We start from the raw sequence: 71,191 nt of genomic DNA, 5'->3' as shown, positions 1-71,191 counted from the left end.
CACACACACACACACACACACACACACACACACACACACACACACACACACACACACACACACACACACGGAGAGAAGTAGCGCCGGTTACAATGTTCTTCCGCGAGACACATGTAGTTCTGTTTATTAACTGCTAGAGCGTGAAACAAAAACAGCAGCGCGACAAATAAAATGCGTACCTGTTTAGTGTGTACACACGTGTGTCTCTGTTGGTAAAGTTTATCGTTAATTTGATACTCATTTTAACAATCGGGATGACGTCACATGACGTCACGTGCGTCTTTTCTGGTCAGTCGTCATGGAAACATAAAGCCCTGGCGTTTGGACCAGAGTGAAAATAAACGACAGATCACTGTATATCACCAGTATGTGTGACACTCACTCACTTTGCTGTATTTATTCATTCCTCACACACAGAGGATTTAACCTGAACCAGGCTTACTGTAACTCCTGAACTCCTAGCATCTCTCTCTCTCTCTCTCTCTCTCTCTCTCTCTCTCTCTCTCTCTCTCTCTCTCTCTCTCTCTCTCTCTCTCTCTCTCTCTGTGTGTGTGTGTGTGTGTGTGTGTGTGTGCGTGTGTGTGCGTGTGGCCTGCCAGTGAGCAATGGACATACAACAGTTCTTTAAAAGAAAAAAGACAGAATCAGGTGACAGACTAGGGACAGTCCATAATGATCTTGTGAAAGGAATTTGTCATTTAATAAAAAGTAAAAATCCCAATAATAATAATAATAATAATAATAATAATAATAATAATAACAATAATAATAACAATAATAATAATCATCATCATAATCATCATCAATAATAATAATAATAATAATAATAATAATAATACATTTAAAATGACAGGCCTTGGTGTGCCCTTTGATCATATACTTAGCTTTAGCAACCCTGAAAAGGAGCTCAGCACCTGTTGTGTAGATGACAATATGAAGCAGAGTTATCCATCTGGCCATGAAGAGTGAAAAGAAGTGGGGACCAGAACAAAAAGTAGCGTGATAACACTCATAAATGACAATGTTTATAGTCTCTCAAGTTTACAACAACGTTAATGCAATATGGAAACCAATGGATTTACATTGGAATGGGCATAATGCCAGGTCAATGCACATCCCTCAGTAAATAGTAACCATCGGGGATCAAGTATTGCTCTCATGCATCCTATAAAACAGTGATACAGTATGGCAAGCATTTTAGCTTTTATACATTCACATGATATGGATTTTTGATAAAGAATTCAGTTTTCAAATACTTAAAATGTAAATATTAAGAGTGTGATTTCTAGTAGTAACCATATTTTTGATATCAGGAATTACATTTTACACTAGTAAAAACATAATTGCTGATATATGCTATTACATATTCACTAGTTGAATATTGCAAGAGCTAAGTCATATTATAAATAGTATTTTATATTTGAAAATGGATAAAAGAGGAATCTGAGGGAGGCAGTTTAAGTGAGGCCTAATGCAACTTATAAAAATAAATAATAGTAGTTATCTATAACTTACAGGTGCTATGCTGAAATTTGTTAGTAGAGGAGATGCTGTCAAGTGTGAATGTGTGGCAAATGGTTTACATGGCTCACGGGTCAGGTAGGAGGGCATCTTAGCAGAATTTTGCTTAGGGCCTCAGGGAGGTCAGGATCGGCTCTGGTCTTCTGTACAAGGTCAGTTATTCATTTAGATAAAAACTTCAAAAATGTTACATGTTTGGGAATCTAAAAAAAAATTTTAAAAAATTGGATGCATGGAAATTTGAAGAAGATTTGGGGGGGGGGGGTGCTTGTGTTGCAAATAAATAAATAAACAATCAATATATATAATTTTGGTTACTGTCCTTCTTTTCCTTGCACTTTTTATCATAGATGTGGCTGGTATATATATATATATATATATATATATATATATATATATATATATATATATATAAATAAAAATATATATATACATATATATGGACGTTTGGTCTATTTTTAATGAAAGCATGGAAAAATATACAGAAAATATAGAAATGTTTAAAATAATGTACAGTACTAGGGAATTTTTATTAGATTTTCACTAAAAATGCATGTATTGTTTTAGAGAATTGTTTTTTATTTTCCTAAAGATGTGAAAGTGTATGAAAATTTCATGGGATGTCCAGCATGTACTGTAAAACTTTAAAACTGATTAATATTAATGTTTTAATAATAACACAATAAGTAAATATATAAAAAAAAGGCAGATCTCGTCTGATCTCGGAAGCTCAGCAGAGTCGGCATTCATTTTACTGTTTGAATTCTGTAACAACAATATCTTAATATTCATACCCTGTAGATAATGTTTTGATAGATCTAAACAGTTTAAATTCACTGTCCATGTGACCTGTTTAAACTCTCTACAACCTCCTGCCCCTTTCCACCACCCACATCTATTAATAAATGCTCCTGTATAATTGTTCAAACTGACTTCAGCAAGTGAAGTTCTCTAGGTAGACAACATACATCTGTAACCAAGCCCTTTATCACCAGATCTGACTAATCACTAGTCTAAGTAGGATTTAGTGTAAATCCAGTAGTCAGGGTTGTGAAAAGTGACTTGAATATTAGATTTTGGAAATAAACTAAATTGTCATTATCTAAGCTCATCAACTCCTTTCAGGATTTTAGTATGGAATATAAACTGACAGCTATGGTCGCTAGCAGGTTAGCTAACATTATGCTAACGATTACAACAAAACATGTTCATTTGTTATGTTATCAAAATGTTACAATTTGCCTTAAAAAACAATAAATTGTTTCATTTAAAAAGGCTTTAAAAGTTGGATATACAATTGTGATCTTCTTACCAATACTCATGTTTATATCTGTAATGAAGAGGCAGAATCCGATGGAGGAGAAAACATTTACCGAGATCTTTATAGAAAAACTCAAACAGAAAATAAATCATGAGAGTCAGAGACAAAACCGGAAACAGACAATAATCCAAATAAACAGAGTCAAACCGAGGGGTGAACAAATCTGAAATCACTAAACACAGAAGCAAAAACCGGGAAAACAGAACACTGTATTAAACACGAGTAGAACAAACAACAGCTCAGTACAGCAGTAAAATACTAGACAATATATAATACTTCACGACGTAAATTAGCGTTAGAGGGATTTAAATGTCCACAAGCACCAGAAATGACACTGACACGAAAGTGTTAGTGCTCTGGCTCCCTCTGGTGGTGAGGAAGTGTAAGTGAAACAGTTACATAATAATAATAATAATAATAATAATTATTATTATTATTATTATTATTTATTTATATTTAAGTTAACCCAAAAGCAGATGTTCTTACAAATTAAAAAATGTTTAACGATGAATATGAGAAGTTTACGACTTTAGCTTTTATTTACTAATATTTATATGTAGATTTGTTTCTATGGTAAATAACATAGATCATGGTGCATTTTGTATCACACCACACAATTTTTAGATGAGAAAAATATAAAAAATGTTGAAATGTAATGTGACGTGTTTCTTATTACCCAGGTGTGTCCTGTTAGATTGATCATTTAAATAATAAATAGTTCTGAACATCTACACTTTTAGTCTCCAGTTTTACTTGTGAAGACTGAATGTGTTGTTAGAAAGGAAAAACCAGCATGAAGATCAGAGAGCTGTTTATGGGAGAAAAGCCTCTGTACTGTAGCAACACTGATCATGGAGTGTAAAATCTCTTACATTTACCACTGTATAATCATTCCCAATGTGACATTTGGTTTGAAGCTCTAGTGCAGAGACATTATTGATGATAACTAACCGGAAGTAAATATTAAACTAACTACTTTTATTTTTACTTTTCTTTTTTAAATTTTCTTATGTAATGAGAAGTTTCGGGTGCCTGTGTTCAAGAGAGAGAGAGAGAGAGAGAGAGAGAGAGAGAGAGAGAGAGAGAGAGAGAGAGAGAGAGAGAGAGAGCACAAAGTAAAATTACACAAGACATCTGTATGATTGATGGCTGTTATTTATTGGATCAGTGCAGCTTTACCTTCACTGTTCAGCTTCATGATCGGATTGAATTCAGCTTCACTTGTAGAAACGAAAGATTCTAGATGTGAGTAAAGCGTGTGGAAATAATGAATGATTCTGAATGATTTGTTACACCGTGTATGTGGAAAAGTGATGATTATAAAACTCTTTGTCTATCAGAGGAGAATGTTGTTTTGCTGGACAAAGAAGGCTGAGAGATTTATAATCATAGAGTTAAAAAAGAATTTAAAAACATACAGTTACATACATATGAAACGTTTCACTGACCAATCAGGTAGCACTTACATTATGAATATTAATGAAGCTTTCTCTGCTGTCCATCCTTTTAGAAATTTGCCTATTAGTGCTGATAAAGAGATTTTAACCTGGGATTTTTATTTCTAAATAAAATATGGATCTGTTTGTGTTTGTGTTTGAGGAAGTTTTAAAGAGAAACAGAGTTTTGTTTATTTTTATCTACACAGACATCAGCAGCTAAACTTTATACAATTTTGATCAAATTAAATTCTGCAGTAAAACTCAGAGTAAACTGTAAATGATCTTTATTTATATGTGATTTATAATGACAAAGTTCCACAATCATAATGTCACACAATCATAACAAACAGACTGTAGGATTACAATTAAAACCAGGTATTAAAATAATATCTACAGCATTTTAAATGGATTTGTATTTCTAAAATCTAACCAAAAAAGTAAACAAATTCTTTTTACTCTTAACATCTGATGATCAAATTTGTGAGGGTTAAATGTATTCAGTTTTAAATACAGGAGAGATGATCAGTGGTGCTGCATTTTTACCTCCTTCATTTAAACCAGGACCAAAGTATGGATAGAGTTCCTCAGTGAAAGTCTGACCAGTGAAAGAGTAGACATGAGATCTGGACTTCACATCATAAAAGGAGATCAGACCCTCCTCATAATCCACAAACACCCCCACAACCTCCACCTTCTCTCTCAGTGTGAGGGGGACAGAGTGATCTTCACAAGCCTTATACTCATTCTCATTCCTCAGGGTCACCGCCCAGAATCCATTCTGAGGAGTCAGTGTAATCTCCCCCTTCCTGTTAATGTTCTCTCTCATGACTCCTAATGTCCAGCCAGTTTTCCCTCTGACCTGCACCTCATAATAAAATCTCCCTGAGGAGAAACTGTGCTTTCCCAGAACACTGATACCTGGATAAAACCTCTGTGGTGTATCAGGGAGATTCTGTCGTTTGTCTCCATGTGTCACTTGTTTTCCATCAGCAGACAGGATGAGATCAGGATTTGCTGTATCAGAATCCAGGGTCACATCCACTGAGAGAAACACAGTGTGTGATGAGTAAACATGTAAAATATATTACATCATCCAGTGGTTCAGAATCATTATCGATTTATAAAAGATTGTAGAAGATTTTTTAAAAGCTCTCTTTAAAAATAAAATTAACATCATTTTATCTAACATTCAATCTACTGATTCTGTCTATCCATTCATGTCTAATCTGTCTGTTGTCCACAAGCATTTATGATTGTTTCATTAAAAATATTACACAGAGCATAAGTCCAAATGAAGGCAGTCTGTAACTGATTAAAACATATAAACATCATTTATTTATTTATTTGGTGTTAGCTCTTTGGGGCAGTGGTAGTTAAAGTGGTTAAGTCTCTGTGTTGATGAACAGAGGATTGGGGTTAAAGCTGCCCCTGCTGGACCCCTGTTCTCACACATAAACACAACATATATTCTCTCTCTCCCACATGCACGTGCGCACACACACACACACACACTCTCTCTTTCTCTCTCTGTCTTTCTCTCTCTCTCTATGTCTCTACATCTCTCTCTATGTCTCTACATCTCTCTCTCTCTCTCTTTCTGTCATTAGTGAGAACATATGGAGATTTTCCTGATTCTGATGATAAATATCAAAGTAGTAATATTTTCTTTTTGCATCTTTATGTACCACCGGGACTCTACTTCAATTAGTAGAAAGAGAAACACTTCAAGTCACTCAAGGTACAAAGATTTATTTAGAAAAAGGGCATCAAAGGATATACACAAAACACAGACATAAAATAATTTATGTAAATAACTCAAAAATTGGTCCCAGCTCTCCAAGATGTTAACAGCCAACTCACAGTAACTATATTAGCTAGTTTCCTAGCATGTGGAGGCCCTTAAAGCACAAGGCGGCATTTCCCTGATAATTCACACTGAAAAGCAAAAAAAACCCCACAAATTTAAATAAAACTAACAAATCAAAACCTTCACCCATAACCACCTCAAGAAAAACATAGCAAACATAGACCCCACACAAGAAAAGGCCCACACACATGCAGAAAGCAAGCACTAATAAATCAAGCTGGCGACATAAGGCTGGGAAGGTGTTAAAAAAAAACAGGAAAAAGAACTACAAAAAAAAACAAAAACCCCAGCCAACCGGACTCGTACACAAACAATCTACACAATACATGTGCTGCCACCATGCAGCACACACCTCTGAGACCGGCCAGCTAGGGAACCAAACAAAACAATACAGGAGAAACAGCAACTGACTTAAATCTTCTTTGGCAGATAGCAGATATAACCATCAGTCAATGTTTGAGTATTTATTCAAATCAGCAGCTGTCAACATGCAGTCAGCATTACTTAAACCATCTGCATCTCATCTCATCTCATTTGGGGCAAATTCAGACACAGCCAAACAAAGCCACATTAAATCCCATGTGCTTTTTAAAACAAGGCCCAAACTTCGAAGCCTCTTCCCAGTGCCTGCTTAAAAAGTCTTTGGAATAATTGGCCTGCCACTCCCCCCCTACTGGTAGGCACTTGCCTGGTTACATTTACTTTAATGATATATTTGTGGTTGTGATTTTTATCACTCAGGAAAGACAGAAAGTCACAGACTATGAGAGAAACACATTTAATAAGGAAAGATCTTGATACAGATGGACAAAATAGTTCAGTAATTGTCTCTATACAGTAAACTGTGACTGTAGTTTAGGTCTGAAAAACACAGGCCTGAATTTCTACACGTTTTCTTTAACTGGTACAAAAATATTTTATCAAAGACACTTGTTTAGGGTGTCAATTAGTGTTAGTGTAAAAATATATTTTGTAGAATACATTCATCACTTTTATGTTCAAGTTTATTATACACACACACACACACACACACACACACACACACACACACACACACAACACATTCCCAAACACTCTCTCTCTCTCTCTGTGTGTGTGTGTGTGTGTGTGTGTGTGTGTGTGTGTGTGTGTGTGTGTGTGTGTGTGTGTGTGTGTGCTAAATGAAGCTCTCCCAGTTAGTGATAGTCACTTAGTGTTAGTGTAAAAAATATATATTTGTAGAATACATTCATGACTTCAAGTTTATGTGTAAATGACAGAAACACTGCATTGTGTAAAAACTTTTTTCTAACTGCATGACTTTAAAACTCACCTTTTGGACAGCATGAAGATTACATTTACCACTGATAGTCAAAGAAATCCATCTTTTATCATGTAGTTAAAAAGGTATAAAGTTAATCTCTGTACAAACATACATCTGTTCCTGCATTATTTTATTAGAGAAAGGTAAGAAGATGATCAGTGTTTCTAAAGTAGTAAAGGGTTTAAGGGCTTTAGTGCATGGCAGTAATAAGGAGCTATAGTGAGGAGGATAATGAGACACTTTAATACTCCTTTTATCTGGAGACATCTACAGATGATGATAAGTCTGATGATGCAGTGGTGTGATGCTGATATGTACATTTTAATATGAGAGGAAATCAGAAAGCTCACTGTACCTGCATACTGCTGAATCTTCATCAGTTCTGTGGAAACTAATTACAACAAAACATCACGTCATTAGATTTCAGATCAGTTATTGGTATTTATACCTATACCTAAACATATACCTAAAACATCTACTTTAGTCTATTATTAGACTTTTTTTTTTCAAATCTAAAGTACAAAATAATTTCTCACCTGTTTCCTTTAACTTGTCATTGAGTGATTTAGTGAGTTTCTCGTTCAGAGTGTGCTTAAGCCGAGACAGAGCTGTCCTCACAGTGTCCCCACTCACATCAGTGTTAATGCTGATCTCAGTCCAGTTCTTGGTGTGTGGAGGGCTGCACATGGAGGAGTAAATCTACAGTAGAGCAGGAGAGAGGAGAAATCCCTCAGCATGGTGAGTGTTGTTCTGTGATGTTCTGCATTGTCAGTGAGCAGAGAGAGGAACACTGACCTGTAGGATGTGGAGATGCTCCTCAGTGTGTGAGAGCTGCTCCAGCTCAGAGTCTCTCCTCTTTAGCACACTGATTTCCTGCTCCAGCTCTTTAATGAGTCCTTCAGCCTGCCTCTCTGCTGCTTTCTGCTTCTCCTCCATCATCTCCAGCAGCTCAGCCTGACTTCTCTCAATGGAGCAAATCAGAGCAGTGAAGACTTTAAAAATGTCTGCTTTCTCTTTCTCTGTGCTTCTCTAAAGGAGGAACACATTTTTACATAGAACACTGATAGTGAACTTTGTTCATACAGATGTGGTTATACAAATTTGTTCTACAACTAAGAATAAAACTACTGAATGTATCAGATATTAACTCGTGTCATGTTTGTACACACTTTGCTTTGCTCTACTGAGTGTTTGATCTCTCTTATCTTCTTCAGTCGGTCCTGAATCATCTGCTGCACATCTGTCTGTGTTTCCACCAGCTGAGTCTGAGGACAGAGAAGATGGCTAATAATTTTGTAAAAAAATAATTTGGCTAAATTTAAATCACAATCTTTCTATCTGATCTCCTACTGGAAGTTAATCAGCATTTCTCTCCTTCCTCTCTCTGCTCTCCTCCTCTATAGGAACAGTGTTGTGATGCCTGTGATCTGTCTCAATACAGAACTGACACACACAGGTCTGATCATCTCTACAGAACAGCTCCAGAGCTCTCTCGTGTTTCTGGCATATGTTGGCCACCAGGTTCTCCACAGGGTTTATTAGTTTGTGTTTCTTAAGTTTTGGAACATGATAATGTGGCTCTAAATGAATTTTACAGAAACTCAGTCCACAATCCAGACAGGATTTTAGGGCCTTCAGCTTCTCTCCACTGCAGGCATCACAAGGAACCTCAGGTTTGTCAGAACCACTTTTCTTCTTGAAGTAATCTGCAATCTCTCTCAGTGTTGTATTAATCTTCAGTTCAGGTCTCTTGGTGAATTTCTTGTTACATAATGGACAATGACAGTGTTTATTCTTGTCCCAGCACTGTGTAAGGCAGCTCTTACAGAGGTTGTGTCCACATGGAGTGGTGACTGGATCAGTGAGCACATCCACACAGATCGGACACAGCAGCAGATCTTTAGACAGGAGACTGCTGGAGTCATGAGACACTAGAAAAGAAAATGTTACACATAGTTGATAAATGGTGTAAATAGATCACACTGCATCTGTTGTTTAGGTGGTAGTTGTGTGTGGGTGGTTGGGTGGGTGCTGGTGTGGTTGTGTGAGAGAGTGAGCTGTTTTTAGGAGGCGCTTTAAAACTCTCCCAGAAGTTTGTATTTACTGTTTAGTGATTGTACTTTGATTGAGCTTTTGTTATTCTTTCTGTTGTTGGAATTGACATCTCTGTAACAGGAAGTTTTTCTTTTGGTTGTAAGTTAATATTCTTTACACTTTTTCATTCTTTATTTGTTGAGTTCTATTGTTAATTTGGAAAGGGGTTAGTGGGGAAGGGGTGCCATTTCTTTTGGATCTTGTTTTCTCCTGTTTACGTTAGTAATGGAGTTAGTGTATTGTGTATTGTGTTGTAATCTTTGTTTTTTATTTTCTTTTGTAGCTTATTTAGTTTCTCCCTAAATGAGTTAGATGGGTTCTGCTTATTGTTTTGTCCTGATCCCCTCTTGGAGTCTTCAAACCCTCCTGCACTTCATGTTTGGGAATAAATGAGCTTTGTTTTGACTTGGTTGTATAGTCACATTCTTTTTTGTGACAGGATTGCGGTTGAGTTGTTGATCCTCACAGTCGACACACACCACACTTTTATTCTGTTCCTCATCCCTCCATCCCCAGACTCCTTTTGTTCCCTGGGAACGTAACGAAGTGTCACTGCCGAGCTCCAACAATGACACATTTTTACTCAACAAAGTGACACATTTTTCAGCCTGTAGTTTCATGTTAATGTTCATTTACAGATTCCTAGATTATTAATAATCTTTTATAAGTCTTAGACTTTTTGTGTATATAAAATGTTGTGTTCTACATTGTTTGGTGTTACATTTTGAAGTTATTTAGTGTTGCAAGGTTTTGTTAAATGAAGTTTGTAATAATCATTACACAATACACAAACATCTTAGAAAGACATTTATTTACACTGATCCTGTAACTATGGAGGATTTATATTACTTTATTAGTTATAAATTCAATATATAATTCAACAATTAAATATGTAATGAAATAAATTAAGACCTCATTAGAATTATATTATTTATTATTTTATGTATTTCTTTAGTTTGTATTTATTTGCATAGATATATAAAAGTGTTTTGTTTGCTATTTTATTATGTGGATATTAATTTATTTCACTGACACTGAAAGGCAGAAAAACGAATCAGAATCAGGTTTATTGGCCAAAAGGGTGTTGACACACAGAGGGAACTTGGTTCCAGCTGTTTGTGACTCTCAAAAGTACAAACATAACATTATACTACACAAGACAGGACAATACAGACTGTATAGGAAAATGCAGACAATGTGATACAATATAGACAGAATGAGTATTAAATATAATACAGAATATATGACTGGTCAGTTATGTACAGTGTGAGAAGTGCATGGTAGTGCTAATAACAATATTGTGTAATATTTTGCTTTTGTGCAATAAGCAGCAGCAGTAGTGTGTGTAACACACACAGATAATGTGATGACTGACAGTTCTGATAATGCAGATACTTGTAGATATGAAGCGGGGAATATAATTATGGTGAGTTGTTAATCAGGGTGATTGATTCAAATTTAAATGATTAAAAAAACAAGCATCATGAAAAACTCCCTGAAAACTGTCTCTATGTAACTGAGCTAAATGTCTGTAGAAACTAAACAGAAAATATACAGTTAATAACAAATACATAGAAACTGTTAAAGAAAGATGTAAAATAGTTACCAAATAATATATTTAGCAAAATCTGTGACTGATTATTGTTGTGTAAGTTTTAGAGAAAATAAAAATAGCACACTGTTCAGAACGAGCAAGAGTAAAAAGGTTCCCAATGTATTTGCACTGCTGCACAGCAGGACCCAGAGCTCCTCGTGTATCAGGAGAGACGAAGGGCCTAGAACATTTATTACACTGAGTTACATAGGAATGATTTATAGGCAGAAAACAGAAGAAAGGAAAACATCACCAATCATTGGCTAGATGCACAACGCTCGATCATCTACTGATCAGGATCTTACCAAATTGTTTATGAGCCTGAGTCTCACCATCACGTCTCCAGCTCCTTCTGACCCTCTAATATTGTACACAAATTCTCTCTGGTAATAACAGTTTATAGTCACAAATAACTCCTAGTCACGTGCACAGAAGGTCAGACAGCTTTCATAGTAAAATATCACATCACAATAATGTGTTATATGTAATATTCATCTTGAATATTGATAATGATTATTACAAACTTCATTTAACAAAACCTTGCAACACTAAATAACTTCAAAATGTATAACGTAACACCCAAACAATGTAGAACAGAACATTTTATATACACAAAAAGTCTAAGACTTATAAAAAATTATTAATAATCTAGGAATCTGTAAATGAACATTAACATGAAACTACAGGCTGAAAATGTGTCACTTTGTTGAGTAAAAATGTGTTATTGTTGGAGCTCGGCAGTGACACTTCGTTACGTTCCCAAGGAACAAAAGGAGTCTGGGGATGGAGGGATGAGGAACAGAATAAAAGTGTGGTGTGTGTCGACTGTGAGGATCAACAACTCAACCGCAATCCTGTCACAAAAAAGATTGTGACTATACAACCAAGTCAAAACAAAGCTCATTTATTCCCAAACATGAAGTGCAGGAGGGTTTGAAGACTCCAAGAGGGGGATCAGGACAAAACAATAAGCAGAACCCATCTAACTCATTTAGGGAGAAACTAAATAAGCTACAAAAGAAAATAAAAAACAAAGATTACAACACAATACACAATACACTAACTCCATTACTAACGTACACAGGAGAAAACAAGATCCAAAAGAAATGGCACCCCTTCCCCACTAATACCTTTCCAAATTAACAATAGAACTCAACAAATAAAGAATGAAAAAGTGTAAAGAATATTAACTTACAACCAAAAGAAAAACTTCCTGTTACAGAGATGTCAATTCCAACAACAGAAAGAATAACAAAAGCTCAATCAAAGTACAATCACCAAACAATAAATACAAACTTCTGGGAGAGATTTAAAGCGCCTCCCAAAAACAGCTCACTCTCTCACACAACCACACCAGCACCCACCCAACCACCCACACACAACTACCACTTAAACAAAAGATGCAGTGTGATCTATTTACACCATTTATCAACTATGTGTAACATTTTCTTTTCTAGTTTCTCATGACACCAGCAGTCTCCTGTCTAAAGATCTGCTGCTGTGTCCGATCTGTGTGGATGTGCTCACTGATCCAGTCACCACTCCATGTGTACACAACTTCTGTAAGAGCTGCCTTACACAGTGCTGGGACAAGAATAAACACTGTCATTGTCCATTATGTAACAAGAAATTCACCAAGAGACCTGAACTGAAGATTAATACAACACTGAGAGAGATTGCAGATTACTTCAAGAAGAAAAGTGGTTCTGACAAACCTGAGGTTCCTTGTGATGCCTGCAGTGGAGAGAAGCTGAAGGCCTTAAAATCCTGTCTGGATTGTGGACTGAGTTTCTGTAAAATTCATTTAGAGCCACATTATCATGTTCCAAAACTTAAGAAACACAAACTAATAAACCCTGTGGAGAACCTGGTGGCCAACATATGCCAGAAACACGAGAGAGTCCAGGACCGACTGAAGCAGATAAGAGAGATCAAACACTCAGTCGAGCAAAGCAACGTGTGTACAAACATGACACGAGTTAATATCTGATACATTCAGTAGTTTTATTCTTAGTTGTAGAACAAATTTGTAGAACAACATCTGCATGAACAAAGTTCACTATCAGTGTTCTATGTAAAAATGTGTTCCTCCTTTAGAGAAGCACAGAGAAAGAGAAAGCAGACATTTTTAAAATCTTCACTGCTCTGATTCGTTCCATTGAGAGAAGTCAGGCTGAGCTGCCAGAGATGATGGAGGAGAAGCAGAAAGCAGCAGAGAGGCAGGCTGAAGGACTCATTAAAGAGCTGGAGAAGGAAATCAGTGTGCTAAAGAGGAGAGACTCTGAGCTGGAGCAGCTCTCACACACTGAGGAGCATCTCCATGTCCTACAGGTCAGTGTTCCTCTCTCTGCTCACTGACAATGCAGAACATCACAGAACAACACTCACCATGCTGAGGGATTTCTCCTCTCTCCTGCTCTACTGTAGATTTACTCCTCCATGTGCAGCCCTCCACACACCAAGAACTGGACTGAGATCAGCATTAACACTGATGTGAGTGGGGACACTGTGAGGACAGCTCTGTCTCAGCTTCCGCAGACTCTGAATGAGAAACTCACCAAATCACTCAATGACAAGTTAAAGGAAACAGGTGAGAAATTATTTTGTACTTTAGATTTGATAAAAAAAGTCTAATAATAGACTAAAGTAGATGTTTTAGGTATATGTTTAGGTATAGGTATAAATACCAATAACTGATCTGAAATCTAATGACGTGGTGTTTTGTTGTAATTAGTTTCCACAGAACTGAAGAGGATTCAGCAGTATGCAGGTACAGTGAGCTTTCTGATTTCCTCTCATATTAAAATGTACATATTAGCATCACACCACTGCATCATCAGACTTATTTTCATCTGTAGATCTCTCCAGATACAAGGAGTATTAAAGTGTCTCATTATCCTCCTCACTATAGCTCCTTATTACTGCCATGCACTAAAACTACTTTAGAAACACTGATCATCTTCTTACCTTTCTCTAATAAAATAATGCAGGAACAGATGTATGTTTGTACAGAGATTAACTTTATACCTTTTTAACTGCATGATAAAAGATGGGTTTCTTTGACTATCAGTGGTAAATGTAATCTTTATGCTGTCCTAAAGATGAGTTTTAAAGTCATGCAGTTAGAAAAAAGTTCTTACACTTTACACAATGCAGTGTTTCTGTCATTTATACATAAACTTGAAGGCATGAATGTATTCTACAAATATATATTTTAGATATTTACACTAACACAAAGTGACTATAACTAACTGGGAGAGCTTCATTTAACACACACACACAGAGAGAGAGAGAGAGAGAGAGAGAGTGAGTGTTTGGGAATGTGTTAAAATCACAAACACATGAGTGATAAAAATCACAAACACAAATATATCATTAAAGTAAAGATGCAAAAAGAAAATATTACTACTTTGATATTTATCATCAGAATCAGGATAATCTCCATATGTTCTCACTAATGACAGACAGAGAGAGAGAGAGAGAGAGAGAGAGAGAGAGAAAATATATTTCATGAGGCATCTATGATACGCATCTAAGTTGGTTGGTAAAGGAAACGGTTACTTGCATTGGCTTACTGCACAAGAGTCCGGATGCAACAGAGAAATATCTGAAAAGTCAGTTAGGGTGGGGTCAGATGTTCTTCCAAGTTCTCCTGAAGATCAGAATAGTTGTTGTTCTTGGAAGTGAAGCTTGCTGGAACTTCTTTGAAGGAAGATGGAGTCGTCTCCAAGCTGTTCCGAAAGTCTGCCCACGGATTGGTGGTGTTTGTGACAATTTAAAGGTCGCGAACTCCACCCATCTTTGGGGAAATGGCCAATGCTATGGCCTTAGATTTTGGAGGGAAAAACTCCCTTTGTTTCAGGTGTCTGTGGGAGTGGTTTAGCTATCAAACTTTTAGATGACTTTAAAGTTTTATCCAAGGTGTATTAAGACGGTATGGCACCTTTCGTGCTCAAATAAAATACACCAGTGTTTGAAAAATGAGTAACCAATAATTTTGTGCAGTTCTAAGAAATAAGGAAATGGAATATGAAATACTGAATAAAAAAGCACAAAAAGATTTAGAAAACAATATATATGTTCAGAAGTCAGAGTACAGTTATGACAATGTTCTGGTGCATATCGTATCAGAGGTTTGGCCTCATCAGGACTGAGCTCATGGGATAGTTTTAAACATTACATCTAAAGAACAATGACGGTACTTAAACAGTGTCTGCAGTTCATCAAAAAAAAATGCATTAAAGATTTCCAGTGGTTCCTAAAAAAAAAGGTTTTATGTTTAAACATGAAATGGTTTCATAGTTCATTGCAGTTAATCCACGATATAGACAATGTGTTTAACATGTTGGCACGAAATATTAGAGTATTCGAGTTCTTCCGGAAAAAAAACATGTTCTGGAAAGTCCAAACAGACAGTAACAGAAGCTTAGGATTAAACTTCAAGAATTATGATGGAAAGTAACATGTTCTGGAAGCCATTAAGCCGATTCCCATAATGGTCCATCAGCTTTTTGTCATTTATTTTGGTCATGTCTTTTCCAACATGGTCAGTAATATAGTATTTCCTTACAGTCAGTAAGAAACTTTTTTATATAACTAAAAATGAAAGAAAGACTTTTAATCTTGGAAACTAGCATCTTTTAAACATCTTTCCCAGCAAAAGTGCTGTAGGATTGTATTTATCTGTGTTTGAGCGTCATCTGGTGGACGGCTGCCATCTTTGTTTTTAAGCTCGTGCCACCTTCTTCAACGTCAAAAAGTAGCGCCGACGACCAACTCACGACCCAAACGGAACTAGTTATAGTGTTCTGTCGCTACTCGATCTGTACCATAGATATCTATACACTAGATGTCGCCTTGGGGTCCTAAAAATGCGTCAAAACCGCCGCCGCTCCTTTACCTCAAATGCATGGACGATGCCGGACTTCTGTGCTGCGTTTGGTTATTCAAACGAAAGAAATCTAAAAACCAGACAGAAGGGATTACATTACACAAGTCAGAATGTGTTTTATGATATTGAATGTTAGGAAATTATATTTCGTCTTCCGTTGGTTTGTTTTAGTCCTTGGTTAATGACCACAGCTAATCCATGTTAGTTACCCATTAGTTTTTGACAGTTAGGGAAACAGACAATGTTTGTAGATTCTGAAGCTCTTAATAAGGACATTAAAAACTGACCCATGCTTTTTTGCTTAAAGGTGAAAAGACCCAACTTTATATATGTTCTGTAAGATTCCCTTATCTGTCAAACATATTTTATTAGATTGTCCTGGACTTAACACAAGCAGAACTTTTATCAAGTTATTCACTTAAGGACAGATTTAATGACATTATGCCTGAAGATTTTTTTTATCGTATGTTAATTAAAATAAAAAATTGTATAATATGACTTGCTGTTTATATTTGTTTTGTTTTGATTGCATTTATATGATATTTGTGTTTTTGTAATTTAATTCAATTGCCATGAAAATAGCTTTTGATTGCTGACATGGTATTAAATAGAATAATCAGAACCTGAATCTGTAGATTCCCAAGTGATAAACAGAGATGTCAGTCATGGACAAGTTGCAGGGAAACTAAACACTTTTTTTTAATGGTTAACTCAGCCGACCTGGAAGGATGTCAGCAGTTAGCTTGGCAGTGTAACACACAAGTTCAGCCTCAAAGTCAAACAGAAAAAAAAGTGTTTTTTTTTTTGTTTGTTTGTTTATGTGACTTTATTACATACTTATTTAATGTGGCAAAAGTATTGCGGGAAAGGAATAAATAAAAGATTCAACAGTCTTTGGCACCTCAACTATCTAACTTTCACATTATGTTTCTCTCAAATTTGTGATTTGCTTCCACCTGCAAATTGCTTTGTGTATCATATTTAAGAAACCAATACAATTTAAATATTTAAATGAACATGTATAGTCACACCATTATAGCAGTGTAGCATGCAGTAAGCTATAAGGTAAGTAGTGATTGTTCATATGAAGTTTACTCAAGTGGAAGAATGTAACCAATAAACTTACACCTACTAGCACTATGCATTATATTGTGAAAAAGTAGATTATCTTAATATCAAAACATTAAATTTTCTCTGTACTTAATGATAAATACATGTCTGACCTTTGGAATGAACCAAAAAAAACCTAGAAATCGTATTCATGACGATTTATGGTGATTTTATTTCTTTGCCTACATTGACGCTAATGCATTAAGAGGAGGGGGTCCCCCGTACCAAGATGGTGGCTCAGTTGACGCATTCGTTCCAATGTACTGCCCTATACAAGGCGACATCTAGTGTATAGATATCTATGGATCTGTACCAGCAACACAATCGGTTCCACGCATGTGCGAAATGACGTCACTTCCTGTCATCGCCGACGGCAGTTTCGGATATTAACACTATGCCTACCGTTGTCATAGCACTTTATTTGTAATTCTTATTATTTGCAACTCTTGTTTGTCTGCCTTTCAACAATTAATAATATTGCTCGTTTCTATAAGTGTTTCTGTATTTGTTTACATTTCAGTGGGAATTAGACACGGTGTGAAATCAGTAGACGGTATGTCCGGGCGCGCGAGAGGACAATCACGTGGCAGAGAGACTGGGGCCCGAGGCGCGGTAAGGATGCACCATTTATACTGTTTTAAACTAATATTGATTGTTCTGTTTCTGGGTGTGCATCAGGAAAAGTGCTTTAGACAAACACAAGCTTTTAAATTAAAATAATTTTATTTTATTTATCTATTTTTTTGTTATTCATAAACATTGTGCTTGTGTTAAAATAAGTGATTTATTTTTTTTACCCTCACAACCTCAACAAAACAGTTTTTAGAACATTGTATGTATTATAAAAGGTGTAAATTAATATTAGAGGTGTTATTGGTTGAAATACATGATATGGTCGTATAGAAAAATCACGGTGTAGATCGACCACCTTAAAAATGCACAAGTGATCAGGAGAAGACTTTTCGTGTGTTATTGTGTATGATAAAAGATGGCTGGAGCGACAAGTCGTAAAAAAGCGCATGATGATTACACTGATTGCTCTGATATAACCATTACTGAGGATAGTGTGGATTAAGGGTAAGTGCGTAGTTGCTGTATATAGAAGGGGAGGGGGATTTTTCAGCATGAATTTGTATCCAAAGCTTCTAACACACCATGTTTATGCACAGCAACCACCTCTGCCTCAGAAGGAAGCTCAAGCCGTGTGGCCACCACCGCCTGAGAGAGAGCTCCAAGGGAGGGGAAGACAGAAATCTGCCCCCGTGGCGGCGGCAGAAGGTAATTTTTAACTATCAAAGTATCCTGAAGTTTAGCTGATCTGAGACAATTTTTCCTGTCAGGTTAATTAATTGTAATAAACATATTAATATGTGCTTATTAAGTACTAATAAATAGCCAATATTCTATAAATATTCATGCTAATAAGCAACTAGTTAAATGACCCTAAAATAAAGTGTTACTGTGCATGTTATGCATTAAACGTGGTTAAACACACCAACATATTCTTACAGGAGAAAAGCCGTATCACTGCTCGGTGTGTGGGAAGAGTTTTACGCAGCAGAGTAGTCTCCAAGCACACCAGCGCATTCATACAGGAGTGAGGCCATATCACTGCTCGGAGTGTGGGAAGAGTTTTATTACGCAAAGTAAACTCCAAACACACCAGCGCATTCATACAGGAGTGAGACCGTATCACTGCTCGGAGTGTGGGAAGAGTTTTACGCAGCAGAGTACTTTTCAAGCACACCAGCGCATTCATACAGGAGTGAGACCATATCACTGCTCAGAGTGTGGGAAGAGTTTTACGCAGCAGAGTAATCTCCAAACACACCAGCGCATTCACACAGGAGTGAGGCCATATCACTGCTCGGAGTGTGGGAAGAGTTTTATTACACAAAGTAATCTCCGAGTCCACCAGCGCATTCATACAGGGGTGAGACCGTATCACTGCTCGGAGTGTGGGAAGAGTTTTATTACACAACATGATCTCCAAACACACCAGCGCATTCATACAGGAGTGAGACCGTATCACTGCTCGGAGTGCGGGAAGAGTTTTACGCAGCAGAGTAGTCTCCAAGCACACGAGCGCATTCATTCAGGAGTGAGACCGTATTACTGCTCAGAGTGTGGGAAGAGTTTTATTACACAAAGTAAACTCCAAATACACCAGCGCATTCATACAGGAGTGAGACCATGTTACTGCTCAGAGTGTGGGAAGAGTTTTATTAAACAAAGTGATCTCCAAACACACCAGCGCATTCATACTGGAGTGAGACCATATCACTGCTCGGAGTGTGGGAAGAGTTTTACGGAGCAGAGTAGTCTCCAAAGACACCAGCGCATTCATACAGGAGTGAGACCGTATTACTGCTCGGAGTGTGGGACGTGTTTTACGCAGCAGAGTAGTCTCCAAAGACACCAGCGCATTCATACAGCACATACAAAAGATTGACCTTTTCCTGTCTTTGGAATGTTTTATTTATAAATACAATATTTAAAAGAAAAAAAGGTGTTGCTAATAAATGTATTACCATCTTTTCATAAATCCTGTAATATTTTAAGCTCATTTTGGGGTCATTTGGTCAGAGATTCTACACAGACATTATCATTGGTCATTATCGCCTGTAGTTTTTTGTCCTACCCGTTTTCATAAATTCCCAAATTCTGTGCAATGTATTGGATGCTAAATGTAGTGTACCGTCGTCGGGATATAAGATAGTTTTAAACAATCCGAACGAAGGAAGGCGGGACGTGTCTGAATACGGGTAGGAAAACAAACATAAGAGTAACCGCGAGCACAAACACAGCAATGCCAACCTAGCCTTCTAAGTTGATGCAGCTCTTCACGTCCGCGCTTTTTTGTTGTTTTTCTCGGCAATATGGGGGTTCCAAAATTTTACAGATGGATATCCGAGCGATATCCGTGTTTGAGCGAAGTTGTGAAGGAGCACCAGGTTTGTGTTCATAAATGATGCTAGTTAACTTTAGCACTAGCATCCGGCTAACACTTTACCTCAGTCAGGGCTGTGTATGTTTACAGGTGTATTTACACACGGTTGGTGATTAATTTTAGCTAAAGAAGGCAGAAAGGACAATAAATTCACCGTGGAAACATTCTGAAGTTTTAATTTCCAGCGCTTTAATTACTCAGTTAGTGAAGAGTAAGTAATTGTGGAACAATCCCAACTCGATGTGTGTTACAGCTGTAGGTCACTACATAGAGCGCGAGGGGAGGGAACTTTGTGCTAACCCCAGTGCTCATGACAGGACATAAGGGTCATGTAGTCTGTAGCTGTGACAACTTACATGTGGGTTTATCTCTATAGCCACACAAATATAAACAATGTTTAATATATCTATAAATATATTGTTTAATACTAAATCTATTTAGTATTATTCTTATTGTAGAATTATATTGACGTCATTATAGAAAGTTTTATTTGTAAAACTGAGGTGATTCAAATGGACTTTTTAGATGAGAGAAAATAAATGTATAATCGTTTATAATGAACTTTGAGTATTTGTATACTTATATATCTATTTCTTTGATATATGTAGGTGTTTTTATATTAAAATGTTTTTTATTATAAAGTACAGCATGTGTATAGAAAGTACAGCAACAACGATCAAATGTGTACATTGTCAGTTATACACGAGAGGAATAAAAGACAAAATCCAGATCCAAGTTAATGTCATCATTTCATAGGTAACACTGACTATAGGTTTTTACACTCAAAACTCTTTCAAGATGATTTTGGAACCTTTTCCAGCCCGATGAGCAAAAACAACTCTTTTTCTGAAGGCCTCAGAAATCTCCCTATATACTGTATATATGCGCCACTTTGAGCTTCCGTAGCGGGAACTCTGAAATGCCGATCACTTATAAAAGTCATAGCACACCTCACCTCAATGAGCCGGTCGATTCGACACCTCATTCATGGGTCTAGGACAAAAGCTGTGGGACAAGTTATGGCACAATAACAAGAATGTTGCTTTTCAAGCACCATTAATAATGTGGTGTAGAACAGAATGACGGATTGATGCTGTAATTCTACGGCGTGTTTCAGATCGGTTCTTCTGTCACAAGGATCTTAGCCAATAAGTGTGTAGGAGGAGCAGGAGGAAGAGGGATAATGACCAATAACACACATGTGATTTGTGCATAATTATAATGTCAGCTTATAGATAGATCAGCCGCTAGCTGGGTATTACTCATTCTCTTACAGTTCACCATGACAGATAAAGTCATTTCGATGACAGTTCGGAGAATCACGCAGCGAGATCAGGCTAGAGGAAGGGATATCACCCGACCAAACTGGGTGGCAGCTTCCACCTGTCCGCAACTGCAGGGAGACTATAAGGAAAGCACTGGAGGAGTTACTATCCGATGCGTGAAGCAGGCGGTGGAAGCGGCACAGCCAGCAGAGGCGACTCAATAATAATAATAATAATAATAATAATAATAATAATAATAATAATAATAATAATAATAATAATAATAAATTTATATTTAAGTTAACCAAAAAGTAGATGATGTTCTTATGAATAAAAAAAGTTTAACGATGAATATGAGAAGTTTACGACTTTAGTTTTTATTTACTAATATTTATATGTAGATTTGGTTCTATGGTAAATAACATAGATCATGCTGCATTTTGTATCACACCACACAATTTTTAGATGAGAAAAATATAAAAAATATTGAAATGTAATGACATGTGTGACAGGTGTGTCCTGTTAGATTGATCATTTAAATAATAAATAGTTCTGAACCTCTAGACTTGGTTTTAGTTTCCAGTTTTACTTGTGAAGACTGAATGTGTTGTTAAAAAGGAAAAACCAGCATGAAGATCAGAGAGCTGTCTATGGGAGAAAAGCCTCTGTACTGTAGCAACACTGTTATCATGGAGTATAAAATCGCTTACATTTACCACTGTATAATCATTCCCAATGTGACATTTGATTTGAAGCTCTAGTGCAGAGACATTATTGGTGATAACTAACCGGAAGTAAACATTACACTAACTACTTTTTTTTTACTTTTATTTTTTAAATTTTCTTATGTAATGAGAAGTTTCAAGTGCCTGTGTTCAAGAGAGAGAGAGAAAGAGAGCACAAAGTAAAATTACACAAGACATCTGTATGATTGATGGCTGTTATTTATTGGATCAGTGCAGCTTTACCTTCACTGTTCAGCTTCATGATCTCATTGAATTCACTTGTAGAAATGAAAGATTCTAGATGTTAGTAAAATATTGTGTGGAAATAATGAGTGATTCTGAATGATTTGTTACACCAGGAGCAGTGGGCAGCCATTTATCCTGCGGTGCCAGGGGAGCAGTTGGGGGGGGGGGGGGTTCGGTGCCTTGCTCAAGGGCACCTCAGTCGTGGCCGGCCCGAGACTCAAACCCACAACCTTAGGGTTAGGAGTCAAACTCTCTAACCATTAGGCCACGACTTCCCCGTGTGTGAGCGTTTTATAACACATTTTAAATCATTTCTGTCCAGTTAGGTGAAATCTATGAAGTACTTTATACCGTGTAAGTTGTAAGTTGGAATGTTTTGTCATGAAGTAGATATTTTTGCAGATTTGCGTCCAGAAAGCGGCATTGGGAGCAATGGATAAGTCTGATTCCCATTTAGCATTGGGTCGGCTTAATGTTGTCTGATTTGGATATTATTCTATATATTTTGGAGAGTAATTTTTTTGGGGAGGTTATATTAATTAGTTCTGAGATTGGAGGTAAAAGGTCTAGATTGTCTGAGTGTCGATTTTTGATTGAATAGATGATTTGATTTGTAAATATTCCAAAAAACAATTACTCCCAATGTCGTATTTCTGGACCAAGTGGGAAAATGTTGTTATTAAGGAGGATGTGTTGAAGTTGTGTGATGCCCTTATCTACCCATGTGCGTAAGTTGAGTGGCTTCTTATTAACTATAAAATCTGGGTTATTCCAGATCGGGGTGTATTTAGATGGTGCAAGAGGGGTGTTTGTGATTTGATGACATTTCCCCCAGGCTGTCAGAGCTGTGGCTATTGTTGGTGATTTTTTGATTGTCTGACTATAGAAAGGTAATTCTGAAATGTTAATCTCTTTACAAATTGAATGTTCAACATCTAGCCATGGGTTAGGATGAATCCATTTGTATATGTTTTGGAGCTGATTGGTCAAAAAGTAGTGGTAGAAATGTGGTGCTTCCAGTCCTCCTTGTGTTTTTGGTTTCTGTAGTTTAGTCAATTTAATTCTTGTTATCTTATTTTTCCAGTAGAATTTAGTGAGGATTGAATCTAGTGATTTAAACCAGGTGAAGGTGGGTAGTGCTGGAGTCATTGTAAATATATAGTTTAATTTACGGACTATAGTCATTTTAATTACTGATATTCTGCCCATAATGGATAGTAGTAAATTCATCCAGCGATGAAGGTCATCATTTATTGTTTTAAGTAATGGAGTAAAGTCCAAACAGCTCTGACAGCCTGGGGTGGGGTGGGGGGGGATTAATGCCTAAGTATGTGATATAGTTAGTGCACAAAGGAATGAGCCAATGACTGATGATGATTTGCTTTTACATATCTTCTTTACTTGAGTTCTGTCTATAAAATCTTGATGTAATCGATGATGATGGCCCTTCATCTCCCATGCTATATGCAGAGTGTTGGGTCCTGCGTCTGAACACAATAAATTGTGAAACCTTTTTTACACATGCCCGTGTCTACCAGTGTGATACTTTATACTTTAATTCTCTCAAACCTCAGAACTTCCACGACCAGCTACAAACTTCACACACAGTACAGCAATTTACAGCCACTATGGATCACTGGTGTGGAAAATTAACTCTTGTGTTGAAGTGTAGAAGATAAAAGTGTGACTGTAAGATCTGAAGGGGAGGGGGGGCACGGTGGCTTAGTGGGTAGCACGTTCGCCTCACACCTCCAGGGTCGGGGTTCGATTCCTGCCTCCGCCTTGTGTGTGCGCAGAGTTTGCATGTTCTCCCCATGCCTCGGGGGTTTCCTCCGGGTGCTCCGGATTCCTCCCCCGGTCCAAAGACATGCATGGTAGGTTGATTGGCATCCCTGGAAAATTTTCCCGATTGTGTGAGTGAATGAGAGTGTGTGTGTGTGCCCTGCGATGGGTTGGCACTCCGTCCAGGGTGTATCCTCCCTCGATGCCCAATGATGCCTGAGATAGGCACAGGCTCCCCGTGACCCGAGGTAGTTCGGATAAGCGGTAGAAAATGAGTGAGTGAGAGTGAGTGAGTGTAAGATCAGATTAATGCAGAATTGATTAAATAATGCCTGTATGTGGCAGGTAAAGAGTCCTAAATGCAGGTAGAGGATTATTATCATAATTTGCCTTGTGTTCTCCTGTATTTCATCATGTCTCCTCTCCTTGGTGTTTGGTCATTTTTCTCGGTAACATGGCAATTTACAGCAAAATCCTTGCTTTCTGCTCAATATTTTGCACATTTCCAATTTCAGTAAATATATAAATGTGTATATACATTTATGGCTGCCGTTTTAAATTATCATTCATTATCATAAATTTCCCTTAGTTCACATGTACATCAGATGCTTAGATGTTAAATATATTTAATTTTCTTTATTTTAAATTTACTGGTTTAGATACAGTAAATGGATTTATTTAGATACAGAGGTGCATTTAAAGAACTTATACAGGTTGTTAACATCACATATTCCAACAAAATACACTTCCATGTGAAGTCCCATTTGGGATTCCTTTATCCAAAATCTACCTCTTTCTATATTCACCCATTTTTCTAAGCACATTTAGAGAACACACCACTACTTTTGTAAAGATGCTGGATCATTTTCATGAAGGATAATGATGGCAGAATGAAGGAGGCACCAGAGGAAGTTTTGGAAGCACTTACGTTATCACTGTATTTGCAGTTGAATCTATTTGCCAGAAGATGGCGCTAAGTTACACGATGTTATAAAAGTTGGGTTGTACAGTGTACAGTCTGCCACACACCATGAAAGCGTTCGGCACTTTGTTCTTCTGGATGTTGGTCTCCCAGCTTCTGATCACTCTCATGTTTTCAGGATCCAGCTGTGAGATAATGATGAGCCTCCACGAGCCTTTTCTGTGCTGTAAATGGCCCACAGTCCCTTGTCACCCACAGCCAGGTTGATGTCGGTGTAGCCACCCCAGGAATAAGGATACTGGACATGAAATCCTGGGTGTGGCAGCTCTCTCCTGGCCACGATGTTCTCAGCAGCAACGTCATAACGCAGCAACGTGGGGCTCTGTCTGCGTCGGTAGTAAAGCAATCCGTGGTACACGGTGGCCCCGGTGCTCCCCATCGACTCTGGTAAAAGCAGGACCTTGGTGGGGTAGTCACGGGCAAGCTGCTCCAGGTTTTCATAGGCGTACAGTTCTCGTACTTCACTGCTCACAGTGTCGATGCACCACACCGTGTCTGGCCCATACGGAGCTCCTGGAGACTCTGGGTCCTGGAACCACATTCCGTATTTTCCTGTGGTGCTGTTGGCCTTCTGATGGGTTTCAGGCTCACCGACAGAAACAAGTTCCCTACAGGCTTTTATACATAGAATAAACAAAACAGATTATTATCATAAAAATCAAGTTGTTTGTAGGCACATTTCAAATTTCATGTCAATTCATGTCAAATTTAATTGTTTTTTTTTAATGGCTGGTTGCTAATTTATAGATTTAAAGCCATGTTTATATTTAACAATCTTCAAAAATGAAGCTGTCAGACCTGCATTGTCCTGAAAGTTCTCCTGGACTTTGGGAGGAACTGGAACTTCAGACATGGTGATTAAAGCAGATCTGATATATGACAGAAAATAAATATCAAACATATTTAATTGCAAATTTTTTTACTCCTTACAATTTCACTTAGATTTTAAAGACATGTTTATGGAAGGGGTCTCCAGTGTCAGTGCTTTGGAATGGTCATAGTGAAGTGTTTAAACTTGAGGGCAAATGACACAAAAAGGAGACATTTAGTGTATTATTTTTTGTTTTGTGTGTGTGTGTGTGTGTGTGTGTGTGTGTGTGTGTGTGTGTGTGTGTGTGTGTGTGTGTGTCCCTTAGTTCACATGTACATCAGATGCTTAAATGTTTTTCAAATGAAAATGTTTTATTTATTTCTAAATCTATATATTTGTCTTTATTTATTTATTAATATTTCTAATGCATATATTTAATGTTCTTTAATTTACGACCCCATTTCCCTTGGTATCTTTTTAATTTGAATCACTTTGTGCTGCTAAAACCCTATTTTGAATGACTTTGTTTTGCTGAAACATTAGTGTAGCCCAGCTGGGGTATTCCTATATTAAGTATCATTTCTTTTATTTTCATGTAATGGGGCATTTATGATTGTTTGTGGTTCATATAATATCATAACTGTGTCTGAGTATTGTGATAAAATAATTGTGCACGTCCCCTTTAAGAGTTTGTTAGTAATACACTGTCTAAAAACGTGGCTTTGCCCAGCAGGTTAGTTCATTTCTTTCTGATTGGCCCTTGTCCTTCTTATTCCCGCCTCTGCAGGTATACTGAGAATTATGATTGGATGAAGGGGTGGAGTTTAGAACTGCAGATCGGTGTGAGAGGTTTGTTGTTTGTCTCCTGCGAGTTTTAAGGCTAATATATAGAGTAAATAACCACTGACAAAGTGTGTTAAAGCATCTGTATTTGTCTGACCGAGTGTTATTACTACTTTTATTTGTGTATATAATGTGTACAAGAGTAAAGTTTACTACTTGTTTCTTCTGAGTCTGCTGCACAGACAGCCAAAGCTACGCTAATTCTTGTGACTATCTAACTGCTTTCCTACACTTTAGTTTAGTTAACGATGTGACTGGGAGGAATTCATGGACCAGTTGGGACTTACCTCGGATGTGCTTTGGAGTATCGTTGCTATGGCGATAAAGGATCGGTTCGGTAGAGGAGGTACAGAAAGATCTACAGGTTCAGAGGAGGGAATTTGGTGTTCCAGCCGCCTGGGAAGCCGTTCAGGTGATTTGTTTATTTTATTTCAGCTCGTATGGGTGCAAAGATATCTACACTGTGTGAAAACTACATATCCCATGAACATATGCTTTGTGGACGGGCTACTTTTAGCATGTGGCTAATGTTCGGTAAGCAGCCATAGATATCTACACTGTGTGAAAACTACATATCCCATAGGGCTGTGTATTGGCAAGAATCTGGCGATACGATACGTATCACGATATGGGGTTGCGATACGATATGTTGTGATACATTGCGATATTGTAAGCAAGGCGATATATTGGGATATTTCTTATTTTAATTATAGGATAAAGTTTTAGGGAAGCTGTCAAGAACACCACCATATGCAAACCTTAGCAAAAAAAAAACTTATTAAAGTGAAGTGAAGTGACATATGGCTAAGTACGGTGACCCATACTCAGAACCCACAACCTTCGGGTTACGAGTCAGACTCTCTAACCACTAGGCCACGAACACAGTGGGAACTGCATTTGCATTAATTAGCCCCTGTAACATTCAATATGATTGAACCACTTTATGTGCAGTATGAATAAGGGGGGAAAAATAAAGTGCTTGCAGGATTTCTTAAATGTATTAAATGTGTTAAATTAAATGTATTAAATGTTAGCTGTTATAAACAGACCATATATATTTTTAGACCCTGCCTTTAAAGCTTCACAGTTTCAGTTTACAATTGTAGCATGCAGCGTCCTAACATGTTGATCTGAACAAAAGAATTATATCTGCTAAATATCAATGAAAAAATAAAGTGCTTGCAGGATTCCTAAAGAAAACAAAACAAATATGAACAATAAAATATTTACAGATAGTGAACATTCTCAGAACCTTTAAACTTGGATTTTACAGGTTTCTTTGATTTGTATTTATATTTGTCTTTTTATTTAATGTCAAGGTTTTTCTGAAGAAAGATAAGCTGGTCAATATGCTCAGATGTCAGGGCACTTCTATGCGCATCTTCATATATATAGCGAACTATTTTACCGTTAACATTAGTAGCGCGCCTTTATGCTAATACTTTGTAACGAGTGGAGTGGTGCTACCCCTTTAAGAGCAATGTGCCGTTGCTTTATTACTGTTATACTAGTTGGATGTGCGCATGCGCAAAACTGTGCGCGCTTCAGTTATAACACCGGAGGTATTACGGAGGTTTTCCCTGTGTATGGAGGAATAAACCGTTGTGAGTGAAACGTTTGTGAGTTCTCTGTCCTTATTTTCGTGGGCCTAACCTTGAGGAGCTATCTTAAATCTCCATTAACTACTTCCTGTCACTGTTTAAGTTCAGAGATAAGAAGACTGCGACCTAGCGGTTGGGATATAAACGGAACAAAATGAAACTGCCATGAATCTGTATAATTTTTTTACTTTTTTAATAAATATCAATATCTTGTTTTTGAGAATCGATACAATATCGCCAAACAAAATATCGCGATACTCACGTGTATCGATATTTTCTTACACCCCTAATATCCCATGAACATATGCTTTGTAGACTGTTAGCATGTGGCTAATGTTCAGTAAGCAGCCATAGATATCTACACCTAGATACGGATTTTATTCACATATTCGATTCTTCTAGTAACTAATATAACAATTGCAGTATCCGACATTTGAAATGTCTGTTTTATACATTAGTAACTTGTATTATCGCTGATTGTAGTTCGTCACTGCGTGAACACTAAATATCCCATGAACACTTGCGCTCAATACGTGCTAATGTTAGTATGTGGCTAGATGTCGCCTTGGCTACGGCAGTTCATTGGACCGAATGCGTCAATAGAGCCGCCATCTTGGAACGGGGACCCCTCCTCTTTAATGTATCAGCGTCAATGTAGGCAAAGGGAAATAAAATCACCATAAATCGTCATGAATGTCATTTTCTAGTTTTTTTGGTTCAACAGTCAGACATGTATTTATCATTAAGTCCAGAGAAAATGTAAGGTTTTGGTATGAAGATAATCTACTTTTTCACAATATAATGCTGACGTCTCTGTTTATCACTTGGGAATCTACAAAGATTCAGATTATTTTATTTAATACCATGTCAGCAATCAAAGCTATTTTCATGGTAAAAAATTCTATTACAAAAACAAAAAATATCTTATAAATACAATAAAAACAAAACCAATTTAAACAGTCATATTATACGATTTTTTATTTTAATTAACATACGATATAAAAAATCAAAACCCTTTTCAGACATAATGTCATTAAATCTGTCCTTTAGTGAAGTAACATGATAAAAGAGCATTGTAGAGGTTCTAGCCCTTTTTTAGGGTGGCTCCAGCCCCCTGTGTGTGATCTCAGCCACCCTAAAACTATAAGTATAATTTTTACTTTCAAAAATAAACATTACGTTAAAATGCAGGACGTGTCGTCGATGGGAAAGAAAATGATATATCAGTTTGATCCATGAGCGAATCTTTTACGTACGTGCGTTCAAAAGTGCGTCATCAGCTGTCTGCTTTATCTGACCTGAGAAGCACAGAGTCAGTCAGAGCTGGAGGCGTTTATCTATAACGTTAATCGGCGGAAAGCCACAAAGACGGTTATAGAAGGTGTTTTATAAATGTGATATGTTACAAATTGTTTACTAGGTTGTGTTTTGTGTCAATACTAAATAAAACTAACATTTATTGATTTGGTCTTTGTGAATATTAGTTTATTAATGACTGCATTCATTGGACACACTGTTTGTAGAGAATGCACACACACATGAACTGATCTGATTCAAGACTGGCATCATTACATCATGCATAAAATTTTGGTGTATTTTAAACTTTTGTCATTTTAAACAATAGCATAACTTTTGGCTTACTATGTAGTCATATAATATATAATATAAAGCTCTTCTTGTTTTAAATTGTCACTGAGGGCTAAAGATGAAACCCTAGAAGCGCCCCTGCTATCTATGGATAATTCTCCACTCTTTTCTTTCAGCTGACCAGAGTCCGCTCTTCCAGAACCAGAACCCATGCAGGTGGATCCTACTGGTGTCTCACTGTCAGAGCGCCATGGAAGACTTACTCTAGGATCGTGTCTATACTGTGGAGCATCGGGGCATACCATCATCTCATGCCCCATTCGCCCACCACCACCACACCTGGTGAGTGTTATTCAGCCTGATCCATCTTTTTACTCACCATTGTAAAGTCAATGTCTGATATGTGTTCCCCATCACTGTGTTTCAGTCTCAGCCCTCCTCCATTCAGGATTAACTAATTAAACCACATAAGTCCGTCCCACACCACTGTATTATTAGATAAAGTGCTGTGATCTTATATGATAAAACATTTAATAAGGTGTTAATACGATCAGTTCTGCTTATAAAACATTTCTCATTAATTAAATGAAAAATAGTACCTTTTATTTTTTATGTTTACAATGTTAACAAACTTATTGATGCTGTACCTGTTCCATCCTCCACATTTTGCTCACCTAGTTTGTCTGGCACATCCTTCTCTACCTTTTCACACAAATGGACACTGAGCTGCTCACTAGGGAGGAATCACATATGAAAGTTACCACTTACTTACTTGTTCCCCTCCCTACAAGCTTGTTTAAATCCTGTTTGTATTCATTGTGCCCTGCTGTTCTCAGTATTGTAAATGATTCCCTGCATACTGGTGTTGTGCCAGCAGCATTGACTGGTGACTGGTTTTGTCTGTACGGGTGTTCCTCAGGGTTCCATCTTAGGCCCCTTACTTTTTAGCATGTACATATTTCCACTTGGATTGCTTTTAAGATCACTTGGGCTTAATTAGCACTTTAATGCAGACGACACTCAGATTTATATTCACTTTAAGCCTAATCAAAATTTGGACCTTTCTTTTTTAACACTATATTGCTGAGATAAAAACGTGGGGGTCTCAAAATTGTTTATGCCTCAATGCTGATAAGACAGAGCTTGTCTTGCTTATTGGTCGCCCCTCACCAGCTTCACAAAGCTGGTTCACTGTTTCTAAACATAGATGGCTCTGTTCTGGAAGTACAAACCAAATGAAAAAATCTAAGAGTAATCTTTGATTCAAGTTTGTCTTTTGACCCTCACGTTCGGCAAATTGTAAAGAACTCATTTTTTCATCTCAGAAGTATTGCTAGACTTCACCCTATGTTATCTCGCTCAGTGACTGAAATGCTTATTAAGACTTTTGTGTTCTCCCGCTGTGACTAAATCCACACATAATAAACTGCAATGTGTGCAAAATTCAGCTGCTAGGATCCTGACTGGGGTCAGGCAAAATGAGCACATTACACCAATTCTCAAGTCCTTGCTGATAAAAAATAAAACTAATAGAAAATATATAAATTACATAGAAATTTCTATACTTCTGCACAAATAAAGACGGACTTACTTGATCTGGCTGTTGCGCTCCCTGAGTCGCCGCTGCCGGCTGTGACGCATCCACAGCCTGCTTCACCGCATCGGGAAGTAACTCATCTCACTGCAGTTGCTGACGGGTGGAAACGGCTGCCCAGTTTGGTCGGTTGACACCCTTCCTCCACTCTTGTCCTGCACCACCTTTGGCTGAACGAAAATTATTGTGTGATCGGATGCCATGGTGAATTGTGAGAGAATGTCTAACACCCACCTAGCGGCTGCTCTATCTATAAGCTGACATCATAATTATGCACAAATCAGGTGTGTGTTATTGGTCATTATCCCTCTTCCTCCTGCTCCTCCTACACACTTATTGGCTAAGATCCTTGTGACAGAAGAACCTGACAATGTTGTGCACTGACCAGGGCGATGATCACCACCCTCAACACCATGTGGATGGTGACGCAGACCAAGAAGGCCCTGTTGATAATTGTAGTCCTCCTTTGGCTTCTTGGTGTTTTCCACACTAATAGGGGATAAGAAATAAGAAAGTTCCTTCTGAAAACATTAACATATCTGGAAAGCTTGTAGGTTTCTCTATATACACCTTTCTGGCTGAAAAATCAATAATGCTGCAATACTCACAGATGTAGCCAAGGAAAAACAGCAAGAGGACCTCCAGAATAACTGCCACAACAGCCAGGCCAATGATTGCCACGCTGTCGCCACACTTTACCTCCCTCGCTATGTGGCCGATGTTATCACCCAACATTGTGAGGCCCAACAACACTTGTGCCAGAGAGGATGTGGCCTCAATTGTGTTCATGTCCATCAGCTGTGAGAGAGAAACACCACATGACCACATTAGCATGACCTACATTTTAGACCATAGGTCACTGACAGACAGACCGCGGTCCGGGTCCGGACCCAGAAATTTCTATACTTCTGCACAAATAAAGACGCACTTCGCGGTTCAGGTGGTTGTTGGAACTTAGAGCCGCCTCCAAGTTGACACATCGCAGGGTGATCTTTACACTTAGACTTTTTGGTTACTAAAAACTGTTTTAGTTAGACTTAACTGATAACTCTATAATTACTACAAAAATCACTGAGAAAACTCCTCAGACCTGGATGAGAATGAGCAAACTTCTTCATTGTGGTCAACAATCTTCTAAGAGAAATTGCCAAGTTGAAAGTAACAAATGAAAACCCCAAAAAGAGCATGTCATGCAAAAATCAATCAAAAACAAAAACTCTCGCTACATTCTTGCAAAAATAAAAACCCACACCTTCACACACACACACCACTCACGCACACACACCACACACACACACACACCACACGCACACACACATGCGGCTGCCTCCTTCATCTGGCCAGAAGAATTTGACACACACATACCCACACACGGACAAGCGCACACACACACACGCGCGCGCACACACACCCACGCACATACACACCTTCACCCGCAAGCCCCAGATATCTTCTCAATATATAGCCTAGCCTCTTCTTTGGTTCCCAGTATTTCCCATGGTGCCATATCACCTTATTTACCAGAATCACCTCCTATGTTTTCTAAATACACTGACCTTATTTCCCCTTATTTCCCATCACCTTTCACCCATATGCCCATTTATGGATTTTCCTCCCCTTATTTTTCATGACCTCAGACTAAACACCTGGGCCTTCTTCAGTCTGCACAACAAGTTATGAGCTAAGGTCTGGGCACCACATGCCCATTTATGGATTTTCCTCCCCTTAGTTCTCAGGGCCTAGGTCTGTGAACCAATGTCTTTTTCATTCTACATAACAAGTTATAGCTATGAGCTAAGGTCTGAGAACCATGGTCTTCTTCATTCTACATAACAATTTATGAGCTAAGGTCTGGGAACCAAGGTCTTTTCCATTTTACATAACAAGTTTGTATTTGTTATTACAAATGTGCTCAGACTGACTAGGCCTGACATCCCCGAATCTGGTTACTTTTACTAAGTTTATGATTACAATAAACATCTTTGGCCTACAACATCACCTACATATGTCTTATGACACCAATTGTAATATTTTGCAAGGCCTAATACTTTTCTTTGGTTATAGTATTGTAAGGAATAATACTTTAATTATTTCTACTAAGATTTTTTACAACATTATCCCCCCCTGTGAGACTGTAAAGTCTCACCAAACTTATGTTGCAGTATTCTGGACTACCTTGTCATTTCCACTATATACCCATATATCTATCTAATCACGACGACCTCTACCCCAACTTACAACAACTTACATTATTCCCCCACAACGAAAACAAAAAACCCATAATACATAAAACATAAACACAGTAACATAAAACAGAATATTACTCCTCCTCAACGAAAACAAAACCCATAATACATAAAACATAACAAACATAATAACCTACAACTCAACATTACTCCCCCACAATGAAAACAAAAGACTCACAACACATAAAACCTAACAACCACAATAACGTGAAACAAAACATTACTCCACTCCAATGATAACAAAAACTCATAACACATAAAACCTACCAAACACAATAACATAAAACAAATTACAAAAACAAATGACACTACTCCACTACAATGACCACAATTCACACGTGCTCTTTCTCAGAAGGTGAGCCAGGAGTGAGCCAGGGCATATATAGCGCGACAGTGAAAAATTTTTCTTTTTGTCACCAGGGTCACCGAAACACACAGCATAAACATATGACAAAATAAACAAAGAACAATTTCATGGCATGAGAGAACTAACTGTCCCTACGACCACCACCAGTAATGATTGTGATGCATGGTTTGAATCCACTGTGGCAAGGGGGCCCAAATGTCTTTGTGGCGATAAGCATGGAAAGCTCCAGTTATGGGAACAACCGCATCCGAATCACCCCCTGTCCATGAGTCCATGAAAGTGGGTGGCCCTTGCATATCCTGTAGACCTTGTCGCACATCTTTGGTGTCCAGTTGGATGCACGTGTAGCAGTAACCAGGAGTGTCGTTGAGGCGACAAGCGACACCTCGTGGGCTCGCTAACCGATCACAGGGGTCGCTGGAATTGTCTCTGGTCACTCCGCGGGTTCGACATAGCCTCCAACAAATCTTCACATACAACACAGAAACAGGCAATAGACCAGTAGACACAAATACCAACACACTACGTAAGCATATCTACAGAAAAATTTTAAAAGGTCCTACTCTCCTTGGTTCTCTCCAATGTTTTCTCTTGAATGTTCTGATGTACACGTAGTCTCCTACTTCTACCTGGTTATGTGGCTCTCCTACTGTAGAAACACCTGTGGATATAAGAGTCTTTGGACATGGGATAAACGTGTTACATAACTTGACATTTCGCCTTCCACTTGTTCCAGCGACGGGCCCTTATAGGGTCCTCGTGTAAATGCTACAGGCATCGGCCTGCCTGTCACCATTTCATGAGGTGTCAAGTGCCTTGTACGGTTTGTCTGCGAACGCATTCTCATCAGAGCCAATGGCAAAGCCTGTAGCCAATTCAGGCTTGTGCTAGCGCATATTTTTGCAATTTTCTCTTTCAACACGCCATGAGCTCTTTCTACTCTTCCTTGTGAGCTTGGGTGATAGACACATCCCATCTTATGTTTGATGCACAATGCTTGTGCAAGGGATTCAATTACCTTATTTACAAACTGAGGTCCATTATCTGAACTCAACTGATCTGGGATTCCAAACCTCAGGATTACTTCTCTACACAAGAATTTTGCCACTGTCTTAGCATCATTCTTGGCACAGGCCACTGCTTCAACCCATCTATTGAACATGTCAATCACTACCAAAACGTATCACTTTCCTTCTGCTTTTTCTGGACCTGCATCTGGCTCTTTTCCCTGCACGAGTGCCATTATGCGTCCATCCCCTACTGCTGCCTTTTTAGCTGCTTCATCAGCTGCAGTGTTTCCTTTTGTTATTGTTGTTCCATCTGTTTTGTGAGCTCTGCACTTCATGATAGGTAATTTTTTAGGCATCTGTACCGCTGCCAACAGTTCCGACATGGCTGGTCCATGGGTGATATGTAGAACCATTAGCCCTCTGGAAACCTTGCTGTGCCCAGATTGGTCCAAAAACGTGACATACCCCATACACATACGCTGAATCAGTGTATATTGTACACGTTCTCCCTGCTCCTAACTTACAAGCTGCTGTCAATGCTTTTATCTCTGCCAATTGAGCTGAGCATGGCTGTGGGACAGTCACCTCGCTAATTGTTCAATATACATTCTCCATGAGGTCGTATTCTATTACTGCATAACCCGCTTTATTTCCCTCATTGGTCTGATAACACGATCCATCCACGAAGAAAATTTGTTGTGCCCCTGGGAGAGGTTGGGACTCTAAATCTGGTCGTGCTTTCAGAAACTTTCCAGATTCCTCTGTACAATTGTGTGGAGTCCCTTCACTCGGCAGCACCATTTTTTCGGCTGGGTTTACTGTGTTGCATCTTTTGATTGTCAATTCTGGTGCTGACAGTATCACATCATACCCTGTGCGCCTTGCATTGGTTATTACGAACGCTTGACTTGTCAATAATGCATGCAGTGCATGATGTATACAGGGTCACGGGGTGACCCATTGTGATGGTGGAAGCCTTTTGATATGCAAATGCTGCTGCTGATAGAGCACGATAACATGGTAGTATGCTCTTCTCAACGTTATCTAATGCTGTGCTGAAGTAAGCAATAGGTTGTTTTCCTACCCCTTGCTGTTGCTGCATTAGTACTGCCGATACAAAACCCTGTCTTTCTGACACGTATAGGTGAAATGGTTTGCTGTAATCTGGACTAGCCAGCGCTGGGGCTGAGGCTAGTGTGCACTTCAACATCTCGAAGGCTGCTGATGCTTCTGGTGTCCATGTTAGCTGTGTATTGGGTTTAGCCTGATCTGCAGCTTTTATCATGTCTCTAAGTGGTTGTACTTTTAAGGCAAAATCGCATATCCATGGTCTGCTAAACCCTGCCATGCCCAGGAATGACATCTGGCACACGGATTGAGGTCGTGGTGCATCACGTATAGCTTGTACATGAGCCGGTAATATTTTTCGTGTTGTTCCTTCTAGAACTCGTCCTAAATATTCCACCTTTCTCTGGCAGAATTGTAGCTTCTCTTTACTAACCTTGTGCCCATTGTTTGCTAGGGCTTTCAGTACTGTTATTGAATCCTTTACGCATTGCTCTTTGGATTGGCTACAAATCAGTAAGTCAGCCTCTCCATTTGTAAATTCACCAGATCTCTGGTCAGTACTTGGTTGAATATCGATGGGTTTTCACGATTTTTACAATATCCTTGTTGCTCTTAATATGTGAATGCAAACAAGTGCTGAGAGTCCGGGTGTACTGGCACACTAAAAAATGCTTAACACAGATCAATTACTGTATACCATTTTGTTCCCGTGGAATATTTGATAACAAAGTTTGTGGATCTGGGACCACTGGGGTCACAGCCACCACTATTTGATTGACTGGTCTTAAATCATGTACCAATCTCCATTTATCTGAATTTGGCTTTCTGATCGGAAAAATCGGAGTGTTGCACTGACTTTTTGTGGGGATTAAAACTCCTGCTTCCACTAGCCTTTTAATATCCCTTCCTCTGCTTGTTTAGACAATGGATACTGTCTCTGATAAGGTAATGGTGCATTGGGCCTAATCGGTATTTTTGCTAATGCTGCTGACTCAACTAGTCCTCTTCTTGGACCTCTTCTTTTCTCGATATACATGCTTTCATTAGGGAACATCATTAGAAGACATGGGATTAGTTTCCACTGCTATGCTGATAATACACAGTTAGATATCTCATCAAAACCAGATGAAATAGCCAAAGTGTCCAAATTAACTCAATGCCTTAGAGAGATAAAAGACTGGATGAGTTGTAATTTTCTGTTGTTAAACTCTGATAAGACAGAAATACTACTTATAGGTCCAAAAACCAGTACACAGAAACTTTCACAATTTAACTTTCACTTAGAGGGATGTACTGTTACTAGTAGCTCGACAGTGAAAGACCTGGGTGTTATACGAGACAGTAACATGTCTTTTGAATATCATATCGCCCATACTACAAAAACAGCCTTCTTCCACCTTAGAAATATTGCCAAGCTGAGAAACATCCTGTCTGTATCTGATGCTGAGAAGCTAGTTCATGCATTCATGACCTCTAGACTGGACTATAGTAATGCATTACTAGGTGGTTGTCTTGCATCTTTAATAAATAGGCTACAGTTAGTTCAAAATGCAGCTGCCAGAGTTCTCACTAGGACAAGAAAGTATGACCATATAACCCCAATTTTATCATCTCTACACTGGCTACCTGTTAAGTTTAGAATTGATTACAAACTGCTGCTATTTACGTACAAGGCTCTTAATGGTTTAGCTCCCATGTAGCTAACTAGTCTTCTAACACGTTACAATCCTTCACTCTCTCTGAGATCACAAAACTCAGGACTTCTGGTAGTTCCCAGAATATCTAAGTCTACTAAAGGTGGTAGAGCATTTTCTTATTTAGCTCCCAAACTTTGGAATAGTCATCCTGATAGTGTTCGGGGCTCAGACACACTTTCCCAGTTTAAATGTAGATTAAAAACTCACCTCTTTAGTCAGGAGTACACACACACATAATACATCCCATAAAATTATGCACCAATACTTTTTCACCATTTTTATGAACAGCAAATATGTTAATCCCTCTACACTGCTTTTCTCTCTCTACCCATCCCGACATGCGATGAAGATTTTGGACCTCCACTGAGATGAGGCTGACTCTATGTGAATCCTGAGACATCTACAGATTTACCAGCTCCAGTTGGACTCTATGATCTTTACACCAGTTCAACATTTGTTTGACTGTATATTTGTAATCTCACCCCCAGTGCCACCCATATGAGGATGGGTTCCCCTTTGAGTCTGGTTCCTCTCAAGGTTTCTTCCTTACCAATTTAAAGGAGTTTTTCCTTGCCACTGCTGCCTGAGTCACCTCAGACTTGCTCATTGGGGATAAATACATACATACATACATACACACTGTGAACTATATATATCTTTTTTTTTTTTTTGCTATATTAATTCTTTGTATTTCTCCTTATGTTTAACCTCTGTTCTATGTTTATGTTCTCTAAAGCTGCTTTGAGACAAACCTATTGTAAAAAGCGCTATACAAATAAACTTGAATTGAAATTGAATTGAATTGAACTAGTCCTACATCTGTTGCATGTTTAGTCCACAGTTACTCTGGGACTTGACTTAGTGCTTCATCTACTTATTTCTCTGTTGACTCTTCCTTATCTGCTACCTGTGGCATCTGTACCTCTACTTCTACTCTTACTAGAATTTATGTTTGTTTGCTGACTTACTAACATGGTTGTGTATGATTAAATGATAACATGATTGTCCCCTAATCTATCCTTAAAATATCTCTTGACATATGTACTCTATGGTCTTTAGTCATTTTCCACTTCACTACCCTTTCTGCCTCTTTCATCATAGGCCCTAAATCGTTGGATTCAAAACCTTGCCCGATCATCAGAGAGATGTGGGAGACTGCATCTCCAACTTGATACCATTCTTGAATCTGCTCAGGGAGTACAGCATATGTACTGTAGCTACTCCTTGCTGGCCAATTATCATACTGTCCATGTTGATATCATATTGTTTTCCATGATCCTCTAGCTTCACAACAATCCGGATGTAAGTTAATCATGGAATTCCATTCCCAGTATTCTTGCCATATTTTTGATGTATCTTTGTCTTTGATTTCCATCCAATACACTTGATCTAGATCTATTATTTCTTCTTCTTGGCTCACTACTAAGTATTGTTGGGCTAACATCTCCGGGAGTGTTATCCATACTCCTGTTGGTCCACAATGTATTTTAGCTCCTAGTTTTCAGAGCACATCTCTTCCCAGCAGATCGGTTTGAGTGTCTGGGGAATATAGTAAAGGAGCTTGCACTATTATTCCTTCTATAGTGATCCACTGAGGCTCAGTAAATCGTAGAGTCTGAGTTTTTTCTGAGAAGCCCACTGTCTTTATTGATCTACGTGTGAGGGGAAGCTTTGTGATTTCTTTTCCAATGCTTGTAAATGTTGCTCCTGTATCAATCAGGAATGGGGCCTGTACTTCATTCCCAATTCCCACCATAATTGTTGGTTCTTGTGCAGGGTGCAATGAGGTGGTACACTGCACCAGCTCCCCCTCTGGCTTCTCTAGGCCTCTTCACATTCCTCCTCGAGCTGGGCCCAATGGGCTCCCTCCTGGTGGAGTTGGGGCTTGTCCTTGAAATCCTGGGCCCATCCATTGGCCTGCCCAATTTCCAGCTCCTTGTGGTGTTGCTGCGAGCGCATGCTGCATTCCTGACTTCCCTGCTCCTTGTTGAAACATTGGAGCAGGCATCTGTGCAAGCACCTGTTGTCTTCCTTGGCTTCCCATGACCCCTCCTAGTGCTCCATACTGTAAGTAGGGACAGTCTTGTTTCAGGTGACTTGGGTTATTGCACTTCCAGCAACTTCCTCCTTGGCCTCCTGTTTGCACAGTGCAATCTTTGTCATATTCATTTTCCCTGGGAAAAGCATATAAAAAAGACTTACGCTTCATGTAATTCCATTATGAAGTCAGAGTACGAGGCATTTCTCCCGTTCTCATGATCTGGGAATATAGGTGTCTCATGCACAGATTTTCATCTGGCCTTTCATACTTAATCGCTCCTTCATACTTTGCATGAGCAGCTTTTCTGCATGCAGAGCATGTTGTATGATGAGGCTCAGCTTTCCAGTGTCCCACATGATGCATAGGTTTTTCACCTTGTCAGATATTTCTGGAATTAGTCCGTTCATGAAACTGTTTCTCAAGTGTGCCTCGTACGCTGTCACTTCGCTGCCACGCCTCACTCATATCCTACTGGGGGAATGAGGCCGCTGTGCGCATTGTGTACTGTATGTCAGTGAGGCGATGGAGATATTGCGCAACTGTCTCGCTGTCCTCTTGTTCCTCGACCTCAGCCTGGTCCCCAGCCACGCTGTTGAGGAGCATACTGAAGATTCATGGGATAATTTGTTGGATATCCCATTGGATATTGCACCATAGCTGGGGGCAAAGGCTGCTGTTGTGCCATCATCACTTGTGGTACTCCTCCATTTTTTGAGGTGGCACAGCCTGAGCAGCGGTTGGAGCCACCATGACTGCCGCCTGTTTTGAGGCATTCTCTTTATCTTCCTTCTCTTTATCTTCATACTCTTTATCTTGTTTTTTTCTTGCTGGTTCTCCCAGCTGTGCCTTGTGCAATTGCACCACTAAATCTTCTGCAGCCTTCTTTGCCTCCCGTTTCTTTTTTCCTGTGTAGCTCTGTGTGTTGTATTACATTAGCTTCGAACGTGGCCCATAGCATAGTGTTCAGGCCCACTACTGTTTCCAGCTGATCCTGAACTTCCACTGGGAGTGCCCGTTTTAACATGAGTTTGAACAGTGTCATGCTTGCCGGTGTGTCTCATCTCAGGGTGCTCCCATCTCTTCTCTCCAGGAGTCCTGAAGTTTCAGTTTGAATTGAGCAATTCCTTCTTCCTTGTCCAGTTTTATCTTTTCCACCTTTCCTGGGTCAGCTTTAGTTGGGTACATATCCCTTAGCACATTCCATAGGGTATTCCTGTATGGGCCGAAGGCTATTCCGTCTCCCCTTGGATCGTCAGCCATTCTTTCCAACCCAGCATTATTGAGTATTTCCAGCACTTTGGCTTTTCCTACGGTCTGGCATAGGATTGCCTTCAGATCTCCCAGGGCCAAACTTTGTCCGGTCGTTTGTTCCTCGAACTTTGTGATCCATCTCTGTGCTCCTTCCCACACACTTGGCAGTCTTTTTACCAATTCAGTCACATCCATGAATGTCCATGGCACATAATGCATTTGTTTCACTTTAACTATCAGGGGGAGATGTTCTTCTTCTCTTCTTCACTGGGGCTCTCACTTTTGGGGGCCACCTGCTGCGCCTCCTCACCTTTGTCTCCTCCCGTCTGGGATCGGGTCTGCATGTGTCTGTTTCTTTGGATGTCGCCCCATTTTTGTTTATCTGACTTCTTCCGTGCCTTCCTTATTCTTTGGAGGTCTCTGAATTGTTTCTCTGTTCGTTTCTGTTCTTCCTCCAAGTTCTTCCACCTTCATCTCCAGTCGTGATTCCTGGTCTCGTAACTCCTCCATCGTCACATCTGCTTTCTGGCCTCATTCCAGAGCTGGATCGTTGCCTTCAGATCTCCCAGGGCCAAACTTTGTCCGGCCGTTTGTTCCTCGAACTTTGTGATCCATCTCTGTGCTCCTTCCCACACACTTGGCAGTCTTTTTACCAATTCAGTCACATCCATGAATGTCCATGGCACATAATGCATTTGTTTCACTTTAACTATCAGGGGGAGCTGTGTTGCTATCGGTGCTTCTGTCTCCTCCTCTTCTTCACTGGGGCTCTCACTTTTGGGGGCCACCTGCTGCGTCTCCTCACCTTTGTCTCCTCCCGTCTGGGATCGGGTCTGCATGTGTCTGTTTCTTTGGATGTTGCCCCATTTTTGTTTATCTGACTTCTTCCGTGCCTTCCTTATTCTTTGGAGGTCTCTGAATTGTTTCTCCGTTCGTTTCTGTTCTTCCTCCAATTTCTTCCACCTTCATCTCCAGTCGTGATTCCTGGTCTCGTAACTTCTCCATCGTCACATCTGCTTTCTGGCCTCGTTCCAGAGCTTCCTTTATTGCTCTTTCCTGCCCTTCATTCGGCCACACGCCTTCTGTCTCCAGGGGGTCAGCTGCACTTCGCCCTCCAGTCTCACTTTTACTCCTCTCATATTGTGCTGGGGCTCTACATCCACCGGGGCCGCCCTTGAGCTTATTTCGTCATCACTCACTATTTCCATTGGGGTGAGAGATTTTTGGTCACTTAGTCCTTTTATTCTCTCGTCGCGTGTCTCTGTACCTTCCTCCAGCTGTTGACGCCATTGATGCACCTCCCCTGTCTTTTTATTTTCGTTGGGTGATGAATTCCCATCTGCCTTGGTCTGTTGTTTCTTTTCTTGCTCCTCCTGGTCAGCTATGAGGGTCTTTCTTGTCGCACGGTCATTTGGTTTGCTTAGGGACCCCTGTGCTTCGCTGAGGCTCTTATGATGTTCCAACTGCCAGGTTTTTATTGATCCTCTCCTTCCCGGCTGGCAGACATATTCCATTCGCGGGTTCATGTGTTCTCTTGCCCAGGGAGTCGGTGTGCTGTGTCTTCTTGAACCTGGTGGGCATGTGTATTCAGTCAACCACTCCATATTACGTTTCTCTGCTTGCTGCCATGATAAGTGGGAGTCCCCTTTCTCCCATCGGGCATTAGTTTTCTCCACCTCACTGTCCCATTACAGTAGTCGGTGTTCATCATCTTCCAGCGCTTCCTCTCTTACTCCTGTAGCCCCTTCTGGGCTTTCTGGGTATTTTCCTTCTTCTCCTTTGCTGCCGCCTTTTACCAGGGGAGGGCAGTCTTCCTGCTTTCCCTTGGGACGTTCATCATTCTGCTGATGTCTGCCAGACTACTCCTCTGACTTGTCCCCCTGTAATCTCCAGTTCTATTTCTTGTGTTTCACCTCCTTCTCCCAACTGTATTGATGGATCCCGTTGTACTTGGATCTGTAATGTTCGTTATAAGATGGGGGTTGGAGCTGCTCCTCACATTCACCTGAGGGTGGGGCTGTAGTCTTCTCTTTCCCCTGTTCTTTACTCTGTTCTCCCTTTAACCCCGATAACCATGTAAAGCCCACTGTTGCAGAATTACAACACTACCTTGTTTATTTGTCCAGTCACCTGGCCATGAACTCACCCTACCTACAATTTTTTTATTTATTTATTTTTTCCCCATGACTGGCTTTGTCAAGATTCGAATAAAATTCCTCAAATTTTTTCTGTGTTTATTACAATGTCTAGAACACATACATATTTAGTTATTTTGGACAACTAGAGCTTGTTATGTCCATGCTGTAATTCGGGCCAAAGTGGTAGTCAAAATAGTCAAAATCACATCATAAACTGTTAGATGATTCATCGTAATTCATTTCTAAATGTACCATAAATACACAAAAATACATTTTATGTGCTATTTGAAACTCCATCATATAGAGCAGTATCTGAAACTCCCTGTATCTTTGTAGTTTTTTGTTTGTTATTTAACTAAACGATCCTGAGATTCTTTATGAGTGTTGCAGTAGCAGATTTTTGGGGTGATTTATGAGTGTTGCAGTAGCAGATTTTTGGGGTGATGCCTGTTGCATTGTTCAGGGACAGGTGCAAATAAATATGCTGGATAATATGTAGATCTCTCTTTCAGTTAGTCTATTCTTCCAGTTTACTGCAATTGTGGATACACAAACACACTGTGTAGCAAGTGCAATGTTCGCCTGTGCTTTTCAGTAGAAAAGAGCTGTTTCAGGGCCTATCACTGCAACCAATCACAGACCAACCACACCAAAAGTGACAGAAACAAAAGCTCTCCTAAATATTTTCCTTTCAATACCCATATCAATAAATGCCCATTCATACCTCATATGATTATGCACAGTAAGCAGTCAACCCTGCAAATGAATGCCTAATTGCTCTGTATATCTGATCAGACAAAGTGAGTATAAATACAGAAATTCTGCTCCTAGCAGAGCCCAACGTTGCAATATTACAACATTTTCCTAAGAAACTTACTAAAATGTAAAAAATGTGAAAAATTTCTCATGCTTTCTCTTTTTACTTCTCCCCAGCATTTTATTCTTACTTTCAACTTCCAACATTTTAACTCATCAAACGTCCCTCCTTCAGGCCACTGCAACTCTCCTTTTGTCCATTCTTGCCATGTACTTTTTATTCCTTTTTCAGCATTCTTGTGCTTTATTATTATAATTGCAGCTGGAGTAATTAAGTTTTTTTACCTTTCTCCATCATGCACCCTTGTCTCGCCCTTGTGGCACTGTCATGTAGTTCTGAATACTGTGTACTGTTGACTACTTCAGTTGAACGTTTATTCTTTTTCTGGTAAATGTGGTTGTGCAGGATTCCTTCTAGTATGGTTCTCAAGAAAGACAAGGCAGATATTAGGATCAGAGTATAAGTCCAATAAGTACAACTTCAATTAAAATTAAAAGTTAAAATTAATTAAAATCAATCAACTGCACATTCAAATAATTACATACTCAACCAAGTATTGATCCATTCAATTAACTAACTCACTAATAAATCAAATAAAATCAAATAAACTATCAATCAATCAAATAAACTACTCGTTAAATCACTTAGATAAATAATCAAATTGTTAAGTTGTAAAAATTAAATTGTTGTTACATTGTCAAAAAGGAAAATAATAAAAATTAAAAAATAAAAGTAAAAAGAATATAAATAATAATTAATAATTAATAAATAAATAAATTAAACTGTTGTTAACTTGTTGGTAATTGTCTCATCTAACGACTCCTTATAACATCATGTAACTCTACTCGGTTAGATAATGCTCCAAGATTTCAGCTTCCAAAAACTTTGACACTCAGGAAGGAAGAAAAAAAAAACAATCTCATAGGAAAAAACAATCTCTAGTTACAGATACAAGTGTCAGGGTGATTCTAGGCCTTACTGGCACAGAGTTACAGAGGCTAGAATGGAGGGTTTCTTTTACTGAAACAAAAACACTACATTAGGTTTTTATATGTCTTGATTAATACAATTATAAATCATATTGTATTTATGTCTTGTCCTGTTATGAATTAAAACCAGATTTTATGTATCTATGAGTATGCATATGTGTGGACCCCCAGGAAGACTAGCTGATTGCATAGACTTTCAGCTAGTGGGATCCATATAAATAAACAAAAAAATGAAAAAATAAAATAAAATAAAATAAACTACACCTGGTTTAACACTACGGAAAACATAGGGGCTAAAAAAAACTTTCCCCAACAAAAACAATTTTTTATGAAGTCAAAAAGGCCCAAGAATGGATTTTATATGAATGTTTTTTCCCCACTAGGCATTAGTATCTGCTCACAAAAAAGAAAAAACACAGGAAAGCTATTCTATGTGTATGTGTGTGTGTTCTAGGATTGCGCGATACAGCTTGGGAATTAAGTCATAACAGTCATAACTGTTTTCACAGTGCTCTAGCTGGCACAGCTGGTCCCTTGCCAGATGGCCCTTATCGCTAATCGTTGGAATCGTATCCTTATTGGCTAAAGAGATATCAGTTTCTCGCTACTTGCTACTGGCTGGCCCAACTGCCAAACAAACGGCCGGTGTTCAGGATATTGGCTTCTAAGCTGTCTATCTCTGCTCTACGGGCACCTATTGGCTCATGTGAAGGCTGGACTACAAATATAACACTGAATTTGTAGTTCATCAACTGGGAAGTGAGAGCCGGAAAAAAAATGGACGGGAGTGAACTCCGTTTACAGTCTTCGGTCAGAAAAATAACTATTGTAAGGCGAGCACAGCAATTTGGATTAAAAGGCTTAGATACTTCTTGGACCCTTGGGGATTTATGAAAAAATATTGAAAATTATGAAGCGAGGGAAGAATTTACAAGTAAGTAAACAAACTGAATTAGCGCCACCTAATTCAGGTGAATCTTATTTTCACACAGTGTACCACTCTGTGTCTCATACAGTTCTCTGTTATAAATGGATGTTCTGCTTGTGTTACTTAGCCATTATAAATGGATGTTATGTTCTGCTTGTGTTACTTAGCGCTTTTTTTTTCCGTTGCAACTTATTTTATAAGTGCCATACAACACTTCACAATTGCTTGTACTTTATCACACATCAAACTGAATCGTCATTCAGTTTGACAATACACAAATACACATGTGCACATAAACAATTCATATACATTACACACCGTACACGTATCATTTATGTGTATACTCATATGGCGATGTACACTTATTTATGTGTATACTCATCGGATAATGTACAGTTATTAATGTGTACATTACCGTATCCACCTTATTATTGTGTATCGCCGTATACTTATGATGATAACGTGCACGTATATAAACACTTATAAATACCATGCACTTTACCGTACACTCAATACTGAATACTTTACCGTATTCCATGCACTTTACAGTACACCATGCACTTTACTGTACATTATCAACGCGTTTTCTCCACCTGCCAGTACAGTCCCAGCTGTAAGTTATATAGCACTCTCACACCGACGCAGGAATTTTCGAAATTCTAAATTCACTCATGAGATTTTTCTTTCACACACACCCCCCCTCACTCTGTCTCTCTCTCCCTTCAGTAACCCTTCAGAGAGAGTGATCCTGGTCCAGGACGCAGATCACGCTAGCCCCTTTGAAGTCCCATCTGGGGTGCCATTAAATATGTCGGAACTTAGAGCCGCCTCCAAGTTGACACATCGCAGGGTGATCTTTAGACTTAGACTTTTTGGTTACTAAAAACTGTTTTAGTTAGACTTAACTGATAACTCTATAATTACTACAAAAAACACTGAGAAAACTCCTCAGACCTGGATGAGAATGAGCAAACTTCTTTATTGTGGTCAGTCAGTCAACAATTTTCTAAGAGAAATTGCCAAGTTGAAAGTAACAAATGAAAACCCCAAAAAGAGCATGTCATGCAAAAATCAATCAAAAATAAAAACTCTCGCGACGTTCTTGCAAAAATAAAAACCCACACCTTCACTCACACACACCACTCACGCACACACACCGCACACACACACACACACACACACCACACACACACACACACACCACACACACGCGCGGGGCTGCCTCCTTCATCTGGCCAGAAGAATTTGACACACACACACCCACACACGGACACGCGCACACACACACACACGCGCACGCACACGGACCCACACGCACCCACGCGCATACACACCTTCACCCGCAAGCCCCAGATATCTTCTCAATATATACCCTGGCGCTCCTAGCCTCTTCTTTAGTTCCCAGTATTTCTTGGAGTCATGTTTTCTAAATACACTGACCTAATTTCTCCTTATTTCCCATCACCTTTCACCCAAATGCCCATTTATGGATTTTCCTCTCCTTATTTTTCATGACCTCAGACTAAACACCTGCGCCTTCTTCAGTCTGCACAACAAGTTATGAGCTAAGGTCTGGGCACCACATGCCCATTTATGGATTTTCCTCCCCTTAGTTCTCAGGGCCTAGGTCTGTGAAACAATGTCTTTTTCATTCTACATAACAAGTTATAGCTATGAGCTAAGGTCTGAGAACCATGGTCTTCTTCATTCTACATAACAATTTATGAGCTAAGGTCTGGGAACCATGGTCTTTTCCATTTTACATAACAAGTTTGTATTTGTTATTACAAATGTGCTCAGACTGACTAGGCCTGACAGCCCCAAATCTGGTTACTTTTACTAAGTTTATGATTACAATAAACATCTTTGGCCTACAACATCGCCAACATATGTCTTATAACACCAATTGTAATATTTTGCAAGGCCTAATACTTTACTTTGGTTATAGTATTGTAAGGAATAATAATTTAATTATTTCTACTAAGAATTTTTACAACATAGTCTCTCCTGACCCCACTCATTTCGAGCACCTCGGAGGCATTGCACATACTGACGCATCAGTGCAATGGTTGCTTGTGCCCGAAAGTTTCTGTTAAAGCTAAATTTACCACAGAAAGTTATTGTTAAAGCTAAATTTACCACAGAAAGTTACTGTTAAAGCTAAATGAACCACAGACAGTTATTGTAGAAGCTTAAATTACCACATAATGTTACTGTTAAAGCTAAATGTACCACAGAAAGTTATTGTAGAAGCTTAATTTACCACAGAAAGTTATTGTTAAAGCTAAATTTACCACAGAAAGTTACTGTTAAAGCTAAATGAACCACAGACAGTTATTGTAGAAGCTTAAATTACCACAGAATGTTACTGTTAAAGCTAAATTTACCACAGAAAGTTATTGTAAAAGCTAAATTTACCACAAAGTTACTGTTAAAGCTAAATGTACCACAGAAAGTTATTGTAGAAGCTTAATTTACCACAGAAAGTAATTGCTAAAGCTAAATGTACCACAGTTTATTGCTCAAGCTAAATGTACCACGGGCGGTTATTGTTAAAGCTAAATTTACCACAGAAAGTTATTGTAAAAGCTAAATTTACCACAGAAAGTTACTGTTAAAGCTAAATTTACCACAGAAAGTTACTGTTAAAGCTAAATGTACCACAGTTTATTGCTAAAGCTAAATGTACCACGGGCGGTTATTGTTAAAGCTAAATTTACCACAGAAAGTTACTGTTAAAGCTCAATTTACCACAGAAAGTTATTGTAGAAGCTTAATTTACCACAGAAAGTTACTGTTAAAGCTAAATTTAAAAACAGAAAGTTATTGCTAAACGTAAAAAGCTTGTAGGTTTCTATGTATACACCTTTATGGCTGAAAAGGCAATAATGCTGCAATACTCACAGAAAAGGCAAGGAAAAGGAGCAACATGGCCTCCAGAACAATAGCCACTGTTGCCACGTCGATGACTGCGGCGCTTCCGCTGCACTTCGCCTCCTTCGCTATGTGGCTCATGTTATCCCCCAACATTGTGAGGCCCAACAACACTTGTGCCATCGAGGTTGTGACCTCCAGTGTTTTCATGTTCAGCAGCTGTGAGAGAGAAACACCACATGACCTCGTTAGCATGACCTACATTTTAGTGCATCTTCGAGAGAAACTCGAGAGTAAGCTGATAGAAATAAAACTAATAGAAAATATATAAATTACATAGAAATTTCTATACTTCTGCACAAATAAAGACGGACTTACTTGATCTGGCTGTTGCGCTCCCTGAGTCGCCGCTGTCGGCTGTGCCGCTTCCACCGCCTGCTTCAGGAATGGCCGAACGAAAATTTGTGCGTGCATGCCATGCTGAATTGTGAGAGAATGTCTAACACCCACCTAGCGGCTTCTCTATCTATAAGCTGACATCATAATTATGCACAAATCAAATGTGTGTTATTGGTCATTATCCCTCTTCCTCCTGCTCCTCCTACACACTTATTGGCTAAGATCCTTGTGACCAATCCAAAACACACTATAGAATTACAGCCTCAGTCCGTCATTCTGTTCTACGCCACATTATTAATGGTGCTTGCAAAGCAACATTCTTGTTATTGTGCCGTAACTTGTCCCGCAGCTTTTGTCCTAGACCCATGAATGAGGTGTCAAATCGACCGGCTCATTGAGGAGTGCTGTGCTATGACTTTTATAAGTGATCAGAATTTCGGGGTTTTAAATACCTTTAAAAAAAATTCTTAAATACCTCCTTCTGAATGAATAAGCAATGTGGCTCTGTGTTATTGTGTTTTATTACTAGTCTTGTAGAATCAGTGCAAAAATACAAACACACAGTGTAGGTTTACTTCAGACTTCTTGTGTTGCTTAAACAGCTTGAATGTGTACTGAAGTAAAAGGAGGCATGGTGGCTCGGTGGTTAGCACATCAGCCTCACACCTTGGGGGTTTAAGGGTTTCCTCAGGGTTCTCCGGTTTCCTCCTTCAGTCCAAAAACAGGAATTATATGCTGATTGGCATATCTACATTGTCTGTAGTAAAAGTGTGTGCAATACACTGGCATTGTGTCTAGTGTCTACCCTGCCTTGTACCCTGTAATAGACACCAGGTTCCCCATGACCCAGTAGAATAAGAAGCCGAACACACAACAAACCATAAAGTGAACTTGTGTATATTTTAAACAAACAAACACACAACAAACCATCCAACTTGTGTATTTTAAAAAGAAATATATATACACATACAAATAAAATCAGAACAAAACAATTAAAATTACAATAAACAAACATCAAAAAAATTAATTAAAAGGACCATCTAACTTGTGTATATTTTTAAAACAAATATATATACACAAAAAAATTAAATAAAACATAAACATAAAATGAACAATTAAAATAAACAACAAACATTAAAAAAAAAATCCACCCTTGTTCAGCACAGTTGGACATCCACCCTGCTGCACCTGAATAATAATAACAACAAACAGAAGTAAACAATGAACAATTTAACTATTAAAACAAGAGTCTTTGAATCAGCTTCAGACTTTTTAACAGTTATATGTTATAAATGAGTTAATGTCCTTAGCCATGGTTTAAATCAGACTTTATACATACAGATACAAATATGAATATGTGGAGCAGTAAACAGCTACAGATTCAGGTACCAACACAGACATAAATGAAGACATGACGTGTGTTTGTTGATGTGGATCATGGCAAAAACAAGGGAGATTTCTGAGGCCTTCAGAAAAAGAGTTGTTTTTGCTCATCAGGCTGGAAAAGGTTCCAAAATCATCTTGAAAGAGTTTGGAGTGTAAAAATCTATAGTCAGTGTTACCTATGAAATGATGACATTAACTTGGATCTGGATTTTGTCTTTTATTCCTCTCGTGTAGAACTCACAATGTACACATTTGGTCGTTGTTGCTGTACTTTCATTTTAGTTTGTGTGTGTGTGTGTGTGTGTGTGTGTGTGTGTGTGTGTGTGTGTGTGTGTGTGTGTGTGTGTGTGTGTGTGTGGTTTCATTCCCAACCAGCTTGCACTCAAAAAAGTCATTTATTTGTCGTATTTAATTTAAATGATTATATTATTGATAAAAATAATTGTATATCATTATTATAATATAATAATAAGCTAATATAGAGTAAATAACCACTGACAAATTTGTCTGTATTTGTCTGACCGAGTGTTATTACTACTTTTATTTGTGTATATAATGTGTACAAGAGTAAAGTTTACGACTTGTTTCTTCTGAGTCTGCCAGAACTTCCTTCTTCCTTGCTTTGTGTCTTTGTTGTCTTTTATTAGTTTTCTCTTGTTTTGTTGCATTAATGTCACTTTGTCTCTTTATTGTATTGGATGAGATTGTCACATAAGGATAACCAGATGTTGGTGGTATGGCAGTTACTCCACTCTTAACATTTCTATCAACACACCATGAGGGTTAATAATGCACTAAAGTAATGTCAAATAAACTAAAGGAAATGGGGACACTGTTGTATGGAATAAAGAAAGTGAATGTATCCGATTAAACCTGTGAAGAAGAGATCCAGAAGGAAGCTGATACAACAACAGGAGGAACAGACACTGTACCTAGACAGTTGGATAAAGACCCATCATCTTGCTGAAAGAAGTTTATAGAATTGTTATAAGTTTTCTTTTCAATTTTATAGAACGATAAGTTTTCTTTACCTTTTATACGAACTTACATAATCGTTTGTCTGCTCAAGAAATGATGTAATGTTCAGTAGCATGTTTAAATGTCAAGATAGAGAGTAACATTGAAAGCTTGATGTGAAAGTATAAAAAACACACAATCAGCAGCGGCAAAAAACCTGAAGAACTAATTATATTTATATGTATATTTATCTATATACATTATTTTTCACTTATATTTTCATATTTTATATAATTTTTTATACAGTTTATACTTTTTTATTTATTTATCTCCTTTTGGTTTATATTTTTATCCTAAATTGTATTCCTTTTTTATGCTTATAAATGCCATCTGATGAGGATGTGGAAGCAGCTAATGCTGTTTTGAGTCACTCTGCTGATGAACAGACTGTTTGTGAGAAGATGAAAATGAACTTCATGTATCGGCAAGCAATGTTCAACAATGAAGCCAAATGATCAGTTGTTTTCTTGGTCTTCCCACGATTTCTGGACACACCAGGCCTGGTATGACATCTTAATTTACTGCATCACCAAAATATCCAATGTAGCATTAGGTATCACTCATCACTTGTGTGTGTTACATTGCAGATAGAACAAGATTTCAGATTTCTGTTTGGTGAGGCCACGGCCAACAAATTCTTGGAAAAGTGTCCAACCACTTTTAAAGCAAAAGTAATAAAGGAAAGCCATGGACTTGAACCCACCACAGAACTCTTGGATTTGATGCGCAATGCTGTCAGCTGCTGAAGTTGAGAATGGTATGAATGGAACTGTTTAACTTGTTATTGTGGGTTATGTAGGGGTGTCATTTTGTCATTTTGAATGCTATGCTATGGCATAATGTAAACCAGGTTTTTATTTACTTATTTGTAGGCTGGGACAGTGACATGTCTGCCATCTTACTGCTGCTACATCTGCTACATCTGCTACCACCATCTGCACAAGGTAGAAAGAGGACGGGAAAGCTTTAATGGACTTTAATGGTGACCAACGGTTTGACGGTTCAAAGTCTGTCTCAAAGTAGCTTCAAAATCTCTATGATCCCAGCAGAGAAATACGGTTCTTATCTAGTAAAACGATCAGTCGTTTTCAAAATAAAAATACCACAATTGCACGTGTTGTAGAATCTCAAGATGTGCCACGCATTACGTCATAACATCAGAAAGGTCCGATTGTGGTTAAAAAGTAGATTGTTTTTATTTTGAAAACAGCCGATCGTTTCTCTATATAAGACCCTTATTTCTTTGTGGGGATTGTCGAGTCTTTGAAGCTACATTGAGACCAACATTTGACCCTTCATTTGAACCCTCAAAGCTTTGGTCGCCATGGAAGTTTATTATATGGTGAAAAATCCTGGAATGTTTTCCTCAAAAAAAAAGTGAACTAATTAACAGTTGTTTAAAATATATCTTCCATCACCTCAATCTTGTGCACAGTTGGAGGTGATCTGATCTATTGTCAGAAGTTAGTCACAAAAACAATTCTGTTGAATGTGTTTTGTTGTAGGTTGGAACCAGTGTGCAGCAGCATCTAGACAACATTACCCAAAGCAGTCAGCCCTACCTTCTCGCCCAGGGATCCACACAAATCCATTCACTCCTACTTCATTGTGGTTGACAAGGACATGTGTTAAAACAACACAATCAGTGTTAATTAGGGAACAAAAATGCTAACTTCAGTCCGCATTCTTGGCTAACGGAGACAATATTTAGAGGCCGAGTCACAGTTATCTTCACCATACATTGTAAAAAGTTGTTCAGCTGTAATTTCTGATCTAAAGGCAGCAGGTGTTGGTCAAAGTGAACACTGAATTCTGTAGTGATTTCCATGGAAGAGATTGTTCAAGATCTCCATCAGCATGCTAAAGAGACAGTGATACAGTAAAGCATGTATTTAGTTATGAAAGAGAAACGGAAATGTGCAAGAAAGTTGAGGCATGTTTCGAGGGGTTAGAGAATCCTTTCACAATTCTAAATTCGGAATACAAGCGATCAAAATTTATGACTGACAAGTGGGAAATAGTAGAACCAGTTGAATGTGTGATTGGTTCAAGATTTGACACGAGACAAAATAAAAAGACTGGAACATATGATCAGGTAGTAGTTCAATATAAATTCATGTATATTCCAATTTTATGAAAAACTGCAACAGAAATGTTGCACAGCTCAGCTACCAGTGACTCTAGACTGAGAGATATTTGTGATGGATCTTATTTTAAAAGTCACCCCCTGTTCTCAACTGAGAACTGAGAACTGACTTTGAGGTGGCCAACCCTCTGGGTCCTAAGCGAGGGTGGAGTATATTTTACTTTAAGAAACTTCTCTCCAAAATGGAATTCTTTGTTGGCTAACATACACTTGTGTGCCTTATTTCACACTCAAGATGTTAAACGGTATGGTTTTAGTGAAATTTTTGCTCCCATTGTTCGAGATATTAAAGTGTTAGAGAGTGATGTGGGATGTGGTAGCTCAGTGGTTAAGGGGTTGGGCTACTGATCGGAAGGTCATTGGTTCGAACCCCAGGTCCACCAAGCTGCCACTGCTGGGCCCCTTAACCCTCAGTTGCTCAGTTGTAAGTCACTCTGGATAAGGGTGTCTGCTAAATGCCGTAAATGATGGTATTGAGATTCCATTATACAATGTTCATGGTACTGTAGTCCGGGTTACTGGTGATAATTTGGGTTTGCATAGTTTGTTTGGTCTGGTGGAGTCTTTCAGTGCAAGGTACTGTTGCAGGTTCTGTTTAGCAGAAAAGGAGGACTTTCAGACAGAATTCTCTGAAGATTCTTCCAAAGTAGTTTTTGCGCACCAAAGATATACACACTGCTCACTGTCAAGAAATGGCCTGTAATCCATCCCTTCCATATGTTTTTGGTGTGAAAAGGTCAAGCATATTAAATTCATTGGAGTATTTTCACACAACAGAGAACTTCTCTGATGTGTTAGAAGGGGTGGGCCAGTACGAATTGAAGTTATTATTTCTGTATTTGAAGGAAAAACATGTTACATCAGCAGAAATAAATTCAAGAAAAAAAAAGTTTTGATTATGGTTTCATGGAGAGAAACAACAGCCCTGTAGCTGTTAATTTAGGTGAAGGGTCTAATGATCTGGGACTGGATGCAGCGGGGATAGTGGATAAGAAATTGGTGCTTTGGTAAAAGGTTTTTCTGAAGATACAACTTCTTAAACAGTGTGTGGTGATCCACAATTAAATGTTTTAAATATACACATAAACCTTGTGATAACATGGGCGAGAATATAATGTTTATTATTTGAAGTACTAAAAGAAGCAGGCCTCAGTGTTGGTCTGTAGAAGTTACTAATTCTCCAAAGATAAGAGGAACATTCCGAAGTAAGCACCAGGACTGAACTGCATCCAGAAAATTGGGGCTGTCCTTCATAGTTGGTGTAAGACACTGGTGTAGTCCACATGAGACGCAGGTATACGCCGTATACCCACTAGGAAAGGCCAAGGATTTCCGTATACACACTTAAAAAGCGTGAGGATACGTAACAATATCGTTTTGTGACAGAACTTTCATTCATAAATTCACCCCGCACTGTGTTGCGAACACAGACTGTGGTTGCGATTGCGAATCACTAACGTTTTTGGACCATTGGGGCTTGATGACCTGATCTGACGTCACCTACCAAGGAGGAAAATCAGTTGCTTGGCGGTCTTTTTTGGCACAAATTACAAATTAACTAACTAATGTAAAAGAAGATATGAAACGAAAGCAGACCCAAACTACACTCTGTGTTTTCGGAAGCCTGCACCTAAAGCTACAGCAGCTTCGGGTGACATTTCACCCACAGCCCGAGTACAGATGTATTTGAAAAGCTTTGTAAACTACCAGTTCATTCAGTTCAGAATATTCTGCAATGAAAGAGTGTTGGTGATAAAACTGAACAAATGTTTATTGTTCACTCTTAAATGTACATTGAAAATTGACAGCTGATAAAACCTGTGCTCCAGGTCCCATATTCATATAACATTTAAGGCTAAATGTAACTCTTAAAGGTATAAAGTTCACCCAAAAATGAAAATTATGTTATTTCCTCACCCTCAATTTGTTCCAAAACTGTATGAGTTTCTTTCTTCTGTTTAACACAAAAGATGATATTTTGAAAAATGTTGGCAATCAGACAGTTGGCAGCACCCACTGACTTTCATAGTCTATATTTTAACTAATATTTTTTGTTTGTTATTATGGCTATTATGGTTACATTACCTTTGAATGAACAAATAGCTTCAAAATAATTTAAATCTATTTATTTAAATGATTAATTTATATCTATGGATCTGTACCAGCAACACGATAAGTTCCACGCATGTGCGAAATTACGTCGCCGACGGCAGTTTCGGATATTAACGCTATTCTTACCGTTGTCATAGCACTTTATTTGCAAGGCTTATTACTTATTGTCTGCCTTCCAACAATGAATAATATTGCTCGTTTAATGTCTGTTTTGTGTGCAAGTTTGTTTACTCTGACTTGTTTTTATGGTATTGTTGTCCTAAGCAATCACTTAAATAATATATAAAAAATTAAAGGTTAATATGTGACAAAATTAAACTATAGTTTACACGTTACACATAATTGTAACTCACACTCACTCACACTCACGGAACATGGCATTGACCTTTAAGCCTTTTTTTTTTATCAATGCAGTAGGACAAAAAGGTTTCCATGTCCTCTTGACATTGAAAAATAAACATAAAGCCATCCTTTGCCTCAGAGAATTCATCACACGTGACCCTGTTGAGGGCAGTTTTTATTTTATTTTTTATTTTCCGGGAAAGAGGGAAAATGTAAACACACACACATCTGTATTTCCCAAATGATGTGTAACATGTAAACTATAGTTTAATTTTACTACATTTTCTCATACGTATTATTTTGGGTCACATATTAACCTTAAACATTTTATACATTATTTTAGTGATTGCTCAGGACAACAATACCATAAAAACAAGTTAGAGTAAACAAACTTGCACACAAAACAGACATTAAACGAGCAATACAAATAAAGTGCTATGACAACGATAAGGATAGCGTTAATTTCCGAAACTGCGGGTCGGCGATGACAGGAAGTGACGTCATTTCGCACATGCGCGGAACCGATCATGTTGCTGTACGGATCGAGTAGCGACATCTGTCCTTCCGGATGGATACATTGTGGTTAAGAGGACGGTGCATGTCGTAGGTCGCTCTGGACGATAAAGGTGAGGTAAGTGTAATAAAAATGTGACTTTAATCCTTATATTTACAACTGTATACGAATTTAAACTAATGTTAATGAAATAGTTAAGTGAAGTAACTGGAACGAACGAGCATTATAATCGTATAATAAAGTGTTTTATAGCGTAAGGGATATTTTAAAAAGCGCGAATTACACGAATTACTTGAACATACAATGTTTTTTTTTCTTTTAATGTCGCACGACTTGTAGTTTCGTCCCCTCACGATTAAACACAACAAATTTCTTTATGCTAACGATGTTAGAATCGTTTCCTCATAAATACGTGATGGATGATGTTGTGTTTTCAGTCTCCTCTTTTATTTGTTTTTATCTATCTATCTATCTATCTATCTATCTATCTATCTATCTATCTATCTATCTATCAATGATCACAATTGTTTTTCGACGTTTGTTAAAAAAAAGTAAATTTAAAATTATTACGTAAAAAAAAAACGTTAAAAAACGTGCTAACCGTTATATAAGTGCACGAGGCGGTTAGGGGTGGGGCACGTGCGTAGGGTTTGGACCTGGGCGTATTGGAGAAGGTTTTGTATTATTTGTTGATTATTTGATTCGTTGTAGTTTTACAATCGTATGCAAAAGTTTAGGAACCCCTAACAATTTTCATTTATACATATTTTGGTGTTTTGGATCAGCAATTTAATTTTGATCTACTAAATAACTGAAGGACACAGTAATACTTCACTACTGAACACTTAAATAAGGTATCTATATCTAAGGTATCTAAATAAGGTATACTTCACTACTGAACTGCTAAATAAGGGTATCTGCTAAATGCTGTAAATGTAAAATGGAGGACCACAGTTCTATAAGTGTTTATGTATTTGTTTACAGTTCAGTGGGAATTATACACGGTGTGAAATCAGTAGATGGTATGTCCGGGCGCGCAAGAGGAAAATGGCGTGGCAGAGAGACTGGGGCCCGAGGCGCGGTAAGGATGCACCATTTATACTGTTTTAAACTAATATTGATTGTTTCTGTTTCTGGGTGTGCATCAGGAAAAGTGCTTTAGACAAACACAAGCTTTTAAATTAAAATAATTTTATTTTATTTATATATATATTTTTGTTATTCATAAATATTGTGCTTGTGTTAAAATAAGTGATTTATTTTTTTGACCCTCACAACCTCAACAAAACAGTTTTTAGAACATTGTATGTTCTATTAAAGGTGTAAATTAATATTAGAGGTGTTATTGGTTGAAATACATGATATGGTCATATAGAAAAATAACGGTGTAGATCGACCACCTTAAAAACGCACAAGCGATCAGGAGAAGACTTTTCGTGTGTTATTGTGTATGATAAAAGATGGCTGGAGCGACAAGTCGTAAAAAAGCGCATGATGATTACACTGATTGCTCTGATATAACCGTTACTGAGGATAGTGTGGAGTAAGGGTAAGCTCGTAGTTGCTGTATATAGAAGGGGAGGGGGGGATTTTTCAGCATGAATTTGTATCCAAAGCTTCTAACACACCATGTTTATGCACAGCAACCACCTCTGCCTCAGAAGGAAGCTCAAGCTGTGTGGCCACCACCGCCCAAGAGAGAGCTCCAAGGGAGGGGAAGACAGAAATCTGCCCCCGTGGCGGCGGCAGAAGGTAATTTTTAACTATCAAAGTATCCTGACGTTTAGCTGATCTCAGACATTTTTTCCTGTCAGGTTAAATAATTGTAATAAACATATTATGTGCTTATTAAGTACTAATAAATAGCCAATATTCTATAAATATTCATGCTAATAAGCAACTAGTTAAATGACCCTAAAATAAAGTGTTACTGTGCATGTTATGCATTAAACATGGTTAAACACACCAACATATTCTTACAGGAGAAAAGCCGTATCACTGCTCGGAGTGTGGGAAGAGTTTTACGCAGCAGAGTAGTCTCCAAACACACCAGCGCATTCATACAGGAGTGAGACCGTATCACTGCTCGGAGTGTGGGAAGAGTTTTATTACACAAAGTGGTCTCCAAAGACACCAGCGCATTCATACAGGAGTGAGACCGTATTACTGCTCGGAGTGTGGGAAAAGTTTTATTACACAAAGTAAACTCCAAATACACCAGCGCATTCATACAGGAGTGAGACCGTATCACTGCTCAGAGTGTGGGAAGAGTTTTATTACACAAAGTGATCTCCAAATACACCAGCGCATTCATACAGGAGTGAGACCATATTACTGCTCGGAGTGTGGGAAGAGTTTTATTACACAAAGTAATCTCCAAATACACCAACACATTCATACAGGAGTGAGGCCGTATCACTGCTCGGAGTGTGGGAAGAGTTTTACGCAGCAGAGTAGTCTCCAAATACACCAGCGCATTCATACAGGAGTGAGGCCATATCACTGCTCGGAGTGTGGGAAGAGTTTTATTACACAAAGTGATCTCCAAATACACCAGCGCATTCATACAGGAGTGAGACCGTATTACTGCTCGGAGTGTGGGAAGAGTTTTATTACACGAAGTAATCTCCAAATACACCAGCGCATTCATACAGGAGTGAGGCCATATCACTGCTCGGAGTGTGGGAAGAGTTTTATTACACAAAGTAATCTCCAAATACACCAGCGCATTCATACAGGAGTGAGGCCATATCACTGCTCGGAGTGTAGGAAGAGTTTTATTGCACAAAGTAATCTCCAAGCACACCAGCGCTTTCATACAGGAGTGAGGCCATATCACTGCTCGGAGTGTGGGAAGAGTTTTATTACACAAAGTAATCTCCAAGCACACCAGCGCATTCATACAGGAGTGAGGCCATATCACTGCTCAGAGTGTGGGAAGAGTTTTACGCAGCAGAGTAGTCTCCAAATACACCAGCGCATTCATACAGGAGTGAGGCCATATCACTGCTCGGAGTGTGGGAAGAGTTTTACGCAGCAGAGTAATCTCCAAAGACACCAGCGCATTCATACATACACTATTTAAAAGAAAAAAAAAGTATGGTAATAAATGTGTTACCTTCTTTTCATAAATCCTGTAATATTTTAAGCTCATTTTGGGGTCATTTGGTCAGAGATTCTACACAGACATTATCATTGGTAGGACTACAGTCATTATCGCCTGTAGTTTTTTGTCCTACCCGTTTTCATAAATTCCCAAATTCTGTGCAATGTATTGGATGCTAAATGTACTGTACCGTCGTCGGGATATAAGATAGTTTTAAACAATCCGATCGAAGGAAGGCGGGACGTGTCTGAATACGGGTGGGAAAACAAACATAAGAGTAACCGCGAGCACAAACACAGCAATGCCAACCTAGCCTTCTAAGTTGATGCAGCTCTTCACGTCCGCGCTTTTTTGTTGTTTTTCTCGGCAATATGGGGGTTCCAAAATTTTTCAGATGGATATCCGAGCGATATCCGTGTTTGAGCGAAGTTGTGAAGGAGCACCAGGTTTGTGTTCATAAATGATGCTAGTTAACTTCAGCACTAGCATCCGGCTAACACTTTACCTCAGTCAGGGCTGTGTATGTTTACAGGTGTATTTACACATGATTGGTGATTAATTTTAGCTAAAGAAGGCAGAAAGAACAATAAATTCACTGTGGAAACATTCTGAAGTTAATTTCCAGCGCTTTAATTACTCAGTGAACAGTAAGTAATTGTGGAACAATCCCAACTCGATGTGTGTTACAGCTGTAGGTCACTACATAGAGCGCGAGGGGAGGGAACTTTGTGCTAACCCCAGTGCTCATGACAGGACATAAGGGTCATGTAGTCTGTAGCTGTGACAACTTACATGTGGGTTTATCTCTATAGCCACACAAATAAAAACAACGTTTAATATATCTATAAATATATTGTTTATTACTAAATCTATTTAGTATTATTCTTATTGTAGAATTATATTGACGTCATTATAGAAAGTTTTATTTGTAAAACTGAGGTGATTCAAATGGACTTTTTAGATGAGAGAAAATAAATATATAATCGTTTATAATGAACTTTGAGTATTTGTATACTTGTATCTATTTCTTTAATATATGTAGGTCTTTTTAGATTAAAATATGTTTTATATTAAAATATATAGTCAGGTGTTCATTTAACTGGGAGCAAAATAGTCAGATATTTTCCACTACCTCGACTTTCGCATCATCAAGCCCAGGAAGGTGTTCTTCATGGCCGTGGATGGTGTCGCACTCAGGGCCAAAATGAAGCAACAGCGTGGCAGAAGGTTCAGGTACGTTCTACATCCGTTAGTGCAGGATGCATCTAACAGGAAGCTGCTTGCTGGTCTGGATTGCCTTAACGAGCTCGTTAGGTTGGTGATTAAATTAGTGATAGTTTACATAGATTATGTTCAAAAGTAATACTCGTATATGGAATGTTTCCACTGGTCTACATCCCAAACCACACTACTGTAGGTCACTTAATGTCAGTTGTTGCTCTCTTTTCTTTCAGATCAGCAAAGGAAGCGGAGGGATCATTGAGAGCATCCTGAGCAGCTGCATCACTCTGCTTTGGGAACTGTACGATCTCGGATCGCAAAACCCTGCAGCAGTTAGTGAGGACAGCGGAGAAGATCATTGCGGTCTCTCTTCCCTCTATCATGGACACACCACACGCTGCATCCGCAAAGCCAGCATTGTCGATGACCCCACACACCCCTCACACACACTCTTCACCCTCCTGCCGTCTGGAAAAAGGTACCGAAGCATTCGGGCCCTCACGACCAGACTGCGTAACAGTTTCTTCCCACAAGCCATCAGACTTCTCAATAACTGAACTGTACTGAGCACAACATACACACACACATCTGTATGGACTGCATAGACCCTCACAAAACACACACACACTGTTTTGCACACTTTTCTGTTGTTTTTGCACATACTGTCCAACATTTCAGCTGTTTTACATATATTGTACAATATCTCAGCCATTACGCACATACTATACAATATTTCAGACAACTGCTGTTTTTTGCACAACTCTATATATAATCCAAAGGACCTGCTGCTAAGACACTGTGTTCATTCTTTTACTGCATGAAATATTGTTTGAACATTCAGTATTTACACTGGTCGGTCGGCGTTGTTTCTGTTACTGTTTATTGTCTTATGTGTATTGCATTTTTTGTACTTTTTGTATTGTTTGTCTTGTCCTGCACTGTCTTGTTTGTCTTGTCCTGCACTGTTTGCACCAGGTTGCACTGTTGCACTTTATGTGGCTAAGACTACTTACATGTCCTTAGCCCTGTCTTTGTTTTATGTAGCACCTTGATCCTGGAGAAATGTCTCATTTCACTGTGTACTGCAACATCTCTGTATGGTTGTAATGACAAAGCTTCTTGACTCTTGACTTGAAATATTTTTTCACCAAAGCTCTAAACCTCTCACGTTCAGGGTCTTCCTCATTTTGCTCCCGGGAATGCTGTGGATAGCGTTCCCGGGTTTTTCAAAAATTATCATTATTCCTATAATCAGGAGAATGAGTTTGTCGGTGAGGTTTCTGATATCTATCAGTCCTCCCATAATTGTTGAAACCCCGAGGCATCTCATGCGTATGATGTTTAGGGTAATCTCTTCCGTGTTCTTCAGAATGGAGATCCTGTCTCTCCCATCTGGAACACGGTTGGCCGCGGTAGGACATGTCATTTTTAGTTGGCAAGTCTGTTGCAACGTTTCGGTAATTTTAAACCTTCATCAGGCATAGACTTGCCACAAAAAAAATTTTTTTTAAGCGTCAGAATCTTTATAGGGCTCTGAATTAGAGTGTATGTTAGATTCTTTTCCAATATTCCAAATATTATGTAAAGAAAAATCCGAACTGATTGTAAAATAAATTGTTTTATTAGGAAACTAGGAATCTCAAGTAACCAATATTGATCCTTCTCCAAGCTGCTTCATCCACAAAATGAGTGGGGTGCCCCTGCAGCTTCTTATATAGTCAGCTCCTGTGAGGCCCCGCCTCCAATGACAGGGATTTTCCAATTCCAAAAGGCACTTTTCTATTTAAATTATTTTGAAGCTATTTGTTCATTCAAAGGTAATGTAACCATAATAGCCATAATAACAAACAAAAAATAGAAAATAAATAATCCTAATCAATCACATATGTGAGGATTTTTAACTTCCTTTTCTGGTTCCTAATTAGTCACAAATCTGCATAAAAATACACACAAAATGATATATATATATATATATATATATATATATATATATATATATATATTTTACCATTATTACAGTCTTGGAAATGTCATCTTAGCACTTTTTACTTTTACTGTAGCACTTTTTACTGTTGACCAAAAAATTGGGCCACTGAACCATTACACAGGCCTGTGCAAAAAAAAAAAATCTATAAATAAAATTTATTTGCGAGTATAGAATATAGTATGCTGATATCCTGAGTTATAAACATTTGTGCCAAACAGAAAAGTAATTCACGTCACTGAGGATTTCAGTGCAGGTCTGATGTCTGATCACATACATAAAATCCACACACTGGTCTACATAGACGTGTATATCTGTGATCTGGTCGGATGGGTTGACCATCAGTTTGTTCTCCACACATGACATGGAGTCTGGTGTCTCTGTCATGCTGAAGGGGGGCATTTAGTTCTGTTGCTGCTGTGGTTTGGCTCCACTCATCCCCTTACAATGAAGTATCACTGCAAATCAGTACTGCAGTTCTTCTTACTATCATTAAGCATAGCACCTAGAAGTAATAACTGTCAGTGCAGAGAGATACATGTGATATTGATGCCTTCTGAACAGATTCTGTTCTTGGAGGAGGTTCACTTGTGAAGAAGGTTCTGTTCATATGGAAGGTCTTGTTGTAAACTTTTTCCAGAGAAGACCAGGAGACTTGGATTTCCTTGTGCAGTAGTCATTATTGTAGGGACACTCGATGAACACGAGTCTTCAAGTCACAGTGTACTGGCACGAGTGCTGCAGTCATCAAGTCTAGCTAAGTTGTATTTCATTGTAAATGTACACATTTTATGGGACAGTCCCATCAGATAGAGACAAAACCCTCCGGTGACAATCAAAGCATGTGAGGATGTAACAGCCCCACACCAGATCCTGGACTTTCACCCACCCTTAATCTCATTAACATAACAGTTTCCTCAGACCTCTTCATTATCATAGGAATGAGTTCACCTCTAACGCTTGGTATTCCTTCTTGAATCAATCCTTGAATCAAATGGCCACCTTAAACAATGGGACAAATGTCACAAAAGGACGACTTAAAATTATTTCCCACAGTGGACACATAACACTGCTGAGGAACCAGGACTGAAGCAGATCCCAGAGAAGGACAGAGTATATTCCATGAGTTTGAAGGCCTGATGTGAAGTGTAGGTGTGCACATCTAAACTAGGGTCTGATTCCAAAAGAGAGCTGCAGTAGAGCATAAGTTGGAGCAGATTCTGTAGTCAGGTCATATTCTTCAGTTGTTGTGAAGCACAAAGGGACGGAGAAAGCTGTAGATCCAGATACATGTCATTTATTCCTGTTCTCCCATTTGAGTTTTGATCTCTCATTGTTCCAGCATCATGCTGTATCAGTGGCGTAGTCTAGTTTTTTGTAGTGAGTATACTGTGATTTTTTTTCCCCTCCCAGCCTCATACACACCCATCCTATATACAGTATGCATCTACATGTAATTGAGAGCATTATTAAAGACTGCTTATGTGTTATCAACATTCCAATTTATTATAAGCAACAAAAGACAGTCAGCTGATAAAACATGTGCTCCAGGTCCCATATTTATATAACATTTAAGGCTAAATGTAGCTCTTAAAGGTATATAGTTCACCCAAAAATGAAAATTGTCATTTCCTAACCTTCAATTTGTTCTAAAACTGTATAAAAGATGATATTTTGAAAAATGTTGGTAATCAGACAGTTGGCAGCACCCATTGACTTTCACAGTAGTAAAAAATATAGACTATGAAAGTCAGTGGGTGCTGCCAACTGTCTGATTGCCAACATTTTTCAAAATATCATTTTTTGTGTTAAACAGAAGAAAGAAACTCATACAGTTTTGGAACAAATTGAGGGTGAGGAAATAACACAATTTTCATTTTTGGGTGAACTTTATACCTTTAAGAGCTACATTTAGCCTTAAATGTTATATGAATATGGGACCTGGAGCACAGGTTTTATCAGCCATCAATTTCCAATGTACATTTAAGAGTGAACAATAAACATTTGTTCAGTTCTATCACCAACACTCTTTCATTGCAGAATATTATGAACTGAATGAACTGGTAGTTTACAAAGCTTTCCAAATACATTTGTACTGGGTGAAGCTGCTGTAGCTTTAGGCGCAGGCTTCCGAAAACACTCAGAGTGCAGTTTGGGTCTGCTTTCGTTTTATATCTTCTTTTACATTAGTTAGTTAATTTCTAATTTGTGCCAAAAAACACCACCAAGCAACTGATTTTCCTCCTTGGTAGGTGACGTCAGATCAGGTCACAGGCCACGGAAGCCCCAATAATCCAAAAACGTTAGTGATTTGCAATCGCAACCACAGTCTGTGTTCGCAACACAGACGGGGTGAATTTATGAATGAAAGTTCTGTCACAAAACGATATTGTTACGTATCCTCACGCTTTTTAAGTGGGTATACGGAAATCCTTGGCCTTTCCTAGTGGGTATACGGCGTATACCTGCGTCTCATGTGGACTACACCAGTGTCATACACCAACTATGAAGGACAGGCCCAATTTTCTGGATGCAGTTCAGTCCTGGTGCTTACTTCGGAATGTTCCTCTTATCTTTGGAGAATTAGTAACTTCTACAGACCAACACTGGGGCCTGCTTCTTTTACTACTTCAAATAATAAACATTATATTCTCGCCCATGTTATCACAAGGTTTATGTGTATATTTCAAACATTTAATTGTGGATCACCACACACTGTTTAAGAAGTTGTATCCTCAGAAAAACCTTTTACCAAAGCACCATTTTCTTATCCACTATCCCCGCTGCATCCAGTCCCAGCTCATTAGATCCTTCACCTAAATTAACAGTTACAGGCCTGTTGTTTCTCTCCATGAAACCATAATCAAAACTTTGTATTCTTCAATTTATTTCAGCTGATGTAACATGTTTTTCCTTCAAATACAGAAATAATAACTTCAATTCGTACTGGCCCACCCCTTCTAACACATCATGCATCACATCAACTGAGAAGTTCTGTGTTGTGTGAAAATACTCCAATGAATTTAATATGCTTGACCTTTTCACACCAAAAACATATGGAAGGGATGGATTACAGGCCATTTCTTGACAGTGAGCAGTGTGTATATCTTTGGTGCGCAAAAACTACTTTGGAAGAATCTTCAGAGAATTCTGTCTGAAAGTCCTCCTTTTCTGCTAAACAGAACCTGCAACAGTACCTTGCACTGAAAGACTCCACCAGACCAAACAAACTATGCAAACCCAAATTATCACCAGTAACCTGGACTACAGTGCCACGAACATAACCATTGTATAATGGAATCTCAATACCATAACTCTCTAACACTTTAATATCTCGACCAATGGGAGCAAAAATTTCACTAAAACCATACCGTTTAACATCTTGAGTATGAAATAAGGCACACAAGTGTAAATTAGCCAACAAAGAATTCCATTTTGGAGAGAAGTTTCTTAAAGTAAAATATACTCCACCCTCGCTTAGGACCCAGAGGGTTGGCCACCTCAAAGTCACCATAGAACATCTGGATCTGTATTGTCTGCTTCTCAGTTGAGAACAGGGGGGGGTAACTTTTAAAATAAGATCCATCACAAATATCTCTCAGTCTAGAGTCGCTGGTAGCTGAGCTGTGCAACATCTCTGAAACATATTGACTTTTAAATATTGACTGCAGTGTAGATAAAATTGGAATATACATGAATTTATATTGAACTACTACCTGATCATATGTTCCAGTCTTTTTATTTTGTCTCGTGTCAAATCTTGAACCAATCACACATTCAACTGGTTCTACTATTTCCCACTTGTTAGTCATAAATTTTGATCGTATTCCGAATTCCGAGATTTGTATTCCGAATTTAGAATTGTGAAAGGATTCTCTAACCTCTCGAAACATGCCTCAACTTTCTTGCACATTTCCGTTTCTCTTTCATTACTAAATACATGCTTTACTGTATCACTGTCTCTTTAGCATGCTGATGGAGATCTTGAACAATCTCTTCCATGGAAATCACTACAGAATTCAGTGTTCACTTTGACCAACACCTGCTGCCTTTAGATCAGAAATTACAGGTGAACAACTATTTACAATGTATGGCGAAGATAACTGTGACTCGGCCTCTAAATATTGTCTCCGTTAGCCAAGAATGCGGACTGAAGTTATCATTTTTTGTTCCCTAATTAACACTGATTGCGTTGTTTTAACACATGTTTTTAGTGTGTACTTGTCAACCACAATGAAGTAGGAGTGAATGGTGGTCTGTGTGGATCCCTGGGCGAGAAGGTAGGGCTGACTGCTTTGGGTAATGTTGTCTAGATGCTGCTGCACACTGGTTCCAACCTACAACAAAACACATTCAACAGAATTGTTTTTGTGACTAACTTCTGACAATAGATCAGATCACCTCCAACTGTGCACAAGATGGCGGTGATGGTAGATATATTTTAAACAACTGTTAATTAGTTCACTTTTTTTTTGAGGAAAACATTCCAGGATTTTTTTCCCTATAATGAACTTCCATGGCGACCAAAGGTTTGAGGGTTCAAATGAAGGGTCAAATGTTGGTCTCAATGTAGCTTCAAAGACTCGACAATCCCCACAGAGAAATAAGGGTCTTATATAGAGAAACGATCGGCTGTTTTCAAATTAAAAGCAATCTACTTTTTAACCACAATCGGACCTTTCTGACGTCATGACGTAATGCGTGGCACATCTTGAGATTCTACAACGTGCAATTGTGGTATTTTTATTTTTAAAACGACTGATCGTTTTGCTAGATAAGAACCGTATTTCTCTGCTGGGATCATAGAGATTTTGAAGCTACTTTGAGACAGACTTTGAACCGTCAAACCGTTGGTCACCATTAAAGTCCATTATATGGAGAAAAACCCTGCAATGTTTTCCTCAAAAACCTTCATTTATTTTCAACTGAAGAAAGAAAGACATGGATCTTGGATGACATGGGGGTTAGTAAATAATCAGAAAAAAAAATTATAAGTTAACTAACTCTTTCAGCATACCTTTTGATGAGCTGATCTATAGCTTGATACACAGAAAGCTTTCCCGTCCTCTTTCTACCTTGTGCAGATGGTGGTAGCAGATGTAGCAGATGTAGCAGCAGTAAGATGGCAGACATGTCACTGTCCCAGCCTACAAATAAGTAAATAAAAACCTGGTTTACATTATGCCATAGCATAGCATTCAAAATGACAACTTGCACCATTATGAAAATGAACACTACACACCTACATAACCCACAATAACAAGTTAAACAGTTCCATTCATACCATTCTCAACTTCAGCAGCTGACTCAGCATTGCGCATCAAATCCAAGAGTTCTGTGGTGGGTTCAAGTCCATGGCTTTCCTTTATTACTTTTGCTTTAAAAGTGGTTGGACACTTCTCCAAGAATTTGTTGGCCGTGGCCTCACCAAACAGAAATCTGAAATCTTCTTCTATCTGCAATGTAACACACACAAGTGATGAGTGATACCTAATGCTACATTGGATATTTTGGTGATGCAGTAAATTAAGATGTCATACCAGGCCTGGTGTGTCCAGAAATCGTGGGAAGACCAAGAAGACAACTGATGATTTGGCTTCATTGTTGAACATTGCTTGCTGATACATGGAGGACATTTTCATCTTCTCACAGACAGTCTGTTCATCAGCAGAGTGACTCAAAACAGCATTAGCTGCTTCCACATTCTCATCAGATGGCTCCCTGTCAAAGGTGAAGGTCTGAAGAACACGACCTGGCCCACCAACTTAAGACAAAATGAAATGTTAAAAACTCATTTCTGTACAATTCACAGGTCACCAGTATAATCACTGATCAGTAAACATACCTTCAGGAGGTTTGCTGACTGAGGCACATCTTTCTTCTGCTCTTTTTCTTTGTATGGTCTTCAATCACCATGCAATGTATCCTGAACCACTCTCTGGATCGTAGTAATGTTCCTAAGTGATTATAAATAAATTATAAACGACTATTAACATTTCAAAGAGTGAATATGTGCATAATGTTGCAACAACCCATTTACTTACATATCCATGTTGTGAGTTTGGGTCTTCTAGATAGGGGAACAAACCTACTATCCCCTGTGTGTACATCACTCTGACACTTGGGAGGGGGGGGGTGTCCTAGCATATGAATTCAATGTTAACATCAAACTCAAATGACATTGTACAACACAATTTACAATAACAATGTTTATTTACAGCCCAGCTATATGCTTAATGCTTACCCATGTGTTTCTGTCATCTCAGCAGCAAGTAAGTTAATCATCTGTCTTCTGGTGGCATCTGTCATGGATTTGGTTTATACTCTTGCATAATGCATTCACCACCAGGTTTTGATGTTAACATTTTAAACTACAGGTGGAATAAAATGTGCTTTCTGTTATTGTAAAACCATATGTAATAACGATGGGAAAAAATTGTTATCTAAAGAACACTTCCCATCGTGAAACAACATTCAGATTGGACTTAACGATTTAAGCAACTTGGACGTAGCAATTTCCACCACTTACCGCTTTTGCCTCGTAGTTTATGTGGCATGGCCTATTAGGCTGGCTTCCTTCGGCAGCGGCTTTCTCTTCAACAGGGTCACGCATGGTGAAATTCAGGATGACGGTGTCATCAGATAAACCCGAGCACGACGATAATTGTGAGGCACCTGTTCATTATGAAATCGGTACAAAATATAGAAATATATTACAAAAAATGACCTGTATTTTAAGGCGATAAATGTTTTCATTCCGGCTTTAACACACTTTGTCAGTGGTTATTTACTCTATATTAGCTTATTATCATATTATAATAATGATATACAATTATTTTATCAATAATATAATCATTTAAATTAAATACGACAAATAAATGACTTTTTTGAGTGCAAGCTGGTTGGGAATGAAACCACACACACACACACACACACACACACACACACACACACACAAACTAAAATGAAAGTACAGCAACAACGACCAAATGTGTACATTGTGAGTTCTACACGAGAGGAATAAAAGACAAAATCCAGATCCAAGTTAATGTCATCATTTCATAGGTAACACTGACTATAGATTTTTACACTCCAAACTCTTTCAAGATGATTTTGGAACCTTTTCCTGCCTGATGAGCAAAATCAACTCTTTTTCTGAAGGCCTCAGAAATCTCCCTTGTTTTTGCCATGATCCACATCAACAAACACACGTCATGTCTTCATTTATGTCTGTGTTGGTACCTGAATCTGTAGCTGTTTTACTGCTCCACATATTCATATTTGTATCTGTATGTATAAAGTTTGATTTAAACCATGGCTAAGGACATTAACTCATTTATAACATATAACTGTTAAAAAGTCTGAAGCTGATTCAAAGACTCTTGTTTTAATAGTTAAATTGTTCATTGTTTACTTCTGTTTGTTGTTATTATTATTCAGGTGCAGCAGGGTGGATATTTTTTTTTTAATGTTTGTTGTTTATTTTAATTGTTCATTTTATGTTTTGTATTTATTTTAATTTTTTTGTGTATATATATTTGTTTTAAAAATATACACAAGTTAGATGGTTTGTTGTGTGTTTGTTTGTTTAAAATATACACAAACTCACTTTATGGTTTGTTGTGTGTTCGGTTTCTTATTCTACTGGGTCACAGGGAACCTGGAGTCTATTACAGGGTACAAGGCAGGGTAGACACTGGACACAATGCCAGTCTATTGCACACACTTTTACTACAGACAATGTAGATATGCCAATCAGCATATAATTCCTGTTTTTGGACTGAAGGAGGAAACCGGAGAACCCTGAGGAAACCCTTAAACCCCCAAGGTGTGAGGCTGATGTGCTAACCACCGAGCCACCATGCCTCCTTTTACTGTTTGTATTTTTGCACTGAATCTACAAGACTAGTAATAAAACACAATAACGCAGAGCCACACTGCTTATTCATCCTGAGAACACCATCCATACAGTGAAGCCCGGAGGTGGAGGCATCATGCTTTGGAGAAGCTTT

The 71,191-nt window shown here is 38.4% G+C and overlaps 6 protein-coding genes and 3 long non-coding RNA genes across 18 annotated transcripts in view; 6 read left to right on the top strand and 3 right to left on the bottom strand.

Annotated features, from left to right (window-relative positions):
• LOC113636627 (zinc finger protein 585B-like) overlaps positions 1–9,882 on the bottom strand; it is an 18,398-nt gene extending 8,516 nt beyond the window's left edge. For 3 of the 4 annotated variants that reach the window (XM_047813476.1, XM_047813479.1, XM_047813482.1), the window contains exons 1-5: positions 8,826–9,125; positions 8,621–8,716; positions 8,247–8,480; positions 7,988–8,150; positions 7,807–7,842 (exon numbers count right to left, since the gene is read on the bottom strand). In XM_047813476.1, coding sequence (XP_047669432.1) covers positions 7,807–7,842; positions 7,988–8,150; positions 8,247–8,480; positions 8,621–8,680 — 493 coding nt within the window. In that variant the 5' untranslated portion in view covers positions 8,681–8,716; positions 8,826–9,125. Of the gene's footprint in view, positions 1–7,806; positions 7,843–7,987; positions 8,151–8,246; positions 8,481–8,620; positions 8,717–8,825; positions 9,126–9,277 lie in introns of those variants that run through there. The other variant, XM_047813493.1, reaches the window with a different exon arrangement.
• LOC125141491 lies at positions 8,051–9,396 on the top strand. Its single transcript, XR_007140879.1, has 3 exons — positions 8,051–8,189; positions 9,049–9,124; positions 9,256–9,396. It is a non-coding gene; the product is annotated as an uncharacterized LOC125141491 (long non-coding RNA).
• A 906-nt stretch (positions 9,883–10,788) lies between the features above and the next one.
• LOC125141409 (E3 ubiquitin/ISG15 ligase TRIM25-like) lies at positions 10,789–13,272 on the top strand. Its single transcript, XM_047814851.1, has 2 exons — positions 10,789–10,795; positions 12,597–13,272. Exons 1-2 carry the CDS (start codon positions 10,789–10,791, stop codon positions 13,127–13,129), a joined length of 540 nt encoding a protein of 179 aa, XP_047670807.1. The 3' UTR covers positions 13,130–13,272.
• On the top strand, positions 13,205–20,820 carry LOC113636628 (zinc finger protein 239-like). Of its 2 annotated transcripts, XM_047814059.1 has the most exons (6): positions 13,205–13,470; positions 13,567–13,729; positions 13,874–13,909; positions 17,661–17,752; positions 18,310–18,418; positions 18,652–20,820. In XM_047814059.1, exons 1-6 carry the CDS (start codon positions 13,327–13,329, stop codon positions 19,590–19,592), a joined length of 1,485 nt encoding a protein of 494 aa, XP_047670015.1. In that variant the 5' UTR covers positions 13,205–13,326; the 3' UTR covers positions 19,593–20,820. The 2 variants fall into 2 exon arrangements, with proteins under 2 accessions (XP_047670015.1, XP_047670018.1); XM_047814062.1 differs by lacking the exons at positions 13,205–13,470; positions 13,567–13,729; positions 13,874–13,909 and adding an exon at positions 17,437–17,563.
• Positions 20,821–24,753: 3,933 nt separating this feature from the next.
• Positions 24,754–26,568, bottom strand: LOC113636629 (myocilin-like). Of its 2 annotated transcripts, XM_027136825.2 has the most exons (3): positions 25,889–26,568; positions 25,551–25,705; positions 24,754–25,445 (listed from the first exon to the last, which is right to left on the bottom strand). In XM_027136825.2, the coding sequence occupies exons 1-3, from the start codon at positions 25,989–25,991 to the stop codon at positions 25,197–25,199; spliced, it is 507 nt and encodes a 168-aa protein (XP_026992626.2). In that variant the 5' UTR covers positions 25,992–26,568; the 3' UTR covers positions 24,754–25,196. The 2 variants fall into 2 exon arrangements, with proteins under 2 accessions (XP_026992626.2, XP_026992625.2); XM_027136824.2 differs by having other exon boundaries at positions 24,755–25,705.
• A 57-nt stretch (positions 26,569–26,625) lies between these two features.
• LOC113636630 lies at positions 26,626–30,808 on the top strand. Of its 3 annotated transcripts, XR_003439110.2 has the most exons (4): positions 26,626–26,750; positions 26,982–27,156; positions 30,109–30,274; positions 30,360–30,808. It is a non-coding gene; the product is annotated as an uncharacterized LOC113636630 (long non-coding RNA). The 3 variants fall into 3 exon arrangements; XR_003439111.2 differs by lacking the exons at positions 26,626–26,750; positions 26,982–27,156 and adding an exon at positions 28,260–28,348; XR_007140828.1 differs by lacking the exons at positions 26,626–26,750; positions 26,982–27,156 and adding an exon at positions 28,931–28,999.
• Positions 30,809–31,553: 745 nt separating this feature from the next.
• On the bottom strand, positions 31,554–49,436 carry LOC125141384. Its single transcript, XM_047814580.1, has 4 exons — positions 49,331–49,436; positions 48,983–49,171; positions 32,135–32,324; positions 31,554–32,015 (listed from the first exon to the last, which is right to left on the bottom strand). The coding sequence occupies exons 1-4, from the start codon at positions 49,424–49,426 to the stop codon at positions 31,867–31,869; spliced, it is 624 nt and encodes a 207-aa protein (XP_047670536.1). The 5' UTR covers positions 49,427–49,436; the 3' UTR covers positions 31,554–31,866.
• Positions 45,643–55,276, top strand: LOC125141453. Of its 2 annotated transcripts, none has more exons than XR_007140832.1 (5): positions 45,643–46,084; positions 52,093–52,257; positions 52,342–52,511; positions 52,627–52,698; positions 53,260–55,276. It is a non-coding gene; the product is annotated as an uncharacterized LOC125141453 (long non-coding RNA). The 2 variants fall into 2 exon arrangements; XR_007140833.1 differs by having other exon boundaries at positions 45,645–46,084; positions 52,106–52,257.
• A 1,582-nt stretch (positions 55,277–56,858) lies between these two features.
• On the top strand, positions 56,859–60,971 carry LOC113651003 (zinc finger protein 239-like). 2 transcript variants are annotated; one of them, XM_047814350.1, is made up of 5 exons: positions 56,859–56,980; positions 57,853–57,949; positions 58,512–58,620; positions 58,851–58,857; positions 59,278–60,971. In XM_047814350.1, the coding sequence occupies exons 2-5, from the start codon at positions 57,893–57,895 to the stop codon at positions 59,951–59,953; spliced, it is 849 nt and encodes a 282-aa protein (XP_047670306.1). In that variant the 5' UTR covers positions 56,859–56,980; positions 57,853–57,892; the 3' UTR covers positions 59,954–60,971. The 2 variants fall into 2 exon arrangements, with proteins under 2 accessions (XP_047670306.1, XP_047670301.1); XM_047814345.1 differs by having other exon boundaries at positions 56,873–56,985.
• Positions 60,972–71,191: the final 10,220 nt, after the last annotated feature.

Source organism: Tachysurus fulvidraco, chromosome 1 (assembly GCF_022655615.1).
Source record: "Tachysurus fulvidraco isolate hzauxx_2018 chromosome 1, HZAU_PFXX_2.0, whole genome shotgun sequence".
Classification (NCBI taxonomy): Eukaryota; Metazoa; Chordata; class Actinopteri; order Siluriformes; family Bagridae; genus Tachysurus; species Tachysurus fulvidraco.
Note: the sequence above shows the minus strand (reverse complement) of the source record. Positions and strands in the feature narration are given on the sequence as shown.

Excerpts from the sequence above, each read along its gene's own strand:
- LOC113636628 (XM_047814059.1), top strand. The coding sequence starts at position 13,327 with ATGATGGAGGAGAAGCAGAAAGCAGCAGAGAGGCAGGCTGAAGGACTC. Across the intron at positions 13,910-17,660 it reads GAGGATTCAGCAGTATGCAG|TGGGAATTAGACACGGTGTG; the intron begins GTACAGTGAGCT and ends TTTACATTTCAG. Across the intron at positions 17,753-18,309 it reads AGACTGGGGCCCGAGGCGCG|CAACCACCTCTGCCTCAGAA; the intron begins GTAAGGATGCAC and ends GTTTATGCACAG.
- LOC113636629 (XM_027136824.2), bottom strand. The coding sequence starts at position 25,991 with ATGTTTGATATTTATTTTCTGTCATATATCAGATCTGCTTTAATCACC. Across the intron at positions 25,706-25,888 it reads GAACTTTCAGGACAATGCAG|CCTGTAGGGAACTTGTTTCT; the intron begins GTCTGACAGCTT and ends TATGTATAAAAG.
- LOC125141384 (XM_047814580.1), bottom strand. The coding sequence starts at position 49,426 with ATGCACGCACAAATTTTCGTTCGGCCATTCCTGAAGCAGGCGGTGGAA. Across the intron at positions 32,325-48,982 it reads TCCTTTTCCTTGCCTTTTCT|CTGATGGACATGAACACAAT; the intron begins GTGAGTATTGCA and ends TCTCTCTCACAG. Across the intron at positions 32,016-32,134 it reads GTTTTTCCTTGGCTACATCT|TGTGGAAAACACCAAGAAGC; the intron begins GTGAGTATTGCA and ends ATCCCCTATTAG.
- LOC113651003 (XM_047814350.1), top strand. The coding sequence starts at position 57,893 with ATGTCCGGGCGCGCAAGAGGAAAATGGCGTGGCAGAGAGACTGGGGCC. Across the intron at positions 57,950-58,511 it reads AGACTGGGGCCCGAGGCGCG|CAACCACCTCTGCCTCAGAA; the intron begins GTAAGGATGCAC and ends GTTTATGCACAG.